Source organism: Rhipicephalus microplus, chromosome X (genome assembly GCF_043290135.1).
Source record: "Rhipicephalus microplus isolate Deutch F79 chromosome X, USDA_Rmic, whole genome shotgun sequence".
NCBI lineage: Eukaryota > Metazoa > Arthropoda > Arachnida > Ixodida > Ixodidae > Rhipicephalus > Rhipicephalus microplus.
The window spans coordinates 197125298-197197386 of record NC_134710.1 but is presented as its reverse complement, the minus strand read 5'-3'; the positions used below and the strand labels follow the sequence as shown (position 1 = coordinate 197197386).

Sequence of the window (72089 nt, the reverse complement as noted above, 5' to 3'; positions counted from 1 at the left end):
ACTGCAGCACAATTATACTACGTACGACGGTGTTGCACACGTATATACTGATAGATCTACCACGTCGCGTACCTCCGCCGCAGCCTTTGTCATCCCGGAGATGAAGATAGCTCGACGTTTCAAGATAGATCACAAGACCACATCAACAGCCGCGGAACTTGTTGCTATTCGGGAGGCAATACGTTTCATGTCGACAGAACCCGCTCGCAAATGGACGATACTGCGCGATATCAAAACTGCTTTTCAAACCATCAATGGCTTTATGAGACAAGGTTCGTATCATACTTTATCGATTGAAATAGCAGAGCTTCTTGGCAGTGCTACAAAAAATTGACATGATGTAACATTTCAATGGATACCTGCTCATTGTGGCATAATGGGCAATGAAGTGTCGGACGCTCAAACTCAGAGAGCTTTAAATAGTGCCCCGGAACTGAGCATCGCATTTTCTCGGTAAGACACACTAACATCCTACTTCGACACGTAATGCGCAACTCCATCTTAGAGCACTGGCAGAAACCAGAACACAAGCACAAGCGGCTGCACAAATGGGACCCGGAAATGAAGTTCCGTATGCCTAACGAGTTAAAGCGAAGCATCTCATGCGTTATCCACCGCATTCGCTTCGGTGTGGCTTACACGAGACGTTACACCCACTTGATTGGCTGTAATGACACAGGTCCCAATTGTGGTCGCTGTCGCTTGCCAGAAATACTTGAACATATATTTTGCGACTGTCCAGCATATGCAAGCGAACGCCAGCAACTGATATCTTCGATTGGTCGATATATTAGTCGACCATTAACCGATGAGGTTGTGTTAGGTCCTTGGCCTGACGCCAGCAGCACACACGTGGTTATACGAGCCGTCATCGCTTTCTTAGAAGCCACTGGACTGGATGCACGTCTGTAGAGTTACCCAGCCTAATAAGAACATATAATCTCCTTACCTTATCATCGTCATTCATCACTCTTTCACTCCCACGTCACCCTTCTCCAGTTTAGAGTAGCAGGCCAGAGCAAACTATAGCTCGGGCCGACCTCTCTACCTTTCTGTAAATAAATTCTCTCTCTCTCTCTCTCTCTCTAGATGCGTGTACGCACTTACGGTAAAGCGCTTTCCTAATTAGTTTTCAGCTGTGTTAGCTGTACTTCAAGATTTAAGTATTCAAGAAGCACTACGAAATATACCGATCCAAGAACCGGCAGTGCAGTAGAAGCACCCACAAGGGCTTTCTCTATACCGAGTACTAACATTTTTCCCAGGACCGACGTTATAAGACAGAGACTACAAACCACTGTGAGATGGGCCAGAGCAAAAGAGGAAACACCACTTCTTGTGTTGGTCACAAGAGAGTTTTATGAAACGAAATATTTTGTTTTCCCTTGCAGTGATCATCACCCTGATATTGTTTGAGTAACATACATGTGGCAGCAGCACAAACTCTCCTCCACAACTTCATGTCTATGAGGACAAATGTTCGAAAGAGTACAAATAAAATTGCAGAAAGTTTGCAAACAAGATGGAACAGCTTCTCTACATGTTCTAGATAGTGTGTGTGCGCGCGCGCGCGTCTGTGTGTGTAATGAAATAATAACATTTACCCTAATGATTTTGTCAGTTTGTTTGTCCGTCCAACTTTGCTCTTATAGATCGACCACACGTTCGATAGCACATTCTTTTTTTGCTTTTTCGTGGAAGAAATGGTCCACAGAAAAACCTTGAAATGATTTCAAGTGTAATAGACTACTAAAACCGGCGCTTTTATTCACGCAAAAGGCAAAATAGAGCTGCCTATAAAACACATCGCAAATGCTTTATCTTTCCACGGGAGACGATGGTAGCAATCGATTGACAGCCTCCCGTACGCGTGGTCGCTCGCGCACAACGAGTGACGTCACGGCGGCAGTAAGCAGGCTTGAAAATATTATTATAGGTTGCATTGAGCCTGCACCGTCCGAAATCGGCGCCTTCATTCCTGCCGCTCGGGACATGACGAGGTACCAAGTGAAGTTGAAAGCTTCACGCGTGCATTTGGGTGCCAGCAAATGAGTACTACCTCATGTAATGGACTCTCATCGTGAAGACGCACGTTCAGGCAATCAGCTTAACCTACAGCTTTTGTGAACTTGTTCTCGTTTCTTTTATTGTGTTGAACCAGTGTAGCTGCTGGCAGTCGCTGTAGAGTGGTTCGGTTTTCTTTAGCGTAAAATAAATGCCGCAAAATTATGGCCTTCCCTGTCGGAGCGTACTGTGGGGCACACACAAAGAATATACGTGACTGCACTCAGTACCACGGCGTTTTGAAAGTGCAAACGTTGCATGCTGTTAAATACTGTTTCTAGAACTCCGTTATTGCGTATGAAGGCCGATTTGTTGGCATCCCAGAGCGTTTAGTACAGGGGAGCTATTCTCGCGGTGTCCGATTGTGGACATGTCTAATTCATCTCAGCACGTTCAGTTACGCAAAAAAAAACTGAGTCGTGACGCACAGAACCCGCCAGCACATTCCCAGAGTAAAAAGAAACTAAGTGGACGAAATGTAGAGTAACAGGACTTTAAACGAACTGGAGAATTTTGCTCGTGCGTATGAACCTTTTGAGATGTTTGAAGAGCCATGCAGCGAATGCGTATACAGATCTTTCAGAGGCGTCAGGCGGGCGGCAGCGTTAAACTTAATTCAAAGACGAACGTGATTAGAGTTTATGCGCGGCCTCAAAGATGTGCGTCTAAATGCGAATCTCTGAGAGCAGCTTTTGTTGTTGCAAGACGTATTCCGTCTTTGTCATTTGTGTCGAGAGTTGTGAAAGCTGCGTGGCGTCAAAATGACGTGTGGCAGCTTGGGCTAGTTGGTATGGCATGACGATAGTTATAGCGCGAGAACAAAACGACGACACAGAGACAAAAAGGACACGATATACACGAGCGCTCGTGTCTTTCGTGTCCTTCTTGTCTCTGTGTCGTCGCTTTGTTCTCGCGCTATAACTATTGTCATGTCAAAATGACGTTGCGGAAGAAAGACCAGAAACAGACAGCGCACTCCAGCCAATCAGGAGAGGCCGCATTGGACTTGTCCTGGAATCGGACACCGCCAGAACAGCTCCCCAGAATAGCGGCCTAGTTTTCGAAGCAACGATGAAGTCAGCAGGCTACCCGACAATGTGGCCAGTGCACACCGCCACCACAGACGATGCGATTCAACACCATGCACGCGCCTCAAGCGTCTGCGTATGCACGAGTTGCTGCCGGCGCGCGGCTGCAGTTCTGGCCTCATCGGATACCAAGTGCTCCAATATTTCTCCTAAGTAAGAAATAGACTGCACACACTGAGTGAGCAAGAAGAGGCGTGACACAGATGCGACGATTACTCAAGTCCGAAAGAGAGAGATAGAGAGAGAAAATGTATATGTACGCAGCAGACAATGCAGATTGTTCGTAGTGTTCGGTCTCCAAAAGGCCTATTAGGTGCTCACTAGAGTGCATCCGACTTCACAGGGCTCTTAGAGCTTGTCTCTTACCTTTTTATCATTCAAGGAACATCACTAGATTGTAGTGTCGGCATTGGAGTACAAAACTGAAATAATTTCGATGCTTTTGCATCAGTGCATTATTCAACGTGCCAACTGCACTAGACCTGTTTTCTGCACCCCAGTTGCCTTGTAAAAACACGGGCTGCCAGCGATGCATACGTAAGTGTTTGAGACATTTTGTGTTATAAATTGTTCATCAAATATTTTGAACGTTAGTATTTTTTTAGAATCCAAGTATGGCTTTGTCCAAGGTTGGCCATCAAACATGCAAATAAGAAACAAACACAGCTTCACGCATGCGCAAGCCAAACGACAGAAGGCACGTGGGATACTCGCATTACCATGCATTACCATGCATATATATATATATATATATATATATATATATATATATATATATATATATATTGTAGCGAAGCCTCCGAACTCGGAAATGGGTCGAACTCTTGAGTACCTTCTAGTGGGGCTACCCAACAAGGACGCCGCTCGCGCTGAGAGCCCGTGCTTGGCTGTGACTGTCGCCATTGTATATTCTCGCTCGTTGCCGGCTAATAAACGCCTTAACAATTTGGTGGAGAGTGCTGCGATCCCTGTCTATGCCTTTGGAGCTACGATCACGTACCCTGCCATCTACTATGTACCACGACGCTTCTCAGCAAACGCCTCCTCCAATGCCACCCCCTTGTCCCGGTGTCCCCAGAATCCGCGATCGACCGTTCTTCACTGGCGCTGACGGCACTGACGTGGAGGACTGGCTCGCCATTTACGAGCGCGTGAGCATCCCCAACAAATGGGACGAGGACGGCAAGCTGACCGACTTGGTATTCTACCTTACGGGTGTTGCCAGTTTGTGGTACAACAACCACACGTCCGATTTTGCCACCTGGTCCGATTTTAAGACCGCAATCATCAACGTCTTTGGCCGCCCTGCTGTTCGCAAGCTGCAAGCCGAGCAGCGCTTACGTGAACGTGCTCAGGAGGCTGGTGATTCATTCACCAGCTATATTAAAGACGTGCTGGACCTATGCAACAAATCTAATATCACCATGTCCGAGTCTGACAAGATCCGAAACATCATGAAAGGCATTGACGATGATGCCTTCACGATGCTGCTCGCCAAAAACCCCGGCACAGTGGCTGAGGTCCTCACACTGTGCCAGAGCTACGAGGAGCTCCGCCGGAAGCGTTCGATGACCCGACGCTCCCCACCACGAGCTGCAACGCTTGCTGGCTTGGTGGCCAGTTGTGACCAAGTGGCGTTGTTGGCGGACCTAAAGTCCTTCATTCGTTAGGAAATCGCGCGTCAGTTCTCGCTCCTGCCCTTTGCCCACCAACCGACTGTTCAACAATCGCCTACTACCCTTCTTCCTCCCATCCGTCGAGCGATTGAACAGGAAATAGCGGAGGTAATGCCTGCGTACCACCCTCCACAGCCCCCGGCTCCTGCGCCCCTGAGTTACGCGCAAGTGGTCGCCAGGCCGCCCAAGTCGTTCCAGCAACCGCCCCTCTGACTTACGCCGAAGCTGCCGCTCGACCTCCGTCCTTTGCAGCGGGTGTGCCCGCTACGTATGTTGACGTAACCCCTCAGCCTCAGCTTCAGTCCACCTTGCAGCCACCGTTCGGTCCATCAGCCCTTGCGACATGGGTGAGACCTACCCCGGTGAACAGATGGCGCACACCCGACAACCGGCCCATCTGCTTGGCCTGCGGTTACGCCGGTCACGTGGCCCATTATTGCCATCACGTACAGCCGGCTCTAATTTCTTCACCTGTTGCTGGCCAACTCAGCCGTCCTTATCACGAAGAACTGCCGTCTATGCCACCTCGATCTCGCCCAGGTCCATCTCGAAAATCACCGTCTCCACGACGCCGTTTCCTGTCTCCCATGCGGCCAATTGCGGCAGCTCATGAGCGGGAAAACTAGTCGTCGCAGTCCCCGAGGCAAGGACTACGACGCTATCGCCATGTGAAAGCCCTCAGAGCAGCCCCTCGAATGTCATTGACGTGCTTGTGGACGGTGTTTGTGCATCGGCTCTTATTGACACTGGAGCTGCCGTATCAGTTATGGACGAAAAACTCTGCCGCTTATTCGAAAAATGACGACGCCACTTTCTAGGTTATCCCTCCGCACTGCAAGTTTGCACCGCATTCATCCTACAGCAGGGTGCACAGCTCGCGTTGTCATCCAGGACGTTCTGTATGTCGCCCAGTTCATCATCATTCAGGCATGCTCTCATGACGTCATCCTGGGATGGGACTTTCTCTCCCGCCATGACGCCGTCATCCACTGTGCCGCCGCCGAAATTGAGCTCTCACCCTTCTCGCATTTGACGCCAGAAGACAGTCCCCCGACACTAAGCAAGATTCTAACGAAAGACGATACAACAGTGCCTCCAAACTCGACGACGGCTGTGTCTGTCTACTGCGCTGGTCTCTCCGACACCACTGGACATGTTTCGCCATCTGACCGCGCTTGCAGCAGGAAAGGGTTGCTAGTACCTTTCGCGACCGTGCAGGTCAACCAGAGCAACACTGCTATTTTTGTAACCAACCCATCCCCGTACGCTGTTACCTTACTTCGAGGGGAATGTCTCGGCAGAGTGGAACCAGTCGACGGCGCACAAGTCCTGGACGTACCCGATGACACGGGCGGTCCCAGGTCGTGTACCATCAATGCTGTTTCCACTTCTGATTCTTCATCTGCTGATGTATTTGGCCCCTCCATCGCTGACAACCTCACGGCCGTACAGCGTTCCCAACTTCTGGACCTGTTGCAAGAATATCGTTCTTCTTTCGATGTCGGGCGAAGTTCTCTCGGTCGCACGTCCGTTGTTACGCATCGCATTGACACTGGTGTCCATCCACCTTTACGGCAACGTCCATATCGCGTGTAGCCTGCTGAACGTCGAGTAATTAATAATCAGGTTGACGATATGCTCCGACGTGACGTTAATCAGCCCTCGGACAGTTCATGGGCGTCTCCTGTTGTTCTTGTTGCGAAGAAAGACGGTCCTGTGCGGTTCTGTGTGGACTACAGACGGCTCAATAAGATCACTCGCAAGGATGTTTATCCACTGCCGCGCATCGATGGCGCGATTGACAGCCTTCATGGAGCCGATTTTTTTTTTCTTTTCTCGATCGCGCTCGGGGTACTGGCAAGTACCCATGGCTGACGACGCTCGACCAAAGACCGCCTTCGTCACGCCAGACGGCTTGTACGAGTTCAACGTATTGCCGTTTGGTCTATGTAATGCACCTGCGACCTTTGAGCGCATGATGGACACTGTTCTGCGCAACTTGAAATGGTACACCTGCTTGTGTTACCTCGACGATGTCATTGTCTTTGCTCCGGATTTCTCCACGCATCTCCAACGTCTGAAAGAAGTTTTCGCACGTGTGAGCAATGCCGGCTTGCAACTAAATCTGAAAAAGTGCCGCTTTGCAGCACGGCAACTCACCATACTGGGGTACGTCGTGTCCAAAGACGGCATTCTTCCTGATCCTGCCAAGCTTCAGGCCGTGGCCGAATTCCCCAAACCTGCATCTGTCAGAGAACTGCGTAGTTTTGTGAGCCTGTGCTCATACTTCCGACGCTTCATACGAAATTTTGCCACGATCATATCACCGCTGACGAAGCTCCTTGGAAGTAACGGGCCCTTCGATTCGTGGTCATCTGAGTGCGACGACGCGTTCGCGAAGCTCCGCCATTTGTTGACGTCGCCTCCCATTCTACGCCACTACGACCCCACAGCCCCAACGGAGGTGCAAACGGACGCCAGCGGTGTAGGCCTCGGCGCTGTCCTGGGGCAGCGAAAACCCGGATTCCCTGAATATGCCGTAGCATATGCAAGCCGTACGCTCACGAAAGCCGAGAAAAACTACACCGTCACGAAGAAAGAGTGCCTGGCGATCGTCTGGGCTCTTACAAAGTTTCGACCTTATTTGTATGGCCACCCGTTCGATGTCGTCACCGACCATCATGCACTATGCTGGCTTTCATCATTGAAGTATCCCTCAGGCCGTCTTGCCCGTTGGGCTCTTCGCTTACAAGACTACGACATCCGCGTGCTGTACCGCAACGGACGCCAGCATGCTGACGCCGACGCCCTCTCGTGCTCCCCTCTGCCTGAAGGTGATGTGCTCTGCTCAGTATCCTCGGCTGCTGTTTCTGCCGTTGATGTTGACATCATCGCTACCAAACAGCGAAAAGATAATTGGATCAGCCCGCTCATCGACATGCTCTCTGATCCATCCGCAACGCCATCCACGCGTACCTTGCGTCGTCAAGCTCGCCATTTCGCCATCCGTGACGGCCTTCTACACCGACGCAATTACGACGCCGACGGCCGGCAGTGGTTACTCGTTATACCCCGCAGTCTGCGGTCAAAGATATGTGAATCCTTCCGTTCTGATCCGCAATGCGCGCACTCTGGGGTATTCAAAACCTACCACCGCATTCGACAACGCTACTTCTGGCGCGGGATGTACCGCTATGTGCAGCAGTTCGTTCGCTTTTGCCTCACTTGCCAACGCCGTAAACCGTCAGCCCACATGTCGCACGCCGGTCTGCAAACATTACCTTGCCCTGGCCGTCCCTTTGGGCGCGTAGGTATCGATTTGTATAGACCACTTCCTCTGACGTCGGCTGGCAATCGCTGGGTCATCGTTGCCGTTGACCATTTAACGCGATACGCCGGAACCGCCGCTCTCCCTGCGGCTACTGCGCGCGATGTTGCGTCCTTCCTGCTGCATCAATTTATACTGCGCCACAGACCACACCTAGAGCTTCTCAGCGATCGAGGCCGTATCTTCTTGTCGGAAGTCGTCGAAGCCATTCTGACGGAGTGCCATTCTGTCCACCGCGAAACTACTGCTTACCACCCAAAGACGAATGGCCACACCGAATGCTTTAACCACACCCTCGGCGACATGCTTTCTATGTACGTCGCTGCCAACCACATTAATTGGGATAATATACTGCCCTTCGTCACCTACGCCTACAACACCGCCCCTCACAGCACGACTGGTTTTTCACCTTTCTACTTGCTGTACGGAAGGCACCCGTCACACACCATGGACACGGTACTCCCGTACACGCCGGATCCATCTGAGTGTACACCTATTTTCGAGACAGCCAGGCTTGCTGAAGAGTGTCGCGAGCTTGCCAAGACTTTTACGACGCAAGAGCAAGAGCGGCAGAAGAGTATCCGTGATGGCTCCACCACTTCTGAGCCCACGTTCCTTCCTGGTGCGCTTGTATGGCTCTCGATCCCGACCTCTGCAGCTGGCCTCTCTTCTAAACTACGCCCCAAACATGAAGGCCCCTACCGTGTCATCGAGCGCACCTCACCCGTCAACTATCTGATCGAACCCGTTGAACAATCTTCGGACATGCCCCGCCGTGGCCGCGACATCGTCAACGTGGAGCGCCTGAAGGCTTATTATGACCCGCTCATAGTAACAAGCTGTTAGGTCGCCAGGCGGCTCCCTCTTTGACCTCGGGGTAATTGTAGCGAAGCCTCCGAACTCGGAAATGGGTCGAACTCTTGAGTACCTTCTGGTGGGGCTACCCAACAAGGACGCTGCTCGCGCTGAGAGCCCATGCTTGGCTGTGACTGTCGCCATTGTATACTCTCGCTCGTTGCCGGCTAATAAACGCCTTACAAATGTATATATATATATATATATATATATATATATATATATATATATATATATATATATATATATATATTGTTAAGGCGTTTATGGTGTCTCGCCCATGGCGGCGCATGTCCGAAGATTGTGGTGGGGAGCGTCGGGCAGCTCGTGGTGGGGAGCGTCGGGTCATCGAACGCTGCCGGCGGAGCTCCTCGTAGCTCTGGCACAGTGTGATGACCTCAGCCACCGTGCCGGGGTTTTTGGCGAGCAGCATCGTGAAGGCATCATCGTCAATGCCTTTCATGATGTTTCGGATCTTGTCAGACTCGGACATGGTGTGATTGGATTTGTTACATAGGTCCAGGACATCTTCAATATAGCTGGTGAATGACTCACCAGCCTCCTGAGCACGTTCACACAAGCGCTGCTCGGCTTGCAGCTTGCGAACAGCAGGGCGGCCGAAGACGTTGACGATTGCGGTCTTGAAATCGGACCAGGTGGCAAAATCGGACGCGTGGTTGTTGTACCACAAACTGGCGACACCGGCAAGGTAAAACACCAAGTTGGTCAGCTTGCCGTCCTCGCCCCATTTGTTGGGGACGCTCACGCGATCGTAAATGGCGAGCCAGTCCTCCACGTCAGTGCCATCAGCGCCAGTGAAGATGGGTGGATCGCGGATTCTGGGGACACCGGGACAAGGGGGTGGCATTGGAGGAGGCGTTTGCTGAGAAGCGTCGTGGTACATAGTAGATGGCAGGGTACGTGATCGTAGCTCCAAAGGCATAGACAGGGATCGCAGCACTCTCCACCAAATTGTTAAGGCGTTTATTAGCCGGCAACGAGCGAGAATATACAATGGCGACAGTCACAGCCAAGCACGGGCTCTCAGCGCGAGCGGCGTCCTTGTTGGGTAGCCCCACTAGAAGGTACTCAAGAGTTCGACTCATTTCAGAGTTCGGAGGCTTCGCTACAATATATATATATATATATATATATATATATATATATATATATATATATATATATATATATATATATATGTTAAGCTGCCCATTTCTCGGCCAATCCACCAGGGTGGTTGTGAGCCAAAAATTTAGGATATTCAACAACTATATCTACAGCTACAAATGTCACCGAAAGCTGCAATTTAACAAAGCATTTCTCATATATCTTTTTGAACATAATTTTGAATAATTTTTGAACAGGGAATGGCATCAAGGCTTCACAAACATACCAATAGCAGTCTCCAGATTGGCGCGAATCTGCAGACCAATCGCGATGTACAGAACGATGTACAGATTATGTTTCAACAAATACTGACCGCATTGAGCGCCGCTCAAAAGTGCTCGAAACCCATGCCGTCTCTAGAGCTACTACCGTCAATGCAATATAGCTTGGCTAGGCTAATTAACTTGTGCAATTTGCTTATCCAAAGCTACATACCAATTATATTTGGACCTCAAACCAACCAAGTTTTATAGCAAAATTCGGTTACTTAGACTGATCTGCATAATTTTCAGAAAGAGCAGCCACAGGAGGAAGTCAATGTGGCTAAGATCCCATACCAAAAGCGAGCACACAGTTATTTTCTTGTGCTTATCTCGTAGAATCAGAGCTATAGTAGCTCTCAAACAGGGGTGTGATTTTCACTCGACCAGAGGGCAAAATATCAACCACAGTGCGTCAACTTAGTAGAAAGTATTTCCCAGATGTGATATGCAGATAATTCCTGAACGGGGGTAAGGGTAAGCACTTCACAGACATACTGATACTATAGTCTCCAGATTGACGCAAATCTGCACGCTGATTGCGATTTAGAGACATGGAACGGAGATTATGTTTCAACACACACTAACCGCATTGGGCGCCCCTAAACGTGCTCGAGACTAATGCAGCCTCTACAGCTCATCCGAACAAGCTTTATTAACTGCGATATGTGAGTTAATGACGCGAGTGCCATCTAGCAAACTATAGCGAACACACCACATGCCGTGGCCCGCTTCTCAAACATCCGTGGGCCGCATTCAGGATGGGTATTTCAGCCCCGTCTTTAAAAGGAGAGATAATCGAACTAAAAGTCGTGTATACGAAAGGTTAGAAAGTATCCGGAGATGGCTTTCGACAACAAATATTATTTTCGTCAAAATACACAAGTATAAACCTTCAGAAATTAACTAACAAATGCACGTTGAGCACGTGTTAGCCACCTTCACGTCCATTATGCGAAAGCAGCGCATCGAATCTCCGAGTAAACTCGCTGGCGATGAGCGGCATTGTTCACGGTCGTCTTCCCAGTACCGCGCCTCTCCGTCACTTGCATCATCTTCATGGTCAAGTGGTTTATCAGGTGCGGATGGATTTAAACGCGTGTCCACCCAACAACCGAATCTCGTACATGGTTGTTGGGCGCGACGCATCCTGCTGGTCCATTCCGGAGCCCCCAGGGCTGCTGACGAGAGGTCTGAAGTCTCCATCTTCCTTGTTCTCTTCTCGCAGCTCCTGTGCAAATTTAGCCTTGGGTCGTAACTGAAGTGGCCAATGATCTATTAGTGTAGCAGAAACTTTAGCTAATTGCGCGTCTAATAATGGCCACATTCATTTTAGATGAAATGCTCCGTGTAAGTACTTCCCTTCATCTATTCGGATGTGTGAATTTTATTAAAGTTCAATTTTTCACGTTTCTAGATGTGTTTCTGCAAGCCCATAAAATTTCGCGTCAATCGCTAACACAAGTAACCGAATTTCGGGTGACCTGGCTTCACGGTTTTGCTAACTAAACTCTGATGTGTACAGTTTTTCGTCCCGATGGGCTATATTGAGCGGCCACAACAGCCTAGCATAAGAATGACCGCGACACCAAGTGGGCCAAAAATAAAACCTCATCCAAAGAGGTGGCTGTGAAAAGGGGAGCACACAAAACAAAATCAAGGTTTGTACAATGCCGCTAAGTTAAGCATGCGAGTGATTTGAAGGACAAAATATTGAGTGAACTGGTGGGTGGTCAAGAAACACAATAACTCAAAAAAGAAAACCAAATATACACAAAAACACTTAGGCAGTATCTAGGACAAAAGAATGGGTAGAAAGCACCAACCTTCCTTTCTTTTATGTGTTCTTCGTCTATAGGTTTTTGTAGGAATTTATCTTGTTTTCATGCGCCTGCTTTACAAAATTGAACTTAACTTCACCAAAAAGTGCTCTCTATTGCCAACTGTATTCGAAATCCCATCGCTTTTGCCTCGTGCCATTTATTTCAGTTCTTTTTCTTCGTGCGCGCGAAACAAGTACCAATTGATACAGCTCTTGCGTTGTCTTTCTTGCCATCCTGCGCAGGAATTAAGCCAAGTTGCCTTCAGGCATAAATTTACCATATACCTAGTAAATGAAGAACTATAAGCATGACACAAATGTGAAGATTACTCAAGTGCGAAAGGAAAACAGAGAGAGAAAATGTACGCGTATGTCGTAGACAATCCTCATTGTTTGGAGTGTCTTGTCTCCAAAAGGCCTAATCAGTGCTCGCTAGAGTGCATCCGACTTCACAGTGCTGTCAGAGCTTGTATCTTTCCTTTACTATTACACGCAACATCACTAGAGTGTAGTGTTCGTCGAATGATACGATCACTTTCATTTCAATGTTTTTGCATCAGCAGATAATTCAACCTGCCAGTGTACTAAGAGTGTATTCTTTGCACTAATGTCCCAGCAAAAATATGGTACTGCCGGTGATATTTAGGTCAGCATTTCCAAGTAATCTAACCAAAATTCTACTTCTTCCTCGGTGAAATATTCGACATTTCTCTTCATACACTGATGAGGATCAGCCACCTCCTCTTTCATTATCACACGTCGTTATTTCTGAAAACTGTGTACAAGGACGCAACACAGATAAATTGCTGGTGCATAGCAAAAAGATATTTCGAAGCAGTCATGTGCAACACCGTTACAGAGGCATTGCAAAAATACCTCTCTTTCTTTGGTGCACAATACGGCGATGCAGTTGGTGTTGGTCCTGGCGGCGCGTTGGCTCAAATTCGGGGTCCGGGCGTATGCTTGCGTGCGCATCGCCATGCCGGTCACGACCACCTCGGAAGCTTCCAGTAGCAGTTCGAGCACACTCTGGAAGTGCCCTTGAGCCCAGTTGCCGCACTCGTACCGGTAAGTGTTGAAGTACGGATGCGCGTGGCTGAAGGCCAAGGCTACGGCGTAATTCTGGCAGACAGCTGCAGAAATACGATTGATCACCTATCCTCCAAGACTGTGTGGTTTAAAGTTAAACCTGAGTGCGGTTATGCTTCCCGGCTTCTAACTGCCCTAAATGACGTGGTAAAGGCTACAACGGAAACGCACGCGCCGCCTGAGAATTACACAACTTGCGCCGAATAACTATGGCAGTCTGGCGATGCCGAATGCAATGCTACATGATCGTATATGTATGGTTCAAACCTAGCACGTTTATATCTATTTCCCCATGACTGTATGGCGCACTGGTTAAAGGTACTATAATGAGCAAAAGCGCTTCTATTTTAATAATATACTAATCTGTCATGATACCAAAAACACTGTGCTCGCGGTGAGAATATGCTTCCTATCGAGAAGACACACGAAAATGAAACGTGGATGCTGCGGCCAACTTGAAGTTACTACATCATTTGCTGTACCATCCGAAGTTTTCACGACGCCCACCAGTGTCTGCGTAGTTTTGAATAAATTAAAGATGAAGTGTGCTCTTAGGAGGCCTTAGCCATAACATATCAAGTTTGAGGAAATTGTATTGAGCCAATGGGCCCAAAATACGACACTCTTTCTAATATGTCACGTCCTTTGTATATATTTTGGTGCAAAAGATAGAAACAATAGTTTCACTTTTAGTTTCTTCTCCAGTACCAAAGCTCTGAAAGTACAGACTTCAAAACTAATGTTTCATTCTATATCTTAAGTGTCCCTTCAAGCTGAAGGGGCTCCTCACCAAAGTAAGTGCCTATAGCTCGGAGGACCACTGGACCCGTAGTATACACGCTGTATGAGATGAACATAAAGGGGTGGCTCGTCATCACGATTATTTTAGTATCTAACCACAAAGAGGCGGTTAGTGTTGGACAGCTGCAAAAAGAAATAAAATCGGTAGAAGGCAAACGACCGCCTGCTGCCCTCTTGTTATTTTATTAGATTATGGTATGAGAGACAAGACTCCATGCAAGAATACCAAGGGGCAGTGTGACAAACTTGCAATGATTAGCCTTGACCTACTAGTTACATTAGAAGTACACACGTTACTTGCTCGATGCAATCGCCTTATCTTCTATATAACACCTTCAGCACATTCGACAAATCTTTACTCGCTCTTTGCACTATTTCTCTCGATTTTTCAGTGTTCGCATTTGCTTGGCCGCTGTTCAGTGAGATGAAACAAGCAAATTACAGCTCGCAATATGCTGACCTAAACGTTCAGAAGCTTGGCGCTATGAACGCTGCTTACAGCGAACGCTTCGTTCATCTAAACCGTGTTAGCTCTGAAAGAAATGTTGCCAAGATCGCCTTGGTGGAAGAGCTCCTGTGTGAAAAGCATGGGTTCCTTTTTCTGCACACGGTCCGCTCTTGAACTCCTCGAAATGTGGCCACCTTGTCTAGGTATCAAATCACTGACATGTGGGCGTGGCAACAGTTAACTTTGTGCTGCCAACTAGTTCATTGCGACGAGCAAACGAGAGTTTGGTGTTTGCTTGATTTTTTGAAACCCCATAGGTTTGCATGTCTGCAAAATTTTTGCTATCATTCTTCCATCACATCAAACCACAGAGCACAGGTGAAAGGGAAAATCAATTTTATAGCCGGTGGGACCCTTCACATTCGGCCATTGAAAGGCAGTCATTTGAAACAGAGTAAATGACATTTTTACATAGCGAGTACGTTTGTCCGCCATGGTGGCGTAGCTTTAACGGAGTTCAGCCTCCGGTCCAAAGGTGGTGTTTTCGATCCCAACAGGTACGGTTGCACTTCCATGGAGGTGAAATGCTAGAGGCCCGTCTACAGTGCAATGTCGGTGAACGTTAAAGGCCATAGGATGGTCAAAACTTCCGTAAACTGTATTACGGCATCCCTCCTAATATCGTTGTTTGCGAACGCTACACACCTGATATCATCGTGATTATGTTTTTTTCCTATTGCTGATCACATGCTTTCATGAGGCGCTTGAACTACGTACAAACTACGTACCACACATGACAGCCTTACCCTCAAAGTGCTCCCCTCTGAATAAAGGAAGCCTTCTGATTCACAGGTGCCGTTCAGACAACTAAAAGACCATCCACACCTGCGACAGGCAACGGAAAAGTGACTACAGCCGACAGATGTTTGCTCTCTTGCGGTAGCAACAAAACTTCAGACCTGCTCACGTACGGTTTTCAATGCCATAACCCTGGTTTAGAGGCATGCTACTCCAGTCCCTCGACTGAAAAATGAAGCAGCGAGCGACTGACTCAAAGCAGTCGCTTCGCAACCAAAGCGGTCTTTTGTGAGCAGTCACATTGCGACTAAATTGGTCCTATCACCATTATTAGTCGCAGTTGTGAACGAACCATAATGATGCAGCGTAAAATGGCTCAGTGTGCAAGGGCGCATCCCGAGAAGATCCGTTACGACGACACTGGCACTTTTGCACGATTTCGTGAGGTATGTTCTGAGTTTATCGATCCCCATATGTGAGTGACTGCTTATCTAAGGACCAGTTTCGGTGAAACATGTTCACTGCTCCAGTCTGTCAACGCGCGTCTAGGTACAAAACCAACTTGAGGGCAACGTCCAAACGCCTCTAATTATGTCCAGCACAGTCCGTGCGAAACGGAAATTATTAGCGCATGTTTACCTGTGTTGCAGCAACTCTGAGGACCCGCTTTCTCCAGACCAATGAAGGCACACTAAAGAAGATGGTACTGATGGTCTTGTAGCATTTTTTGTGACACTTCTTGCGCAGCATGTTTAACTGCGGCGGTGATTGAGCCGACTTATCAGGACACCGCACGGACAGCAAGCCTGCGGCGATGCAAGCGATGCCCGATGGTTCAGGCTTCGCCCCTGCACGTGTTGCACATGATTTATTGAATAATTGATTGTTCAATTGATTGATACATGATATTTAAAGTTGAAAACCACCACATAATTATGAGAGACGCTGTAGAGAAGAGATCCGAAAATTTCGACCATTTGAGGTTCTTTAGCCTGCACCCAACTCTGAGCACACGGGTCAAGAGCATTTTTTCTACATCGAAAAATCAGCTACCGAAGCTGCGCGTATTGCCCTCATTGTCGCTCAAGGTTTAACCGAGGCAATACATAGTAGTAACAAACCTGAGGCCCTATTTATTTGTGGCACGGTATTTATAAGTAGGACGAGACCAGGGCTGTGAGGGTCGTTAGTGGGCAACAATCAAGTATGTAGACTATAACAAACAAGCGAATAAGACTTAATGTTCTAAAGCGTTACGATAAGGGGTACTAGAAAACGAAATTGGGTGTGGATGTTTACTGTGAACTTAGTTTTACTCATTAGGCTTATGAAATTTCCTGAAGCTTTGTCGCCGCAGCTGAGCGCCCAGGAGAAGTGTCAGAAGAATGCAAACAAAGAGAAATTCAAACAGATAAAGTGGCTTGTCATGACTCCTCGGAATTTTTGAGCTCACTGTTTGGGATGCATTACGCCGTATGAACTAGACCGAAGGCTACACTCGATACAGTTATCTTTTCTTTTAATATGAAGCCGTTTTGTGGCACCTGATCAGTTTTACGATGATGCAAGATGCTGAAACGTACAACAATAGCAGATGATGAAATAAGACAATGCACCACGGCAGTTCAATCACGTGTAAAAGTTTGACAATGCTTCTGTTGGGTACATGGACATTGGTTGCGTTTGTTATAGACATGACAGATGGGAGTAGGTTTTAAACATAGTAAGAATAGATAGATAAAAAGGAAAAGAAAAAGCGTTGGACACGCCTTTTTGAGCGTCGCGCTGCACTGTAGGCGCAGCGCGATAAACGCTACATTCCTTAGAGTTACTTGTGTGTGCCCTTCCTAGTATAGAGGCAGACATATAAAATTTTGAAGTGTTGTTACGGTGCCCCAGATATGCGCAATAATTGCTTTTTATTTGACAATTGCACAACTATGAACACTAAACCATGAGCAATATTGGTGGGCGCTGCGAATGGGATTGGCCGTTTGGTGCCGTTTAGGGTAAGGTTAGGGAGGACAAACAGACAAACGTACAGACAGACACACAGACAGGCACACAGACAGACAGACAGACAAACCAAAATTTTTTCGTCGAAGGTCCCCAAGAAACACTCGTCTCTAAATAAAGTTGCCCGCATGGAAGGGTAAAACACATGGAGGACTAATGGCAACCCAGAGTGCTGCGTAATCAGTACCCGATAATAACGAAGTATCTGTTCTACTGTGCCATTACTTTGCTAGTGGAGATTTGGAGGGAGTTTGAATATGGTACCGATGAACTGTAACCATTGCTAAAACACTATGGACCCTGTGCCTACAAATACAAGGTCACATAGAAGAAGATCGAGTTAGGCTTACCGAAGAAACGGGCGTGGAACCGACACTATGCATGGCTCTTCCTTGGCGTAGACCAGTGGCCAAGATCGTCGGGCAGCCGCAAACAGCCTGAAATAGAACGTGACGTGCTTTGCAAGCCTGAATAACTGGCATTGCTGGACCAGACGCGATTTCCCAACGACCGTGGAGAATGTCCCTGCCACGAGGCTTTCACTGCGCGAGAACGTTGATCTTGGTGGTGATGATGACGATGCTGGTAATGTTGGCACTTACATACTCACCTAGAGAGATCGACCAATGGTGAGGGATATAATATTCCAAAAAATGTTTTAGGGGTTATGCTCCTAAATGCGTCTGTATGTCCATCCCTTGTATGTATGTACCTGACTGCCTTAGTTCCACCTTTGCCAAGTGCACATTACGTCGTCCTTGCAAACATTCCACTGCGCGACATCCGCGATCTACCACTTCACACACCAAGAAGCACATACCTTTGAGAAGTAGCCAATATAAAATAGAAGATGGCCGTGTATTTGTGTCCAGGTGCGCGTTAAAGAACCATAGATTATCCCACTGTGTCCACTCCTTGTTTGTGCGTGGCTACCTATAGATCCACCTTTGCAAACTGCCCATTACTTCGTCCTTCCAAACATCCCACTACGCCGCATCACCGATCCACCACTTCAACGACCATAAAGCCGTTATAATGACGTATAGGAAGCACTTATTAATAATAAATCTTTTGTATAAATATTACAATGTTTTTACGTCTTTGATGATGTCGTGGACGATATTCGCGGATGGTTCACGGTTTAGCGATGAAACCCTCCAGCGCTTCGCCCCACTAATTATCATTCACTCTGTGGATATGGTGTGATTTTTTTATCTACTCGATGTCGCTGTGTCAATCAGAATAATGTCATCATCGTCGTCAAAGTGAGAATCTGCAAGTGCACTACGTGTCAGGAAAAGAGATGAGCGGTCATCCACACTTATTTCTATCGGCACAACTGTCACATAAGTGGTCCGCCGCGGTTGTGTAGCAGTTACAATGCTCGGCTGCTGACCCAAAGGTACTTAGTTCGATCCCGGCTTCGGTGGTCGCATATCGATGGAGGCGAAATGGTAGAGATGCGCATACCGCGCGATGTCAGCGCACGTCAAAGAACACCACAATGTTAAAACTTCCGGAGTCTTGTAGTACGGCGTCTCTCAATCATGTTGTTGTGTTGGCAAGTAAAACGCCGCATACTAATACTGTTATTATTATAATTTGTTCTTGCATGTTGATGACATCAAGCTATTTAAGGAAAAGGGTTAAGTTAATGATTGGCGCTTGCTGCAGTCAGAACTTTGGTCTTTCTTCGTACGGATAACAACGACCATTGTCTGAATGTCTGAAAACCCAAATTCATCGGTATACCTCGTGAAAGATCCACCGTGTCATTTCTGTACTCTGTCTATACTGTGTCGTTATGTAAGGTTTATGAGTTCAGTGATATTGGTGTTATTTTTGATAGCATGTTAAATTTATCTGTTCACACTAAACGTGCTTCCAAGCGTGGCCTTCGTTCTCTTGGCTGCGTTTGTAGAATCTCTCGAGAATTCAGTTCTACATCCTTCCAAAATTGTAAACCACAATAAGTCTTCCTCTACTTGAACATGCATCTGTAATCTGGAATGGCATTGCCAAATCTGGCAGGCGCGCCATTGAGCAAGTGAAGCAAAAATTTATCAGCATTTACAATCATCGTTTCGCTAGAAATGACTCTGGAAATGGCTTGTTCTAACACTGCCAGATTGTTAGCATTGCCCTCACTTCGCTGCCGAAAAAATCTCACTGACTTATTATTCATTTCCAGACTAGTTCAAGGTTTGATATTCTGCCCTTCAGATAGCCAGACAATAAACTTCATTGGGATCCTGAGAGAAGACTAGGAAAATTCCATTATGGGGGAGAAGCCGTCGCAGGCAGCTCCCACGTCGGAACGGGCAGGCGGTGCCTGACCACCGCGTCGTGAGCCCTCTTGATGGCCCGTAGCTTAACGGCAAGATCGGGGCTCTTGAGCACTTCATCCCACTGTGCTTCTGTCGAGAGATGATTGTTGTGCCATAAAGAGGGACACCGCCAGGGCATGTGTTCTAAAATAGAAAAGGGATCTCCACAATCTGGGCAAATGAGCTCGTAGGATTCCGCGTGCCTGCTGACCCTGGCTAAGCTGAGGTAGGACCCAGCCTGTAACATTCGAAGCGTGGAAGACTGAGGCCTGTAGATCTTGGCGTAAGGTGAGAGATAGACCCTGCAGCTGAGATTATAGTGCTTCGTCACCTCGTTGAACGTCTGGAGGGAGTACATGTGGAGCCCCGCGTCCGCCCCAGTGAGCACCACTTGCCCGGCGCAGTGGGTATTTCGCGCGCACGGGCATAGGCTAGCTCGTTGGCGTTGGGAACGGCGGGGGATACCGTAGCCCTCATATGGGCTGGGAAACAGCGGATGACATAGGGGCCGACGCTTCTGCCGCAAAGCAAGGAGGCCGCCTCCACCGACACCACACACGAGGCGAAAGCCCGGACCACCATCTAGGAATAAGTATAGATGTATGGTCTGTTTTGCCTCCAGGGCGAGGGCCACCGCCACCTACTCCGCCAGCACCGAAGGCGAGCCCCACACTGAATCGGCGTTAAGGAGGTTGCCCCTGTAATCTACCACCCTCACCAGGTACCTGTCGGGCGAACAATATTGGGCGGCGTCGATGAACGTGACTGAGGAGTGCCGGTGACGAAATTGAGAAGCGCGGTCACCCTGGCCTTTCGTCTGCCCGCATTGTGCTGTAGGTGTACGTTGTGCGGGACTGGCGAGACCACGGTGGCTTCTCGTGTCTACGCGTCCAGCACGCACCGCCTATTCCACATGGAAGTGGGATTGCAGCCAAGGGCCTCCAGGGCCCTCCGCCTCGCAGGCCATGAAGAGAGCCTGGCTACCTGGGCCGTCTGCTATGCTTCCACAACCTCGTCGATGGCGTTCTGGATGCCTAACTACATAAGCTTATCTGTTCTGGCTCCCATAGGGATGCCGAGCACTTTTTTATTCTCCTACGCATCAGCGCTGTGAACTTTGCCTTCTCGTATACATGCCAGCGATGCGCGGTGGCCATATACGTGATATGGCTTATTCGGAAAGCATGGCACAACCTGAGAACATTGTGTTCCCCCAGCCCTCCGCGGGTTGGAGACCCTGGTGATGAGCCTGATAATGTTGTTGGTTTCGGTGGCAATACAAGTGATTGTTTGTCCGTTGCAACCATTCGACTCGATCAACTTACCAAAAGCGCGGACCACTGCAACTCTTAAAATCAGCTGCCCGACACCATGCGAATAGAAGTGTCGACCTTCAGAAATACAGACCCTCTTCAGAAAACGTTGGACCTTAACAAAGTGTTGGACCTTAAACGCAAAAACGTTGGTCTGTCTGTCTGTCTGTCTGTCTGTCTGTCTGTCTGTCTGTCTGTCTGTCTGTCTGTCTGTCTGTCTGTCTGTCTGTCTGTCTGTCTGTCTGTTTGTACATTTGTCTGCTTGTCCACTCTTAACGGCATCAGGTACTTGAAACGGCCGACCCCATCCGCAGCACCCACCAATGTTGCTCAAGATTCGGTGTTCACACTTGTGCAATTGTCAATTAAAAAGCAATTATTGCGCTTGTCTATGACACCATAATTACACGTATATATTCTTCATGTGCGTCTTTTCCTAGGAAAGGCATACATAGGTAATTTTAGGATCGTAGCGTTTATCACGCTGCGCAGACCATGCAACACTTGCACGAAAAGGCAAGCGTTTCCAACGCTTTTCTAAGACGAGACGGTGGTGGCATCTACGCGTTGCCTTACGTTCCACACCTTATAATATCACCTGTGAAACTGGGGCGCACACCCGTTTCAGAGCCACCCGCTTCGGTTCCTCTAAAACTGCCAAAACAGTAACATTTCTTGATTGTTAATAATATAAATGGTCGAAGCAAAATGGAATTAGGCTGCAGCTCATAAAATTTTTTTGTAACGAACTAATCACAAATTGTCATTCATAATAATGCATAGGCACACAATAAGAGCACTGTTTAAGTTAGTTGGTTGGTTGGTTGGTTCGGTGGTTACTCAAAATTTTGGTGCAAACCGGGAGTGAAAAAGACAAGCGTTTTTGGTCTGTTGTTTGCTTGGTCATTTCATAGTGACCTGTGCAAACCACTGTAAAGGATCGGCATGACACGGGTGCTATTTTATTTTCGAGGTAAAAGGGTTTTACAACTCGAATATGTTTAGAATTAGATGATTTGTGTTTCCTGCAGTAGCCTGTTCTTTTTCCGAACTTCCATACACGGTCAGTTTCATATTGTTTGTTATAAGTTTATTGTATTTATATTAAGAGAAGGCGAACGTTCTCTGTAACAGAGGTACGAAGTCGAGTATACTGAAAAAAATGTCAGGTCTGCGGGGAAGACGCAGCACAGTCACAGCGAAAGCTAGGAGAGTGGCCTCTTAGAGCCTTTTATAAACACTCAATGGGTATAAATACAGTTTTTAGAAATATGCTGCCTAGTATGCTTAGCGCGAGCTAGAAGATGGCTCCGAAGCTCATGACTGTCGGCGGCACCCGCATGGTGCACTGCTGTGCGAGTGGGTGCATTTGCGTTCAATACTTCCGCTCCGCAAGCGCTGCGAAGCTTTCAGGAGGCCGAGCCACGCGAAGCCAACTATTATTTTCCTGCATTTTCGGAGTGTTTTTTACATAATGCTTTATTGTATAAGAACTAATCGATTGCTTTCACGGAACTGGCGCTTTGCAATACCAAATGAAGATCATTTCGTGGAATACATTTCACCATCCGCTACTGCCCGCAAAAAAAAAAGAAGAGGCAGATCCCACGTAACTTGGGAATCATTGCAATGCAAGGTGACTCTTTCATATTTTTTATTAAGTGAAACATTATGACGTGGTGCTAAATATATGCGAAAAATCAGATAGTCAACACTGGAACCAGAATTGGTGTTTTGCGAACATTTGGCTCTTCTTGCAAAGTATTTCGAAGACCTGGCGTGGCTCTGTAGTAGAATACTTGGTTCCACCCAGATTTCTTGGCTTCAATTCATCTGCTAAGACACGAACGTTTATTATTTCCATTCGTAGGGTCAACTTTGCCAATTTCAGCTCAACGCTCACGCGTTAAAAAAGAAGATCTGGCGAGAAGGGTTTGGCGTACGTGACGGGATTGTGAAATTATTCATCTCAGAACCAGTGAGTCATAGTCATCAAACCATCTTACCCGCCCAAACAGATTGTGGCTAACCCTAAATTAAGGGGATGATCGTGAGGGCAACCAGACGTAGACGATTTGGTGTATAGATAGATAGAATGATTGATTGATTGATTGATTGATTGATTGATTGATTGATTGATTGATTGATTGACAGACAGACAGACAGACAGACAGACAGACAGACAGACAGACAGACAGAGAGACAGACAGACAGACAGACAGACAGACAGACAGACAGATAGATAGATAGATAGATAGATAGATAGATAGATAGATAGATAGATAGATAGATAGATAGATAGATAGATAGATAGATAGATAGATAGATAGATAGATAGATAGATAGATAGATAGATAGATAGATAGATAGATAGATAGATAGATAGATAGATAGATAGATAGATAGATAGATAGATAGATAGATAGATAGATAGATAGATAGATAGATAGATAGATAGATAGATAGATAGATAGATAGATAGATAGATAGATAGATAGATAGATAGATAGATAGATAGATAGATAGATAGATAGATAGATAGATAGATAGATAGATAGATAGATAGATAGATAGATAGATAGATAGATAGATAGATAGATAGATAGATAGATAGATAGATAGATAGATAGATAGATAGATGCTCAAAGAAATTTATTTTAAAAACCGTTGACACTATAACCACCACAATTATTTTTTTAAACGTGCTTTGTTCTTGAGAGCAAGAATTATCACAGAAGAGTCAAAAACCTTTACCTCTTAGCCTGCATTCCATTAGGATTTGAGTGAAAACACAGATTGATAACATGCCAATTAACAATCTGACACTCGCCACATATGATATTCGAAACGTTGTTGGAAAGGGAGTCGGACGTTGAAATGGGAGAAAAACTATGTGAATGAAATTTAAAAAGGTATTTTTAATTTTTTCGATAAATATTTATATTTGAAATTATGCCTAAACGGCGATGTCGTTCCCGACACCGTTTACCTTAATCCGATAAGATAGTTCGATGGAGTCACTTTCAGAGTGCTTTTCTCACACGACAGCCTTAGGCCTTCTGTCTGCCCTCTTGATTCTACTTTTTCATTCAGGAAACCACGCTAGATCCGTTATTCAGGGAACAAGTCACCTTTTAACCGATAACTTCTTTGACACAGCGGCACAATACACGTCCTTTCTTTGCATTGCTGCTTAGCTTTTAACATCTCAGGGTGTTGCAGTGTACATAAGCGCCCTCTAATTTCCCAGTAAATCAGATTGCAGCTGTCACACACTGATTTTAAACGTGGCGAGACTTTGGCAGCAACAGGACGAGAGGAATTTTGCGCGTTCATGCACCCTCTCGACATGCAGCGCCGCTTGTGACATCTGAGTGCAGTCATCACATGCGGGGCCACCCTCTCTTGTACGGAATGCGCGCGCTCAGCACACTAGCCAGTATATTTCAAGACACTGGAGTATAACAGATGCAAGAACCTATTCTTGATATCCACTATGGCATTAGTCAAAAAAAATTTGGGTAGTTGGCTGGTATGCGCTGTGCTATTTTTCGTCATTCTTCTGAGAAGCGTGGTATCAGCCGTGCTTCTCAGAAGCACTTGCAAGGACTTTTGTGCCAATTGTTCATGCAGTGGCTGACGACGATGAGGAATTATGCTTGAAATGGTGATGCACTACAGTTAGTAGGTGAACAATAACAAGCTTTTTTAATGGGTTGGAGCATTGGACGATCCACTCTTCACACTATTGGCATAGTGTGACGCCTGGTTGTTCGTTTGCTGTTCTAAAACACTTTGATGCTCATAGTAACGCGATTGCTTTCCCGACATCTAGCCCTCCTAAGGCAAGTTTGCCAACAAGTCCCAAGCGCCGGCGTGGCACATTGGTAGAATACTGAGCTGGCAGCCAGCGGACACGTGTTGAAGCCCTCCTATCACATTAGTACTAGGTCTTTCTTTTTTCTAATATTGTGCGATATGGTTACATACACCAGCGGCGGCAGACAATTGCGGCGCAGCGCCTGACCCGAGTTTTGATCTCACAACAGCTTTCGCTGTAAATTTTTTTTTCGCTGCTTACTTTGAGTTACGCAAGGTGGGGACAGAATCTCGTCGGTAATCGGCTGGTCCTGGTTTGACTACGGGCACGTTCGTTCCACCTCAACGCATGAAGTCTTTCCGCATTCAAATTGTAAATCATGAGAATCGGCCCAACATCGAACGGTTTCAATTTAGAAGTCCCTTGAAAATAACAGCACCAAAGAACCTAATTACCCCAAATAATCATATCTTACGTAGAAAATTGTTTGTCTACTTTGCATATCCGATCATTGATCTCGATTTGCTTGCATCTCAACCCGATGAAGTTTACTGCTTAGTTAGTTACTTAGCCAAATTTGCATAATTACCAGAAAAAGCAGAAAGATGGAGTGTATTTGGGTCGAACTTCGAGGTAAAGCGCACGCACGAAGAAAATTTCTTGATATCATACCTAGAGGAGCAACGTTGTAGCTCTAAAAGAGGAATGTCAACGTCAGTTCGACCAGAGGGCTACTTTCACAAAATTTAGTCCTGTAAGGTTCGGGCAAGTAAAAACGTTTGAAGAGGTGAGAATGGAAAGTGGTTGTGGTGGAAAATGTCACTCAAAGCTGCAATTTAACAGAAAGCATTTCCCATATCTCACATAGCAATTATTTCTGATGGTGAGTTGTCAGAACTTCAAAATTGACGCAAATCTTCACGCTCATTGCGATATAGAGAGGTGTCTCACAATGGTGCTTGAGACCAGTCCCACCTTTTTAGTTCAACCGAACAAAGCAATATGTGAGTAAATACTGCGAGTACCATCTAGCAAACTAAAAACAATTTACTCCTTATGAAGCCACGGCCCCCTTGCGAAACATCCGCGGACTGATTCTGCCTGGGGACTAGTGTTTCAGACAAATCGATTGATTGATATGCGGGATGCAACGTCCCAAAACCACGATATGATTATGAGAGACACCGTAGTGAAAGGCTCTGAAAATTTCGACCACCTGAGATTCTTTAACGTGCACTCAAATGTGAGCACTCGGGTCTACAGCATTTCCACCTACATCGGAAATGCAGCCGCCCCAGCCGGGATTCAATCCCGCGTCCTGCGGGTCAGCAGCCAAGTACCTCAGCCACTAGATCACCGCGGTGGGGCTGTTTCAGACAAATGAGAGATCATCAAACTAGACATCGCATTTGCGAAAAGTAAGACAGTATTCCGAGATCGTTTTCAACAATAAATATTTTCGTTGACATACACAAAAAAGAAACCTTCATGAATGAATTAATCAATGCGCGTTGAGCGCGTGTTCGCCTTCCTCGCCTCTATTCTGCGAAAGGAATGCTAGGATTTACGCGTAAATTCACTGGTGTGAAAAAGATAGTTCGAGGATATCTGTCAAGCCCCATGCCACTGCGTCTCCTGCACCAATGGTTTAGTCAAGTATAGTTCAGCGGGTGCGGAGGAATTTGAACGTGTGGCCGCCCAACAATGCGATCTCCTGCGTAGTTGTTGGGCGCCACACGTCCGCCTGTTCCATTCCGGAGCACAGCGGGCTGCTGACAAGAGGTGTAGAGTCTCCGTCCTCCTTGTTCTCTTCTATCAGCTCCTGCAAACTTAGTCTTGTGTCGTAAGGAAAGTGACCCATGGTCGTAAGAGCGACACAATGTAGGAGCGAATCGCATCTCGTTACCTTTTCTCTTTGAACATGCTGCATGGGCCAAACTTTCATAAGAGTAGCAGAAAACTGCCTCTGTTTGCGTTTCTCTGAATTGCTACATTCGTTTCTACAGAGTGCTCCACACGAATAGTTCCCACCATTTGTTTGGCAGTGCGCCTGTCGTTAAAGTTCCATATTTCAATTTTCTCGATGTGTTTATGCAAGTCTATGTAATGACGCATCAGTTGCGAACACAAGTAACCGGAAATTGCGTAGTGTGACGTTAACGGTTTAGTCTGCACCTAATATTTACTACTACGTGTACAGTTTCGTGTTTCGACGGGCTGCATTGTGTTGCTTAACGTCCTCGCATGAAAATGACGTCGACAGCATGTGTTCTCAAATAAAGACCTCACCAAACAACGAGGCGGATGGCACGCAGAAAAAACGAAGTCGAAATGTCAAAATTCCCGCTATTTTCCAGTGCCTGTGATTTACAAGGCCAAGTACTGAACAGACTGGTAGCTGGTGAAGGTAGACATTAACCGACCAAATAAAACCGTAAAAATACTAGAAACATACGCAGTAAGGGGTACGAAAGATTTTGAATCAAGCACCAGTCTTAGTTTCTTTCATATGTGTTTTTCTTCGCTGATTCTTCGTTGGGGCCAATGCCATTTTTATGCGGCTGTCGAAGAAAGAAGGAACTTCACTTCCCCTAAATATTCTCTTTAAAGTCACAGTATAATCGTGAATATTATTTTCATGGCCTCGAGCCATGCATTTCAGTTTTCCTTTTCCATACGCACGAAATGGCTCTCAATTGACGGAGCGCTTGTTTTGCCTCCCTTGGCTTTTGTGAACCCACCTGTACGTTTGCGCTATTTCATTGGCGTCATGTTTTAATGAGCCGAAATTGCTTTCACGCATATAATTTACTGTGTACAGTCTGTTTCCCCTTTAGCGGAAATTTCGTGGCGCGTGGCATTGCGATCCGGCCGTGACACGGCCAGCCAATGCCACCTAGATATGTTTTGGCATCCTCACTTTTCCAGCGGCAGCCTCTGACGTCACACCGTTTAGACCGGTGTGTTTCGCTGCACAGATGTGCCTACGCTTGCTCTCGTCACTGGACAACATGGATTGCCAAACCTGATGAACGTTTTCGTGGCGTGCTGTTGTGCTTGTTGGCGACTCAAGCAGACCGTGTTTTTCTGTGCCCGTGAAATTCAGCATGAATAGGTGATGCGCTTCGTGCACTGGATATTCACGATCGGTACGGTTGCAAATTCAAACGGTTGTGCGATGCTGCATGAAACATTGTCGCAGCAAAGGGACCGAGGTTGCGTTTGTTCTCATTACCCAAGGACAACGAAGAACGAAATGGCAGCGTGTTGTTCGTCAAGTTATGTCGACATCCGTTTCCTTTGTGAGGAAAGGATGTCGACATCAGCCTATCTTTACCTGGTAGAGAAAAATAGAAGGAATGCTGTTGCAATGTTGAGTGCATCGGTTTTGTGCGTAGTATTTTCTTGCCGGCATTCCAACCACTTTATTGTGGTATTACAAGTTTGCGCCAGTCTTGCCACCACCTTAGCATAATATGTTTTCTTGAAGTTTAGATGCGTGTACACACTTACGGTATGCGCTTTCCTAATTAGTTTTCAGGAGTGTGAGCTGTACTTCAAGCTAGAGTATTCAAGAACCACTACAAAATATACCGATCCAAGAACCGGCAGTGCAGTAGAAGCACCCACAAGGGCTTTATCTATACCGAGTACTAACATTTTTCCCAGGCCCTAAGTTATAAGAGCGACTACGCACCACTGTGAGATGGGCCAGAGCAAAAGAGGAAACACCGCTTCTTGTGTTGGTCACAAGAGAGTTTTATGAAACGAAATATTTTGTTTTCCCTTGCAGTGATCATCACCCTGATATTGTTTGAGTAACATACATGTGGCAGCAGCACAAACTCTCCTCCACAACTTCATGTCTATGAGGACAAATGTTCGAAAGAGTACAAATAAAATTGCAGAAAGTTTGCAAACAAGATGGAACAGCTTCTCTACATGTTCTAGATAGTGTGTGTGCGCGCGCGCGCGTCTGTGTGTGTAATGAAATAATAACATTTACCCTAATGATTTTGTCAGTTTGTTTGTCCGTCCAACTTTGCTCTTATAGATCGACCACACGTTCGATAGCACATTCTTTTTTTGCTTTTTCGTGGAAGAAATGGTCCACAGAAAAACCTTGAAATGATTTCAAGTGTAATAGACTACTAAAACCGGCGCTTTTATTCACGCAAAAGGCAAAATAGAGCTGCCTATAAAACACATCGCAAATGCTTTATCTTTCCACGGGAGACGATGGTAGCAATCGATTGACAGCCTCCCGTACGCGTGGTCGCTCGCGCACAACGAGTGACGTCACGGCGGCAGTAAGCAGGCTTGAAAATATTATTATAGGTTGCATTGAGCCTGCACCGTCCGAAATCGGCGCCTTCATTCCTGCCGCTCGGGACATGACGAGGTACCAAGTGAAGTTGAAAGCTTCACGCGTGCATTTGGGTGCCAGCAAATGAGTACTACCTCATGTAATGGACTCTCATCGTGAAGACGCACGTTCAGGCAATCAGCTTAACCTACAGCTTTTGTGAACTTGTTCTCGTTTCTTTTATTGTGTTGAACCAGTGTAGCTGCTGGCAGTCGCTGTAGAGTGGTTCGGTTTTCTTTAGCGTAAAATAAATGCCGCAAAATTATGGCCTTCCCTGTCGGAGTGTACTGTGGGGCACACACAAAGAATATACGTGACCGCACTCAGTACCATGGCGTTTTGAAAGTGCAAACGTTGCATGCTGTTAAATACTGTTTCTAGAACTCCATTATTGCGTATGAAGGCCGATTTGTTGGCATCCCAGAGCGTTTAGTACAGGGGAGCTATTCTCGCGGTGTCCGATTGTGGACATGTCTAATTCACCTCAGCACGTTCAGTTACGCAAAAAAAAAAAAAAACTGAGTCGTGACGCACAGAACCCGCCAGCACATTCCCAGAGTAAAAAGAAACTAAGTGGACGAAATGTAGAGTAACAGGACTTTAAACGAACTGGAGAATTCTGCTCGTGCGTATGAACGTTTTGAGATGTTTGAAGAGCCATGCAGCGAATGCGTATACAGATCTTTCAGAGGCGTCAGGCGGGCGGCAGCGTTAAACTTAATTCAAAGACTAACGTGATTAGAGTTTATGCGCGGCCTCAAAGATGTGCGTCTAAATGCGAATCTCTGAGAGCAGCTTTTGTTGTTGCAAGACGTATTCCGTCTTTGTCATTTGTGTCGAGAGTTGTGAAAGCTGCGTGGCGTCAAAATGACGTGTGGCAGCTTGGGCTAGTTGGTATGGCATGACGATAGTTATAGCGCGAGAACAAAACGACGACACAGAGACAAACAGGACACGATATACACGAGCGCTCGTGTCTTTCGTGTCCTTCTTGTCTCTGTGTCGTCGCTTTGTTCTCGCGCTATAACTATTGTCATGTCAAAATGACGTTGCGGAAGAAAGACCAGAAACAGACAGCGCACTCCAGCCAATCAGGAGAGGCCGCATTGGACTTGTCCTGGAATCGGACACCGCCAGAACAGCTCCCCAGAATAGCAGCCTAGTTTCCGAAGCAACGATAAAGTCAGCAGGCTGCCCGATAATGTGGCCAGCGCACACCGCCACCACAGACGATGCGATTCAACACCATGCACGCGCCTCAAGCGTCTGCGCATGCACGAGTTACTGCCGGCGCGCGGCTGCAGTTCTGGCCCCATCGGATACCAAGTGCTCCGAGATTTCTCCTAAGTAAGAAGTAGACTGCACCCACTGAGTAAGCAAGAAGAGGCGTGACACAGATGCGACGATTACACAATACCGAAAGAGAGAGATAGAGAGAGAAAATGTATATGCAGATAATGCAGATTGTTTGTAGTGTCTGGTCTCAAAAAGGCCTATTAAGTGCTCACTAGAGTGCATCCGACTTCACAGAGCTGTTAGAGCTTCTCTATTACCTTTTTATCATTCAAAGAACATCACTATATTTTAGTGTCGGCATTGGAGTACAAAACTTAAATAATTTCGATGCTTTTCTATCACTGCATTATTCAACTTGCCAACTGCACTAGACCTTATTTTATGTACCCCAGTTGCCTTGTAAAAACACGGGCTGCCAGCGATGCTTGTCAGTGTTTGAGACATTTTGTGATATAAATTGTTCATCAAATGTTTTGTATTTTAGTATTTTTTTAGATTCCAGGCATGGCTTTGTTCAAGGTTGGCCAAACACAGCTTTACGCATGCGCAAGCGAAACGACAGAAGGCACGTGGAATACTCGCATTACCATGCAGGGTCGACCAAAATGCCAACGTATGTAGCTACGAAACCTTCTGTGGCTTTGCGATACAGTCCACCACTTAAGCATAACACACATGTGGAGCGCATGCCCATTTATATGCGATCCGGCATCTGCACGTGATCCGCTTGGAACGTCTGTAGGCGACCTACCATAACAGTGAGACCCTAAGATTGCGCACATGAGATGACCCAGAGCCAATACGTTGCGTAAGGTTTTGTATTTTCCATTCTCTTTGTCCCAAGTTTTACGTTTTTGCTAATTATTTCCTTATACCCGAACTAATAATCGTACGTCTTTGTGTTATATCCGACATTTCTTTTCATTTACTCATCAGGATCAGTCACCCCCCCCCCCCTCTACAATATCTTGCGCCTTCATTTCTGCAGAGCTACTTATGGACAATACTTAAAGACGCTATACTTAGATTATTTGCCAGAAACCAAAAAATGATTTTTGGGGAGTGCATGTGCACGGCCGCTTGATCTAAAAAGTGAGTATAAGTGGCCGTGGCATGTGCAACACCGCTACAAAAGCATTGCAAAAATGCCTCTCTATCCTTTGTATTAAAGACGTCCATGAAGCCGGCGTTGGCTCTGGCAGCGCGTTGGCTCAAAGTCTGGAACTGGGGGCGTGCTTGAGCGGGTATTGCCATGGCGGAAACGACCATCTAGAAGGTATCCAGTCGCTTTTTGAGCAGACTGCCGAAGAGCTGTTCGACCGAGGGGCCGCACTCGTATCGGTTGGAGTTGAAGCACGGATCTGTGGGCTCGTGGTGGCTGAATTCCAAGGCTACGGCGTGTTTCTGGCAGACAGCTGTGGAAATAAAATGTATTATCTTACTTCCAAGACTGCGTGGTTTCAAGTTGAAACTGAGTTTAGCAACGGTGCCCAATATTTTAATTGCATTTAAATGACGTACCAATGGCTATCATGGGAACACGCGCACTGTCTGAGCCTTATATAGCATGTCTCAAAGTGACGCCGGCCGACTAGGTACCCCTAAACAACACCTCCTTTATTCCATTCAATTCCAGTGCATACACGTTCAGGCCTCAACGGAAGCCGTCAGTCCGCCATAGTTCAGGAAGTGGTCGTGATGAAACGCCACATGATGGGTAGCTCTGCTCGAGTCACACGTGCGTCCGAGCGCTTTCCAGTGAAGATTCAATAGACGCGTTTCTCTCTCCAATATCATACGTCTGTCTGGTTTGTTCCTTCGTGCTCCTTTTTGTGGCTCGAAGCAATGCCACCACCACGTCACAGCGCCCTTGATGCAGCACCATCGCAGTGACGCGTCCCCATTGGTTGCCTGCATAGCGCCAGGAACGGAGACGCGCTCTCTCAAAACACCATGTCTCCTCTAGAGCTGGCGCGACCGCCAACATTGTGAACACGAGGAATGCAAGATGGCGCCCAAGGATTTGTACACAATTTGAACGAAAAATTCCGAGATAACCCCCTCACGACGACACGGCTGACTTCACGTGATTTCGCCAGACAGGTTCCTAGTTGGTCGACCTCAACGTGCGAGCGACTGCTTAGCTAACATGGCTAACAGACCGATTTCGGTGAAACAGGTTAGCTGCACTCCTGTCAATGTGCGCGTTACTGCAAAACGAACATCAGTGTAACGTTCGTTTTTCTTCCGCAGTCCGTACTGGTGTTCAAGTTCAAGTTTATTCATTGCTGAGTACATGAGTACAAAAAAAAAATGAGCTCACATAATATATACAGCGTCAGGAGGTCCCAAAGTAAGAAACTGTCAGGGGGACCTCCTATCGTTAATGGGGTACATAAAAGGTAAGTAACAGCAGCAAAAGCTACAAGTGCGAACAAAAATAAAAAGTGCATTCAACACAGAACAATAAATAGTCAAATCGAAAAAGTTAATTTACCAGAACAACATTATGCAAAACTACAATACGTAAAGGCAGGAATTGAAAACGTAGAGGTAATAATGAAAATGTTTTATTACAAATGAACAAGGGGCTCAATTAACAGTATGCTTTTCATGTTATGTTTAAAAGACTGCAATGAATGAGACGACTTAACATGAAGAGGGATATTATTCCAAAGATGAACACAAAAGAAGCGTGCTGTGTATCTACCATAGTTTGATCTAATTTTAGGTAAAAGGAAGTTATTACGCTCTGAAAACCTGGTATTATTGCTGTTGACGAAGATATGGAAAGGAATATTATCAAGTGATATTTCGCGATGAATGAGACGGTATGTGATGAGCGACAATCTATGATAAAACAATTGTTGAATGGGTAGGATTCGAAGATGTTGATAGATAGGTAGAGAATGGCAACGAAATGGGCTAAAAGTCATTAACTTGATTGCCTGGTTTTGAAGACGTTGAAGCGGTTTGAGATGAATGGCGTATGTGTTACCCCATGATGATAAGCAGTATGATAAATGGCTATTAATATAAGCGTGATAAAGTGAGATGAGAACATGAGGTTGAAAAAATGCACGTGTTGTAATGATAATGCGGATACCAAATGAAACCCTTTTTATAAGTGAATTGGCATGACTATTGTATTTAAGATGTTTATCGAGAGTAACACCAAGGAATTTAACATTGTCAGATGCCAGTAAAGTATAATTATCCAGCAAGACAGTTATGGAGGAAGAAACCACAGTTTGTGGGCTATGAAAGAGTACGAAAGTTGTTTTAGTAGGATTAATCTGAAGTTTGTTATTTCTACACCATGAATGCACGTTGTTAAGATCTGCATTAAGTGTGTCTTGAAGTGCGGTGAGCGATTTATGTGGTGAGTAAATGGTCGTGTCGTCAGCATATAGCAAACACTTAGAAAACGTAAGCGTATTAGGTAAGTCATTTATGAATAGTAGAAATAACAACGGACCTAATATAGAACCTTGGGGAACACCGCAGTTAATTAATTTAGTCGATGAAAATTGAACATTAAGATATACGACTTGTGGCCTGTTAGACAAGTAGCTACGAATAAGATTTAGAGTTGGGCCAGCAATACCAAAAGACTCGAGCTTATCCAGAAGAATAGAATGTTCTAGTGTGTCAAATGCCTTTGTTAGATCAATGAATATGGCACCTACAACGAACCCTTCATCAATAAATTGTTTAATGTTATCCGTGAATTTGAGCAATGCTTGTTCCGTTGAATAACCATTCCTAAAGCCAAACTGGTGTGGGGAAAGAAGATTAAATTTGTTTAGATAGTGCATCAGACGACTGTAGATAAGCTTTTCAATTACTTTGTCAAAAATGCAAATGGGGCGATAGTTGTTAATGTTATCACGAGAGCCTTTTTTGTACACAGGAATTATTTTACCACGTTTCAACAACTCAGGAAATATACCGGTTCTGAAAATTTTGTTAGCAATATCTGCAAAAACTAATGATATGTCTGCAGCAACCAGTTTTATTCTAGAGGGCCGGATGGAGTCCAGGCCTGGTCCCGTAACTTTGAGGGAAGAAATTACGTTAAAAACTTCTGAAGAAGAAACCGGGCGAAGGAAGAAGGACTGAGGGTTACGTGGAAGACGGGCTGGAACGCTAAGTGAGAGCGTATTTTGGCACGCGGCAAAATGATCGCTAAAAACATTTGACATATCAGCTTCGGTAGAGTATTCCTTGTTTTTGTAAATTATTTTTTTAATGCTGGCATCGGACTCTCTAACATTCAGAAATTCTTTAATTAGCTCCCAATTACGCTGAGTATTTGTTCCGTTTTCAATTATTCGCCGTTCATAATATTCCCGTTTTGCACGTTTGAGGACGCTAGAAAGAATGTTGCTATAATTTTTAAATCTAGCTCGCAAAGATGCGTTGAAAGGCTGCAATTTCACCTTTTTGCAGCCACTCTTAGCGACCCCCTTTGTCTAGACCAACGAAAGCATAGTGACGTAGATGGTGCTGATGACCAAGTAGCTTTCCTTGTGCCACTTCTTGTGTACCATCTTCAACTGCGGGCGTGTTCGGTTCACGCTAAGGGGACCCCGCACGGACAGCAAGCCAGTGGTGATGCCAGCGTTGCCGGAGGGTTCAAGCTTCGTCCTCTGGGCATGTTGCACACATCATTGCTCAAGGTTTAACCAATACAGTACATAGTATATACGATCAAATCCACTGAGTCAAATCTACATGCATGGTAACCATGTGGATTTGACTCAGAGAATTAATAAGCTTTATAGGCTAATAGCATTTTTAACAGCAGGTAGTAAGCACAGAGTACCGAATGCTTGCCAAAGAAAAAAGGTTGATAGCATCGATATTCTAATTCATTGACTAAGGTACATCTGCATGCACCATAACACATACACTGTTTGTGCAAAAGATTTCACTCAAATGATGGACTTTTTGAAACTAGACACACAATGTTGCAATAAACTACAAAGCAATTCAATTCACTGAGTGAATAATCACTTTGGCAGACTCAATTAAAAACAGTTAGTGTAGCAATTGATGGCACCGTATAACTGTTCGTATAAATGTACCAATTACCTTGGCAATCTGCATTAATACTTTCTATAGCTGCATTAAATTCTGTCATGATTGATAGAAATACTCATGAGTCAAAACTAATGAACGCCAGCAGTTGGAGAGCCGGTTTAACCCTCTCAGCGCCAATCCAAAGATAACTCTGACGACACGGACACAAGCCCTGCCCATCTCAAGCTATACTCGTTTTGGCTCATTAAATTGCTTCCTGCCACTTGAAAAGCAATTATTGTAAAAAAAAATTAAACAGAGAGAACGCATGGTTGTACAGCAGCGCTGGCTTGAGTCTCTTTCCCATCAACTTTTCCATCACCTTGGGTCTCTTTTCCATCACAGTGCAGCTATGGCAAGGGAGCATGCCACATGTGCACACTATTTGGCAAAAGAGCCGTCCTAAAAATATACTTGTTGTGACTGGTGGCTGCTCTACCATACGATTTTCATTACGAGCTTTATAATATCATCGGCTCTTTGATACTCCATTACTACCGATAGACGTTGAGTCAGTTGAGTGTGGAAGCTAGTATATGGGGACAGAAAGAGGAAGGGGTTTTGAATTAGAGTATAGGAAAATGCTGAACTGTGCACATCTCTCATGCAGTTTGGCTGTGCAAATATGGGAGAGTTATTATGCCAATTAGAATCAAAAAGGCCAGAAGAAGGCCTTCCATATCATCCACCTATGGTGACCGTTCAACGAAACAACACTGCCGAACAAATAGACAGCCTCGCGTGGCAATTAGCAGCAGCAAAAAAGGTAGTGTATTTGGCAAGATGCCCTCCTACATTCCTTAAGCATGGGTGCCAGCAGGATTTTGCTTTGGGGCCTGTGAGCCCATGTTGCATCTTTCTACTCTGAATAAAGTGGATTAGTATGTTAGTAACTATGAATTAAAGCAATTATATTTAAATTTATTAAAAATCATTGATGCATTGCTTGTATTAGTGCTATTTATATTTTTATAAGATAATTCCCTATAAAATGTTTAATGTCAATCAAATGTTATTGCTTTAATGAAGAGCTTCTATGCCACAATTTCAGAGGGATAGAGGAAGCTGACAATACTTGTATTAACATGTGTATATTTTTAAAACAGTGGTCTGCAATTATACTAAGTGGCTCTAAAATATGTATTGGCCATTTTGAACAATTTGTCACATCTATGCAACATAAACCAAATAATTTCAAGAACTAACGAAAAGCAGTACAACCAGCAACATGACCTGTAATTGTTTTTGTAATTGAGTAGACTTGTTAATTACATAGATTAGAAAAACAGGAGTCATCAACCTTTTTAGAAAAACCCTGGTCTTGAGACAACCCATTTGTCTGAAATTTAATGTGCATGAGCATTGAACTTGTTTGATTAAATATGTAGTTCTCACAATATATCATTCATGCTAAATTTAATTATATTTGCCATGTAGTTCTTGAAAATGCATGCCTAATTTATTCCAGTGATATCTTCTCTTACTTACCTTGATTTCTTTTGTGACAAATTTTAAGCTGTGCTTACTGCCAAATTGTTTTGTTGAGCATAAAGAGCATACAAGCAATCTGTCAACAAATTGTTTTGGTCTTGCTGCATCTGTTTTTTTTTTTTCCAGCAGAGATGTTGAATATTGTTTATTTGTTAAATAGAACCAAAGTGATCAATCAAATGCTTTTGGTGATCTATTATATACCGACTATTTACACTGTGAATTGTTATTTTTAGCTACTTAAAGTGTGTCTAACATCTTCTGGCTCACAGTGGTTACTTTTTCTTAAAAACCAAATGAAATAAAATTTTACTTAGGTCAAATCCAATTTTATTTCAACACACATACATTCAGGTGATGTTGAGGACAATGAACTAAAGGCCAGCAAGGCTTCATGTGCTTCATGTGCGCATTTTTAGGCAGTGACAACACAAGAAATGAGAAAAACATTTTCACACTATAAAACAGAAGTGTTAGGATGTTCACATTCTCAACTGAATTATTACATAACTGTGCATTCTCAAAAATACAGCTGACCATCGATATACTACGAAAAGCTCGAGAGCAAGGTAAAACAAAGAAAAATGTTGTGCTACATAGAGAAACTTCATAGAATGAAATAAATGAAACTATTCATGCCATAGCATATACAGATATAACTGAGTAAAAGGCTGTGATTTCCTCCTAACTTTGCAGGATCGGTTTCTCTTCACTCTAACGCTATAGCCATATAGCATTAGTTGATGAGGCTGGACGGTGCACTGCCCTATACATGGAGCAATTAACTCAGCAGTCAGTAGGGTTCTCACATACCATATGGTACTACAGGAGAGGGTAGATGATGTGGGTCATGCACCAATTTTCTGAGCAGCAACACTGACCACCTTGACAGGCTTCCAGGTCTCTACACTTAAAAAAAATTGCAACCCAACATTTGCAAAGGACCCGCTCGCCCATCAGTGTTTTACCCTACTAGTATATGCCTCTCCCCACAAACACCTAACAGGAGAGGCAGTCATTAATAGGAGTAAAATTCAAACTGGAGTTTATCCCTTCTCAAAAAAATTACATGCCATGTTCTTTACATGCTATCGGAGTTCCTGCTCCTACTGCTGAGGAAGTCCTACACTATTAAATTAGCTGGGGCTGCTGAAAGTATCCCCAACACTTGACACACACGGAAACTGTCCAGTTCTGACCTGGTCAGGCTGAACAGGCGGCTAAGGCCAGTGAGGCCCTCAAGTAAGGCTCCCCCCAACATAAGTCGCTCATACTGCAATCAAGCTTATCTGTTCCGTACAGTTTTCTTCCTCACAATTGGCTAAGCCACTTCCCATCGGATGGCCAACTTATCACTTGACTTGGTACTTCTATCTAGTTCCAAGTTGAAGCTTGTTACCATGAGAAGTTAATATGGCAACAATGCTCCCACTCAACTGGTCTCTGTGTAAGCATTTATTGGACTTCATCTTCCTCATCTGTAAATAACCATCATCAGTCTTTCGGTCATTCATTCGTATTCGACACCATCTTGTTGTTCTGGAATAAAGGGACGGCAGAACCATGTTATTTCAATATACTATTAACTTTTCGTGTCACTCTGTCTATATGAAATATATATGAAAATATATATGAGCTACATGAAAATTGAATTCAATTGGAATAAAATGTTTTCTTTCAGGCACTCTTTGGCAGTTCAGGTTCCTCCTTCTCTCATGTGTCAGACATGCCTTCTCGAATGCCTTCATCTAGTTCGTGCTAAAACCGTACACCTGCTTGGAAGCATATATTGGTTTGATAAAATATTTGAAGTAAAAACAAATGAAGCTGTAAGAAATGATGCACAATTCCCTTTAGAGCACTTGCCAGAATGCTGCCTTTGCAGTAAATGAGTTGCGAGTCCGGTGCGTTGTTGAAATTTGCTATACTTTTTATTGCCTCATCCGTATGACTGAATCTTATTTGCACTACAGAAACAATTGCAGCATAGAGGTCCAAGGTCATGCCTATTATCTTTCCATGAGGCTGCTGTGGTGCACTTGCAAAAAAAAAAGAGGGGGAAAATTTTCAGAAGGTTTGATTGTAACGATCACTGAAACTCCAAGATGCAAAAACAAAACTTAAGAAAAAGCTCTAGAAAGGCATCTTTGTTCTAAGACAATGTAGGCATAATAGCGACACATGCAGCTTCCTTAAGCTATTAAATTTTGCCCAGAGTAGTTTCTACTCGCTCCTTCCTCTCACCTTACATAAAAACAGTCTCACAATACAGGGGCACACAAACTTTATCTGTATGTTCTTTCATGGCATTACTATGAATGTCCTTTAGTCGTCAACTACATCACTTAGAAAAGGAAGTGATGATTATCCCACTCTTTTTTTAAAAAAAAGTTAACTAGTAAGTACAGACCAATAACTTAAAAGTAAGAGTTGTCCAAACAAACTTGCATATGTAGGGCTGTAGCAAGAATAGAGAAAACATTTATATAGCTAAGTGTTCTTCAGAGCTAAGGTTGAAGGGGGCTCTTAGGACTCCAGCAACAACAAGCTTACTGGGCCTGGTCTAAGGCAACCACAAGGCTCTTTAAGACCTTCTCAGAGAGTTGCATTTCTCACGACCGATGTGGTATCGTGTTGGTCAGTATTGACTTCACCTCACAGGAACATGAAGGGCACTCGTACATAATATGGGTCAGTGTTGGCACTGCTAAGCTGCAGGGGCGCTCATCTCGGTATACTGCGGGGCGTAGCTTTGAGTGTGTTGGTACATGGGTGTGTGTTTGTCTGCAGTAGTGCCATAATCTGTGATCTGTCTCTGGGCTTTCGGGATGTCAGCTCGACTGAATGGTTGCTTACAGATTCATCCCATGGTGCTTCTGTCGCCCAGTATGTATTAGCATGAGATACACCCCATGTTCATTTCCTGGTACAGCAGTGTGTAGAGAGCACCGAAAGATAGACATGTTCTTGTGCAATATGAGAGTTTAGAATTTTGGTGGCAGCTCAATGAAAATGTGTCCACATAATTAAAAAATAATTTATGTCATTGTATAAACGTGAAAGAAAATACGCGCTGATTTGAACTTGGAACACTCATTTCTATGACTGCAAATAAAGAAACAATGCAATGGTTTAAAAAGTTGGGCTTAACTGCCAATCACGTGCACTGCGGAGAAGCACGCAGTAAAGACAAATACAATTTGACCTAACTGGCATTCACAGGTTGTGCTTCACCGCTGTACACGTGCCCTGCGGAGAAGTACACAATAACGACAAATACGAATTTATCAAACTGACATTCACAAGTTCGGCCTCACCGAGTTGTACGTGTGCTATGGAGACCAAAGGTGCTTGTGCAATATCTCTTAACACACTTGAAGCAAATATTTTTTTTTATGGGAACTAATCGCTGTTCAGTTACACAAAAGCTTGTGTATGTAAGTTTCAACATATCAGCGTAACGAGACGATGACAAGGAGCAAGTTCCACAACTCTTCAGGATGCTATAACAGGTGCCAAAAGATTCAGTCTTTTTATGCATATATACATAGGAAGCCTCTGAGAAAGTGTTCTCGAATCCCGGCAGCATAGCTCTATATTATCATGCTGTCTGCTAAGTACAGGTATTTCTGGCTATTACATATGGGATAGCAACAGACCTAGCAGTGCACAACTACAACTAATAGAGATATATAGATAACTGCTAACCTGTTGTGGCAAGGCCGCACACTGCAGCCTGCGTCATCTTTCGATCGAGGAAGTACAGTCATCATGATGTATGTTGACAAAATCGCCATGGGGCAGTGGTTTGTGTGCTATGTTGTCTACAAGACAGCTGCAGGATTCGTGGAGACAATGCACGGTGTAAGAAAGATACTTCTCAATCGCTCAAACTCGCTTGAGCAAGGCGCTAGCTTGAGAATCTGGCCTCGCCCACAGAACACTCATAGAGTAACATGTATTACTCTATGAAACACCTATAGAGCAAAAACTGTCGGCGGCGGCGTGCCGACGTCTCGGCGCACACCTCTACTTCTGTGTGGGACTGGCTGCTGGCGCCTTTACTTTCCCACACCGCTCCAGTCGTAAGGACCCTAGATAAAACAAGTTCAAAGAGATTTTATATTTGTGCATGATTTTTTAACACTTCTACAGTATGGTGCCTTGAGGATGCACTCTGAGTTGTCACAAATTGTTTGAACATTTGAAGAACATCCTTCCCTTCTTGTCATAACACGTGAAATTTCACACAAGGGTTCTCCTGGGGTCTGTAAAAACAGTAAATGTGTGTATTCAATGCGGCATTTCATTAGGAACACAAGTGCACATTTTTCTTAAAGGCTCTTCTACTTCCACTTTGAATTAGTGTCCAAGACCAAGCGAGGGCCCCCTCTACATCATGTCTGGTTATCTTTCAGCGTACAGGGGATGCTTGCTCATGATTTTAAAGTAGTATGAAGTGGGAAGTGGTGCTTAGGCCAGTGTGGATTTCTCATTTTCAAGTATAAGAATCTTGAAAGCGTCTATTCCTATGTGCTATACAAGAAGAAGAAACACGGCAAGGCCAAGTACGTTTACACTGTTTTAAGCTTTACTTCAACATGGTGAAACTTTCATGTACAGTGAACATTATTAAATGAGTTGTGGAAATGAGAGCAAGCTCAGCCATGTGTAGTCTTTGAGCTTGTGTGGCCACATTCCTCATGTTACCAGTCACAGTAAGCATAGCTATATTCTATCCTCCTTTATGAAAGTAAACATGCGAGCACGAGGACTGCACTCTGCAGCAACTGCCTACAGCACCATCAACCTACGGCTGAAGAAAGAATGTCCACTTCTGTTATTTAGCAGGGCCTGTCCAACGGCCATGATTCATTATTTTGTTTAAAAAATGTCATTTAAAAGTACGATTTCACAACACCACACTTACTGTGCCACGATGCTTGGTAAGTAAGAAAATGCGCAAAGAAAATGCCACGTCAAATATCATAAAGTCCTAAATTTTCATGGCGTTTACTGGGTCCTACATAGCTTCTAATCAATAAAAATGAAGAAAATTGTGATCTGTGGGTGTCATAGACCTAGCATACGAAGTTTTAGAAAATATCACCAAGCCAATTACAAAAATATGAAAAAGACATTTAGAAATTTTTTATGTCACGCACGGACATTTTGATGCAAATTTCAAAAGTGAAACTATAACGCTAATTTTTTCTGCTAACAGTAAACTTGTGATAATGAAACATATAGCATTAGCATTAGAGTTGTCAGAGCACAGTTTTGTCAATCTAAATGAAGTCATTGTTTTTCTTAAGTATCCTTGTAATGCTTTTGTAAAATACACACAAGAAGCTTGTGAATCAAGTGAAAATCTGCACAACAAACTGGTGTTGGGAGTCCACAGTTTGTACAATGTGATTTCACCCATGCCGCATTGCCGCAGTGAAGGGCATCAAACTTCTCCAGACTACAACACCAGAGGCCTATAGATTCCTCCAGAGTTTGCTTCCACAATTTCAACCATGTGGGTTCAACAGTAGCAAAACATGTCCTCTAATCCACTTGTTCTATACAACCATATCATAAGCAGACACAAACCCATGTATTTCTCTTGATTTAAATATTGTTTGTTGATATTGAAATGGAAAAGTTGTCTTTAGCACTGATATTACTGAAAATAGAACCATTTGGGAGAATAGGTTCAACAGCTCTACTGCTAGCCTCCCTTTTGTCACCCTGTTCCTCAGTAGATTTTCCCAATAAAGGCTTCCTGCTGAATCAGTGCAAAATTATGCGAGCAATTCGAATTTTTTTTTTAATCTGCAGTATGCTTCCTTACTCATCTGTTATATAATGCACCAAATTATTTAGAGCTAACGTTTTTAGTGACTTATTAGTTTTTCTGTGATACAAAATAAATGAAATCATTCTAATAATCCCACATGCAATATCAACGAGTCCAATATGAATTGCTTGTCCAGAAGTGGATCAGTGAAGTTGTATAAAATTTTGCATATACTCCTGTATGTGAGGTCTTGTCAGCTCATCAAATTGTGCTTCGATTTGTTTCTCCGCACAAACCCACTTTTTGAAGCAAAATCTACTGCAATTTTCGAATAGCACAATATTCTACACTGGGACACAAAAGAGAAGACACAGACAAGTGCTTTAGTTGCTAGTCGGCACTTGTCTGTGTGCTGACTAGCAACTTAAGCAACTGTGTCTTCTCTTTTGTGTCCCAGTGTAGAATATCGTGCAGTTCATACTTCATTATACAAAACTAACTAGCCCAAAGCTTCACCCTACCAAGCATTAAAGAGCTTACTTTATGAAAATTCTGGCGTTGATGTTGTTAGTTGTGAGCGAAAAATCATCTTGTGTGGCTTAAAAATCGAGAAAGAAGCAAATACAATAAACTATAAAAATTTACAGGTCCGAGTGAGGATCAAACCTAGGCCATTTTCATGGCAATCAGGTGTTCTACTACACAGCCACATGTCTGCTTGGAAATTCAGTGAAAATAACATTCATGTTTCACAAATACACACGTCCTGCATACAGTATTCACAATACAACACGTAATATTACAGTAATATTGCGTTGTACAAACACAAGTTTCCATCAGGTGTCAAAATATGCGATTATCATAACTTTGTGGTTTAAAGCTGGACACTCATTACAAAAAAGACACACATTACTGTGCATATTCCCTTGTGACCACGTATGCAGTGAGTTCATAGCAAATTCGAAAAGGTTTCATGCATATAATTGGTCATGGTTTAAAGCACGCTACTCATTACACAGAATGCAGCTGTAGCGAAAGCTTCACTGACACAAGCCACTTATTACTTACGGATTGCATTGTTATAATCCACAATTTAAATGAGAAACATCATACAATAAAAGGTATGCACTAAGTGGTTGAAGTACTCCCTAGGAACAGGTATCGCTATGAACTCCTAAAGACGAAGCTTAAGGGTTCCCCAATTTCGAAAAGTATCCATACCCGGTAACTAATTGGCCAGAGGACCTTGGTGCACAGCTCCCCTTGCAGGACCATGATGCCATTGTTTTGTAAGTAGCAGCATTCCTATAGCACATGGCTCTCTACCCTCACGTTCCAAGGCTTTGGTGAGGTGACACTAATACTATTGCTACAGACCCACTATAGCTTATAACCCCATGATATGTTTCTTCTTGTAGCACTCTCCACTAATTACTGCTGTAACCTTCCTGCTTGCATGTATTTTATGCACTTTACTATGATCATTCTTATTCATCCATAGCTATTAATTCACTCCTTTATTTACATTAAAATGACTGTCTTGGCATTTCATGCATTACCTGGCAGGTGTGCTTTAAAACGTTGTATATAATTATTAATTTAGCTATCACTATAGCTTGGGATTATAGGCCCACTGCAAAAGCATGCGTTCACAAATTATACCTCTTTCTTTTTTTCCAACTAGCCAAGAAGGTACACATGCAGTATACAAGATTTCCACGTCACTCAACTGCTAATCCTAAATTCCACTGCATGCACGAACAGCACAGGCGGTAGCACCAAGATAGTCACAAATGTCCATTTTGGTAAAAAAAGGAATTGCTTTGGCTCAGTTGCTCAATTTTTCAGTCATAACTGTAGCCACATAACCCTGAACCAACTGAATATGCAGAAAAAGGGCAACGGGTTATTTCATGAGGTAGTATCACTGCAAGCCTAAGAAAATTCGGGGTCGCAACGGGCAGGCCACACTGAATGCCAGAGTGGATGTCAGTCCCCTTGAATCGCTCCTCAGTCACCAGCTGCAGAAGGTCACAAAACCTGTGCTGACTGCAGCTGTGAACGAGCCTTTAGACACAGGCTTGCTCAATCACTTCAGGTGCATTCAAGCAGAACATTCACTGAACAACAAGATGTGCACAAAGGCTTGTTCAGCCACACTGATGCTGTTTCTGCATATCTACCTATATATATATGTGTGTTTGCTGTTTAGGGACCAGGCAGAATTTAGAAGTACTGCGAGCACAATGTCCTTTTAAGAGCTTACAATTTAGAATCCTTGAACATAGAAGTTTATTTTTTATGTAAAGTTCTGGGACTGTGCAATCACAATGTGCTGCCTACATACTACTGTTATCCATGCCCGAATGTCTAAGTGTAGCGATCTCATATAAAAGATAACAAGTGGTGCACCTACTCGTTCTTAAAAGTGAGAAAGACAAAGACGTGTCAGTGTATCTATGCTAGGATTGTTGAACAGTGGTCACATTGGACAAAGAGGCGATTGAAACAACACAAGTGCAAACTTACAACTGGTTCATCAGAATTGAGAAAGACACTCAAATTAATCATCACAGCAAGCACACGTGGAGGCTACTAAACATGTGGAGGCTACTAAACAGGCTATATATGTGGACATACATAGATGCTCCGTGATTCACTATCAAACTTACATTTTAACATGTAAAACAAAAAAAGCGATGTCAGATGCCTTAAGGACTTGTGCTATGTAAGAAAGCTAATTCTTTCTCTGACTGGCTGGCACATTTATTATATATTCTTATATGCAACACCTCCAGTAATTTTTTGATAATTTGTTGTCTCTATGTCAACAAAATGTGAGTGTTCAAAAAAGGAATGCACCCACAGGAACTACAGTGATTGACCAGGTGTGTACATGGGAATTAGAAAGGGCCAATTTACGTTCCCTCACTATAGTGTTGACACACCTTCCACTTTGTCCAATGATTTTTGATAGCTAAGTGCAACCTTGTACACAATGCTAGTTCAGCACAACCTGTGGCAAGCACTTTACTTTCCTGAAAATTCCACTTTTTCTCAGATTCTACGGCACAACCTTTTAGTACTGAAAACACAGTAGCAATGCCAAATCTCGCCACTACTTTCTTCAAACCATGCGATGTCTGTGACCGTAAAGAAACACTGCGAGCCCTTTTAAGCCTGTTGTGAACAAACAGACCAAAGAGCCATGACAATTAAAACTGTTTATTCAGATCATTCGACCGTGAATAACATGTTGGTGATATGTTTTTTTTTTTTTCTCTTCTAAATCTTCGTCGTCTTCTCATTTGTCTTCCTGTTTCTACATCTTCCCGCGGCCTCAAATGTCCGCACTTATAAGCATCCTTCTAGTGAATAACCAAACCTCATGGGTCTTCATAGAAGCTTATTGTCAGAAATCTTCAAAACACACAGACTCTTGAGAGTTGGTCTCAGCCTGGGAAAATGTCCTTCACCAAGCATATTTTCCAAAAGGCTTTGGATTTCTTTCTTATAGTAAAATCATGTCACCTTTTTAAATCTCTCATGATTACTTCGCATTGCAGGTTTTGTTAATACACTCTTTATTTCCTTCATATATTCAGAGTACCATGATTGCCACCATACTTTAGTCATTTCTTCTCGAAGTCTCCACACCTGTTGAAGGTTGTGGTGCCATTTATCATTTCTCTCTGCTCTAATCTTTCGCTTTCTACTAGTCAGATCTGATGGGGTCAAAGGAGTGGGCTCGTCAGGTTCCTCGTAAACGTACGTAAGTGGTCAGTTGTTTATGACACTTTCAACTTCACAGACTAGGGTATGCATCTCATCAATATGTAGTAAACGCCGACCAATCATTTTTCGCAGGAATGACTTGAAGCCGCATATTAGCTGTTCATAATACCCACCCCACCATGGGACGTTTCTGGGAATGAATTTCCACTTGATATGATGATTGGCAATGAAGCTCCTCGTTGTCTCACTTTGTAGCGTCATGCGTAGGGTTCAATCCTTTGTTAGCTTTCTTGAAAGCCTTCACATTGTCGCTGTAGATGACTGAGCACATCCCTTTTCTGGCAACGAAGCATCAAAAAGCTTGCAGAAAACTTTCATATGAAGTGTCTTTAGCTATTTCCAAGTGCACAACTTTTGTAACTGTGCATGTAAAGATTATTATGTAAACCTTCATTATCTCTCCCTTTGTTTTGGCTGCTTGCAGAGGGCCTGTGAAATCTATTCCAACTATTTCAAATGGTGCAGTCCTTGTTAGTCTGTCAGCAGGCGGAGGCGGTATCTCTTGTTGCAGTGGTCTGGAATTATACGTTTTGCATATAATGCATGTTCTAATGACATCTTTTACTTTGTGTCGTCCTCTGATTATACAAAACTTGGTTCTTTAATGGGCTAGTTTGTCTTGCACTCCGCCGTGAAATGTCTATTGATGCACATGTCTAATCATCAGTATCCTTTTTAAATGATTTTTTCCACAGAGTACTATCGGATGCTTTTCGATAAATGTCATACTTGTCTCTTGAAGTCGTCTTTTTAGTCTCAGTATGCCTTGTTTGTCTGTGAACACCTCACATCACCTTATTGTCTCATGTGCACAGACTTTCTTCAGTTCTTTGGCAAGTTCAACATTTTGTTCTTTCCAAATAAACGGGTCTCCGTGGCCTCGATGTCTTCAGTAGCTAGAAGACCATATATTTTGACACGTTGAACATTGCTGTAGAAGCGAAACATCGAAGCTGTTACCCTCAACATCTTCGAGTGATTGCCAAACTTTTCAATTTTGATTCCTCCTTCAGCACCTTGTTCTGTCATTCCTTCAACAAGTATTTCAACTTCCCTTGTTTCTTCATTACCACCTGGCCCTTTGTAACTTGGATAACATTTGTTCTGTAACCTCTTTGGTCCTTTCGACCGAATTTCTACTGACAAAAGTTGTTCCACAGTGACGCCTTTGGTTAGAAGATCCGCCGGATTTTCATTACTGCTCACGTATGCCCATTGACTCTCTGCTGATAAATTTCTTATTTCTTGTAGTTGGTGTTCAGTGAATGCTTCACACCTTTTTTTTTCTTATCCAGTTTAACACGATTGTATCATCCGGCCAAAATTTCACCTAGTTGACTTCTTGTTTCAGGTTACTTTTGATGTAACTCCACATTCTCACAGACATTGTTGCTCCTAGAAGTTCGAATTTTGCTAGGCTGATTGCCTTCATTGGAGACTCTTGACCTTTTGTGAGAATCAGCACTGTCTCTTTGACTCTGTTCTCATAGTACAGTACTATGTAGGCTGCATTTTCATATGCCGCAGGGCTTGTATCGGAGAAAATGTGCGATTCTGTATTCAAATGCTGTTTCTTATTTGAAACATACTGCCTTGGTACTTTTATATTTTGATTAATTTAATTTCATTCAGCTATTTTCTCAATACTTTCTCATCTTGATATGTTAAAGAATCATCCCAAGAAACTTTAAATTTCCAGAGGCTTTGTATAGCTATTTTTGCACTTACTGAGACAGGTGTTATGAATTCCAATGGATCGAACATCTTGGCACTTTCTTGAAGCACTGCTCGCTTGGTCAGCCTTTCATTCACTTCTGCTGTCACCAATATTTTCAGAGGATAGAACAAAGTATCGTCATCCGTGTTCCATGTCATTCCTAGAACGTTGGTTTCACTTGATATTGTAGGAACGACATCTCGATTCTCGAAAAAATGTTTCCTCATCTCTTCACTGTTTGATGTCCATTTCCTTAGGTTCATTCTGGCTAGGCATAAATTTTTTTGGGGTCCTGGTATAAACCTTTCCCATGATTCTCGTGCATTGCTCCAAGCATGACATCATCAATGTAAATTAAATTTTTTTGTTTTTGATTCAGGTGATGTTCTTGATTCAGGTGATGCTGCATTGTTGCTGCCAACAAGAAACTGCTTGGCAATGTATCAAATGTTACCCTGGTCATCCTCCATGCAAAGATGTTCTTTTTAGTTAAGTAGCACTGTTCATTTCTCCACCACAAAAAACGAAGAGCGTCTCGATCTTCTTTGTGAATACCGATCTAAAATATGTCTTTTCCATGTCTGTCGCCATTGTAACTGAGTATTTGCAAAAGTTCATTATCAGTGCAAGTACGTCTAGATTCAAGTTTTTTTTAGCTTCTAGGTTTTCATTCAACGATATTCCTGGTGTCGTTGACAACGAAGCATCAAACACTATCCTCACTTTCGTTGTCAGTCGATATTTTTTAATAATTGCTTGATGTGGCATGTACTATGCAACGTACTCCGATTCATCCAACATCACAGCTCTGCCACTCCTGATGTAAGGTATTCTTTCATAACACTGTTGTATTTTTCCTTAGCACCGAGTCTTTCTGAAGTCTTCTAGATATTTGCATCAGTCTTCTAATTGCTACTTCCTTGTCTTCTATGTTGACTGCTCCTTTAAATGATAGTCTTACTTTGTATCTCTCTCCATCCCTCTCAATCGTCTTTTCAAATGATGTAAACAGATGGTCAACTCTATGCATACTGTTCTTCATTTTCGCTGTTCCAGTGTTTTCGAGCTCCCAAAATTTTTAGATAACAACCGTCTTTCTGTAGAGTGAAGAACCATTACTGATTTTGCTTCTCTAATGTATGATTCTACACCGCGTGGTCCATGTACAATCCAACCCAGAATGCTTTCTACAAGCATCGTGTGTTGATTTAGTCTTTTCACATGTCTTGTTATGGCCTCCCAGTAGAAATCAGAGCCTAGGAGTAAGCTAGTTTTCTGCGTTGTACGTTTTTCATGCTTGTCATCAGTGATTTTCATTTCCGTCTTCTTCATACAGGACTTTGAATTGTCATTTGTGCTAGGGAGTCTCGTTCTTGATATCATGTCTATTTCAATAACCTCCATTACTAGTGGTTCCCCATCTGGATTTTCTTTCAGTACAACTTCGACAATGTTCATAACACTTTCACATTCTTTTCTTCCAAATGATCTAGCTGTCAGCTTTTCTCTGCCTAGTAGCTTGCAACCAACTCTTCATGACAGACTGGTTTGTATGAATGATCTTTGGCTTCTGCTGTCGAATAAAATTCTTGTGTATGCTCCTTTACCTTCACCTTCTGTCCATGCTATAGCCACCTGCAATAGAACACGATGGCATTCTTCTTGCAGTTTAGAAGATGCTAGCAGGTTTGACAATTTGTTAACAGCCATATTGTCATTTCGTTCCCCACTTTTGTCCTTAGGCTTGCTGCCTTCACTGCCCTTTGGCCTGCGCACGGCAGCTGCATGTCTTGCTTTGCAACGTTTACAAACTGCCATGGCTGTACAAACTCTTGCGTTGTGATTTGATCTTGCACACCTAAAGCACCTGTTTTCTTCTCAAAGCTTCTCCTTTTTGTCGTCATATTTAGTGACCTCCAACAGTATTCAGTACCATGATTGGTTAGATTACAAAAGCAATATCTTTTCGTGACAGAGCTCTGAAATGTGGAAGTCTTGCTTGTGAAGTTTCATCTTTCAGGCTTTTTTTTTTACGAGGTCTATTTTCACCGTCTTCAAAACTTTCTAGCGACGCTCTGAACTTCACTTGTTCTTGCAAAAATATTATTAATCCTGTTAGTGTATCTCCACTAGTACTGATGTTGCCTTCTGCTTCTGAAGTTCCTGTTCTCTCTCGCATACCTTGTCTTCTTTTCTCGTAACAGTGGTATTCAATGAACAATTCTTGCAGTGTGCAACCCTTTAAGATCAGCATAAGCATCGGAGCGTACAAACGCACTGCAACTTCAAGCGCTTTCAATGCATTCGTTTGCACTTGCACTGCCTGGCAAAGTTTGCGTAAACCTTTCACATCTTTTGGATTCCTAACTGGTTCCAACTTTATCAATGCATTCATGTGAATTTCTTTCAAAGGTTCTTCATTGCCAAATTACTCTCAAAAGTTTAACTGCTCTCTGGTAATTCTCATTGGAGTATTGTAGTCCCTCAATAAAAGCTGCTGTCTTTCTGTCAAGAAAAGAGATTGGGTAGTGGAACTTTTGGCTTTCTGGTAAGTTCTGTTGAAGATGAATCCTACTTTCAAAGTGCGTCCAAAATCGTTCCCATGTCAGCTTGTTGCCGCCAAGCCTGAACATGTCTAGTTTTGGAAGTTTCACATAACAATCTGTAAGCTAATTTCCTGACACTGTTGGTTCAGTTCTTGTTACTTTCATGCACGGTGACTCTTAACTTTCTGATGCTGGGCTCTATTTTTGAAACTGCCGGAATAATCTTCATATCATATTTCTCTACTCTCTCAAATTCCTTAGCTGCTGTTTCTTCTGTTATAAATTATTTTATTTGCAAATTATCTGCTTTCAAACTCTCCGTTATGCTCTTGATTTGGCTAAGACTTATGCTTAGAGAGTCTGCATCTTCTCAGTCATTCATTTTTCTTTCTGCCTCTGTGATAAGATTTGTTATCTGCATCCTCCACATTTTCCTCTTCTGCGAAACGATATTTTGATTCATGGTGAACAAAATGCAGGCTTACATTCACAATGAAACAATGACTTTTTCCTTGGGCAGTAGCTGTCGGCTCCACGGCTGCCACTTCTGGTGGCACGTCTACTGCCTCGTAGTCCTCAGCTCGGGCTCTGGCATCGCGGTCTTGTCAATGAGGAGAGGGTGGTCACAGCACCATGTTGTGAACAAACAGACTGACTTGATGCAAACCATAATTGAAACATAGTGGTGTAACCAGATGAGACCAGCCCCTTAATTCAGAAGGGGCTTCTTCGTATGCGGACTATAATGCTAGCACACAAGTCCTGGTTTAAACAATAATCTGATATCTAATAACTGAAGCTTTTTGTTGTGTGAAAAGTCTGTTATGAACTTTAGGCCACATGAATTCTCTCAGAAAATCTTTAGCGCGTTGGTGATCTTTAATAGGATATAAACTGTGTAAAAAAACAGACATAGGAAGAAACAAACACCACAAGTGCAGATTTCCAACTCGCCCAACAGTCTGCTCTTATAAAATGATCCTTTGGTGGTAGTTATCCTTGCTCACAAGCATTAGGTGATCATCCAAATACTGGAAAATGTGTTTAGCTGTCTCTGCTAGGCGTTCTGCAATTTTTCTGTTGACGCAGCTGAGAAAAATGTCACCGAGAAAGGGCCATGGCAGACCTGATGCAAACCGCTGCCTTCTGCAGATATAAATTCTTGTCTACATCTACCACCGTCGTCAGCAGTTAAAACGTGATAAGTATAAGAAACAACTCAACCGTTATCCCACCACACAAATGGTACTCTATTTCATCTCTATGCTGTGTAACATACACTTTTACACTTTCTACTAGTAATTCATTGTATGTAGCAAGGATTAGAGATCTCTTTATGTCAGTGGGCACCACACAAAGATCTGCTGCATTGTAGTCACATGGAAGATCAACCAGGGACTGCAAGTTCAAGATCTGGTATGGGTCATCTATCTTGATGGCAGAAAGTTGACACTGGAGAAACTCAAGCCAGGTGTTCCATGTCGACACTACTGCATGAAAACTTGCCTCTGTTTTGCACTTTCCTAATGCCTGACCGAACTTTGTCTAGACCCAGATATGACTGCATTCTTTTTGACTTTGCTGTTTGTGTTGATATTGTAGCAAAGTTCTTGAATGCATCATCAGCCTTTTTATGTTGAATTCCAATGGCAGAGTTGGAAGAAGTTTTTCTGCTTCTTTTAAAACAAGTGTGCTCCAATGGCAGAGTGAGGGCGGGGGTGAAGTGTTCCAATTAGAAAGTCAGAGTGGATTTAGAGCTCCGAGGAGCAAGAAAAGTTGCTCCACCAAAATCGGCGAAGTGGACCGCAACTTTGCGTGCTGCATTCGCTTTAACACCTTCACACTTGGGGACGCCTTCGCTGTTGCGTGTTTTGGCAGCAATTGCGGACAAAATGGGCGTCTGCACAGATCATGCAGAATTGCTTCCTCTGCTCTAAAGTGACATCTCCGAGTCAGAAAGCACCAATTCCTGTGCAAGTAGTTCATTAGATCGTGTTACCCACACTGAAACTACTAACAAGCAGTGTATCAACAGGATTCGCCAGCAAAATTAGTGGAATGAAATAACTACACGCAACATACTCTGGGCAGCTCAAGGACTTCCGCTTCCTTCTTGCTCCGGCAGTGCAGATTGTGTGCCAATCGCGGATTCAGAGTCGTTGCTCTATGCCAGAGTCCAGTACTCGCTCACAGAGTCTATCGCCTGCTCTGACTCTGCCACTAAAATTCAACATCAGAAAACAGGCTCTCCGATAACAGAACAAAACATCCTTCCTTGTCTTACAGAATTAACTTGCTCTTGTTAACACTTGTCTTTGCGTACCGGTTATCCTTGTCCTGAGTTCGTGCTATAGCAATTTTCACATACCGACTAGCCCAAGCCGCCACCTTTCTTAGCTTGCTACCTGCAAAGAAATTCATCAATAAATAGAAACTCACTGCTTCTTGATGTCAGTTATGAGACATCACATCAACCCATCCGGCAGAACAGGACTTGGATTTAACTCCTCTGCCATGTTTTTTTGTAAGTAAATCACAGTATGCCTGCTTATCCACAGAGTGAAATTTCCAAGGTACTCAGGTTTCACCAATTCACTGCATTGAGCCTCGCTTGGGCAACTGGACGTGCTCGGCTTCAATGCTGTGATCACCCAAAAAAAGCACCTTCTGTCTGCAATTTTCTGCTCTTTTATTCTTGGCATCTTATGGAGCAGAGAATTCCATATAATCTCAGTGGTTTGGTCAGCAATGTGGCACCATTGTTCGTATATTCTGCCTGGATCATTCATGCGTGCAGGTGTGGCTTGTTGCCACAACTTGAAGCTCAGAATACCACACATGCAACTAGAGTGTCTGTACAATGAATGACGTATTAAATTTTTTGATTCTAATAAACCAGTTTTGAGTTTGCGCTTATCTCGGTTCAATATTCTCATCTGTGTCCAGTGTTGCACAGTGAACGATGAAGCAGTACCAACTTGCCCAACTGTCAGTGCTTTAGCTTTTGAAGGACGTTCTTGGCTAGCCTTCCTTAGAAGGCTATATGCCAAACATAGTATCTGGCAATGAGCACAACACCGTGGAGAAAACTTTATGACTTACAAAAAAGAAATCATAAATCACTACAACTATCTGATTGAAACAATGATCAAAGAAGAAAACGTCATTAAAATTCTGTGGGTCATTGAAGGCGATGCCTTTTAGGAGTCTCAAGAATACTGCTGCCAAAGTTCTTACAAATTACATTCACAACAATAACTAGCTTTCCAAACCATGTCCCGCCTTGGAAGGGTTTCAGCCCTTGTGGTTGCTTTTGGCTATAATATTAGCAGATTTCACAATTCAAATCAAGGCCTTCATTCATGAGGTGGCTTGCTACCTCTCACCATTTTCCCATATCCATGGGGCTGCCCAATCTTTGTTTTCGATCATTTAAAAGCTCATCCATGAGGAAATCACCAAAGTGCTTCTGTCTATCCGCTAGTAAGCTCCACTTGCCGTGAGTCTCTTAACGCCTTGGGCTAATGGCTCCCTTCTATGTACATCAGCACTTCTAGCTGTCAGATCCATTGCTTTCACAGGAAAACTGGCCGATACGTTTTGCCGGTAATTTGGCAGAGTATGAAACGTACCAATGTCACTGATGCGCATTTCATCAAAACACTATTGCTCAACCATCTGTCAGTGCAATATGATGCATAATTTATATATTACCCAATGAAGCCAAGGAAGGCATAGGAGACATTATCTGTAGTTTTTGATTATGCATTGTGCCTAACAAAAAATAAGCTCTCGATCAATTCCTGTTCTTTCATAAGTTATGACCACATTTACCCTTTTAAAGACAACAAAATGTCCCCACACAGGGGGTTACACTAGAGCCAACTCTTAGAAATATGGTTATGCCATCCTCAAGGCAAAAACTTCTTATCTTAGTGCGTGCATAAATATGCCTCATACACTTCCCGCCAACCACATAAGTGGAGATGATTGGAACTTGAGCTTTCTTTTGAGGGCAACTGTCAAATTCATGAGGGTGATCTCAATTTGCTAAATTAAGATTGGCACATTTCCGATTTCACATATGACATAACTCTGAACCTGCTTTCTAACATTGCTTAAATGCAAGATTTTATACACACTGCTGCTAATTGTACCACAACAGTTGGTAATGCCCGTTTCACACTCGATCTGGTCTTTATAAATTTTAGTGCTTAGTTACATAGCCTCTGCTAAAAATGGTGTCTCAGATTTATATCCTCATGTTGATTATGAAACTAATGTGTGTGAAGTTAAAACTGTCATATATTACTGCATTGATAAATTTCTGCAAAAAGAATGTGTTTCCAGCAAAAGAAACAACCTATGTATACTTTTTACTGCAACTTAAAATGCATCAGAAAGAAAAAAACTAATCTACTTATGCCCCAGTTTACACCTCAGTTATTTGAAAATGAGGTGAAGTACTTCCAGTGTCAGTTTATAGTCTTTTTGAAATATTGCTGTTAACCGGTTCTTGAGGTACTCGAAAAACAATTACAAAGATGGACAGCCACACAGTCAGCGAAACAAGACAAAGGGCCAACCCCATCAATCACTATTGCAATTGCGTGTTTCTCAGTACAGTCCAGCATGCATGAATATTAATTCACACCATATTTATGGATTTTCATAACTTTCTAAGGCCCCCTTTTTTGTTACTCAATGTTCAGACTAATTGTCAGGATGTTCAGATGGAATATCGAATGTCATTCTTCAGCGGTGCCTGGTTAAGTACACCTCTATCAGTTTCTATCCAATGATATTCTTTTATTCAAAGCTAATTATTTTTCCTCCGTCGACATTGGTTCCATTTAATGGCAAATAATATTGGATGACAACGATAAACAGAAAGTTGCCTTTGTTACATCAGATGGTCTCTTATATCACTTCTATGCCATTTGGTTTGTGCAATGCACCCCCAAAGGTTTAACTTATGGTGGACAGCCTTCTTTGCAGCTTAACATGATCAACCAGCTTATGCTAACTTGACAATGTTGTGGTGATTGATTGATATGTGGGGTTTAACATCCCAAAACCAACATATGTTCTCATCTACCATTTAGAGCCACTTTGTGCATCTGTCAGTAGTTATCGATGTGTTCCAGAGCGCTGGTCAGCTGTTAAATTCCTTCAAGTGCAACTTTCGGACACCTTGAAATGACATTTCTTGGGTGCCTTGTTTATGCACCACTCATTAGACAAGTCCCCACGAAGGTTCAGGCGATGGCTAATTTCGCCTATGATCATCACATTTCTGTTAGCCTCTGTTTATAGTCTCACCATTTTTTAACAAGATCTTCTGAAACTATTGCTAGTTCCAGAAAAGTTACTAGAGGATATTAGTTTTTAAAGTTCAGTAATATTTTTGAAATTATGTATCTCTACCTATTTTTCACCTACGTAACCAAAGCGGCATGACGTACTCGCTAGGGCAATCTTCAGCAGAAGCCGACCGACCTGGTATGCTGATGGCAAGCTTGGTGCAGGGGCGGCGCCAGGGGGGGGCAAGGGTGGGCTGGAGCCCCCCCCAAAATTCTCGCCTGCCCCCCCTATGCCCACCCAAGTGCCCGGAAGCATATATTGAAAACCTAGTAGGAGCAGAGCTAGCTTGCCCCCCCGGAGGAACTCACTTTTCGTGGTTGCCCCCCCAGTAAAAACATCCTGGCGCCGCCCCTGGCTTGGTGCTATCTATAAGGCAACCGAGAAAAAAAAATTGAGTTATTATCTGCGTTCCATAGCTAACAGAGATGCCATACAAGGAATGGGGTCAGTGTGGTGACTTTCAGATGAACCATCCAACTTCAGTGATTTAAAGTCACAAATTCTACTTTTCTGGTGAGTTTTACAAATGCAGGTGTGTTATATAATCTTAATAAAGATATTTATTCATACTCAGTATACAAGTCTTTGTAGTAGAACTGAAAGGTGGGCGAGTTAGAACTTATCCAGAATTGGGCAGCTCACAAAAGAAACACACAAGAGAAAGAAACAGGACAAGTGCTTCCAGTGCTTGTCCTGTTTCCTTCTCGTGCGTGTTTCCTTTTGTGTGCTGCCCAATTATACATAAGTCTTATCGCACACCAGTATCATTGACACAGTACACTGATAAACGCAATTATAATACAAATGCTTCATTTTTTTCCGGCTTTCAGAAGAGTACCCTGCTCCCTGAGACCTCAGTGTCAGGTCTCAGGAAGCAGGGTACTCATGCAGACATGACTACATGAGTGAAAAACAACTTTATATTAAGAACTGGTAACCGAGCCGACAGTCTTGTTTACCTATGTTGAGCGTAACATAATATTATATACTGTATAATTTTTAACGGCTTGATGCCTCATCTGGGATGCATACATATGCGCACACATACGGGCGTACATAAAGTATGACCGAAATCACCTCCACCCTCACACATCACTGCCACCCCAAAAATAATTTTGCTTCGCTACTCATGGTCTCTGCATCCTGGCCACATTCCTTGTAGCGCACCTCTGTTGGCAATAAAACGCAGATGATAACTCTATTTCCTTTTTGGTTGCTTCATATATAGCACCAAGTTTGCCATTCGCATACCAGGTCAGTGGGCTTCTGCTGAAGGTTGCCCTTGCGAGTGCATTATGCCACTTGGGTTATGAAAGCGAAAAAGTGATGGAGACACATAATTTCAAAAAATATTTCTCAAGCTTAAAAAATAATACCCTCTGAAAGCTTCATTTATTTTTACCTAATACGTTAGGCTTTCAAATGAGATATTGTGCATATTTTTAGTCCGACCACCAATGCAAGTTTTTTACAGTGAGGGAAGTTTTTTTTTTTTCAAAAAAAAGTGGCATTTGCAATTTTTTTTTCAGGCTATCTGCTATAACTTCTGGGTCTAAATTATTTTCAACTATTGTACCATGTCAAACAGGCCACCAGCACATAATTTATTTGTGTTCTTTAAGCTTGCCATATTCCCCAAAAGAAATCTCAAGTTTGGCAATTTTATTCAATATTGCTCGTGCCCTCGAACAATTCATATTCATAAATTTTTACAGTTAGACCACCTAATTACCTTGCTGCAAATAGCATTTTATTGAGTGCATTCGAAAAACATCTGAAAAAAACTGTTGTTTGATGCCCTCTGCCTCAGCCAGCACCAAACTACAAGGAAGAAAAATTTTTGACAATGAAAATAAATAACCAGGGCAAGTTTCGAACTTCGAGAAACATGTGTAATTTTTTTAGCCATATTCATGATGGTCAGAAAAACGCTGGATGATTTGGCATAGAATGACCCTTATACTGGGACTATCACAAGCTTCAGCTTTGACTATAGTGATCATGCAGCTTGCATCCTGATCCATTCTAGCTCACTTTGATGACTTCCCTTCTAAGAATGTCTTCGCTGATGCAAATGAACAGAGCATAAGTTGATGCATAGGTTGGCACAACAGCAGCATGGGCACAGCCACATGAGAGCTAATGTCAGCCGTCTCTTTTCAAAATTCCAGTGGAACTGCTTCATTACTGAGAGGGAGTGTTCTGCTCTTGTATGGGCCATAGTGAAATTTATACCCAGCTGTACTGCCAACAGTTTTCGGTCACTGACTACCATGCCCTCTCAAGGCTGTCATCTCTGAATGATCTGACGAGCTGCCTTAAAAAGACCTTCACAAATGCAGAAGTATTCCTATTTCACAATCTATAAGTATGGCCACCTACATCGCAAAGTGAACCGCTTACTCTATCCCCTGGTGAATCCAGCCAGCTGTGACTCCAAATCTTGCATCTGATTTGAATCAGAAATAAACAAAGGCTGAATGTTTCCCTGTGACAACTCATTGCACAGCTATACTCTTAGCCTTCTTGTCTCAAGCTACGCATGTTTTTACAAAGAATCGAATGTTAATACTAATGATGGCCCAAAGCTTCTTTCTGTAATTCTGGCACAGCTACAGCTGACCACCATCTCTCAACTTCACAATGGACCCTCAGCATTTCTCATACATACACATGTTGCAATTTTGCTGACCTTACATGTATCAGTCTGTGAACCTGTGAACCAGTATGTCACTCTGTGGGACTAAAACAAGGGTGGCAGTACAGTAGTTTGGCACATTGAAAAATACAAAAACAAAGTAAACAGGCAACAACACCTGCTACCGAAACTAACCTCCAATCCGACCCAAGAATATAGTAGGAGCATACAACATATAATGGCTTTTCTAGATAAGGAATTGATCACACCTTCCGAATACTGCTTCTTGGTGCCTAAAAACATGCAAGCAGGCTGCTTCTGCCTTATTCTTCAAGATTCATGATGTATCCATAGCTGAATTGCTCAGCATGAAAATACCAGGCAGTTCCATACTATCCAACAACAATAACCTACTGAGCTGCTATCCCAACTTCTAAATTGATGGTTTACCTAATATACCATCCAGCCTTCCATCCTTTGTTCAAGATGTACTTCATTTTCTTCAAATAATAAATTCAACTAATCAAACACACTCTTTGATCAGGCCATCCTGGTAATGTCTGTATCTTATATATGAATATGCTTATCACTGAAGAAATTGAAGCAGTAAAGTCACTCATAGCAAGCAAACACATAATCTTGAAGCTTGCCACCCATGACTAAAATTAGCCCTCAAACCTAATTATTTTTAATTGCATTCATCCAACAAGTTTTTGGCAGAAGTATGGAAATCCCTTTAGCACAAATACGCGCCAACATTTTTATGAGACTGTTAGAATCAAGAGCTTTAGAAATAGTCTCTGGTAATGCTTTTCAACTATATCTGCTATACATATGATATATTTATTTTATCTGAACACAGCATACTAATAATATTTGGGGTTTAACGTCGCAAAACCACAATATGATTATGAGGGCTGCGAAGTGGAGGGCTCCAGAAATTTCAACCACCTGGGGCCCTTTAACATTCACTGGCGTAGCACACTCACGGGCCTCTAGCATTTCACTTACATCAAAATGTGATTGCAGCAACCAGGATCGAACCTGCGACCTTCGGATCAGCAGCTGTGCATCGTAACCGCTACACCACCGTGGTAAGCAAGTGAATACAGCATAAGTGCCCTAAATGCATTAAATCGCAATTGTAACAAGTTTTACCCTAGTTGTAAACTTATCATGCATCATCTTTTAAGCAAAATTAACTTCCTAGGTATGACAGTTCCTATTAAAACAGAGAAATCAAAGGTTATGCTCTTCATAAAGCCAACAAATATCCAGCTATAATCCATAGATTACACAAGTCATCACCCATGACACTGCAAACAAGAAATATTCGTCAGATAGGTAAAGCATTTATAAAGGTTCTGTAGCGACAACGATGCCTATGCTCACCAATTAAGCAACACAAAAAAAACATCTGTTGAGAGAAATGACCCGCACAACACTCTGAACAGGGTCTACAATGAAGCTTGCAAATTATAATATCATCGCTAGCCGAACATGCCCCATAGCACAGCCTAACCAGCCATTAGCCTTCACAATCAAATACCGAAATGCACTTTCAAACTTTAATAATATTATTCGCAAGTATTACCCAGCATTAACAAGCAACGAGCACCTTATAAAAGCATTCCGCAAAGTGCCAAAGGTCATGTATCACAGCAATAGGAATTTTAAGGACATGTTAGTGAATGCAAAAGTGAACCAGCATTTTTTTGTCCACATAGTACCGAGTTGTCATCCAAGATATAAGACCTGTAAACACCTTCAAGATTATATTAGAGTTAAAAGCATCAGAAGCGATTTATGTACATAATATAAAATCTAGTTTTACCTGCACTAGTTCAAACATTATCAACATGATTAAATATACATACTGTCACAAACAGGACTACCTGTTGATGTTTGAATAAATGGACATCATGCAGACATGGTAAATAAATTACTGAAATCAATGGCGCAGAATTTTATAGCGGCAGGACACATATTCGACGATCTTAAACCTTACATACTATAGTCAGCCTTCCGGCAAAAAAATATTGCCACACCTTCAGAATCATAATAATTTATTTCATATCAAACAAAGGAAGAAGTACATCGTAAGAATATACAGAAGGAAGTCCCGTAGTCACAGATTGAAATGGGACCTCCTGTGCAAGATAACATGGTGAATAACTTACTTAAAATAGACCTTATTCACAAGTATAATATATTCCAGCCAACAAGTATGAATGTTTCAAAGAGGCCTCTTGAATTAAATTAATATAGCATATACACAACAAAAACTAATAAAAATCATCAAGCAATTTCTATGGCTAATTATCCCCATTCTCAGGTGATGCTTCCTCGAAGCAAGGATAGTTCAGCGAAATGTCTTCTCCTTTTCTACCCTTCCCTGCAAAAACCCCGCTCCCTCCTGCTTCTCATTTCTCTGACAGCGAAAGCTGTTATGAGATCAGAACTCAAGTCACTCGCAGTTGTCCAACGCCGCCGCCGCTGTCCGTAACTACCTCGCGTGAAATTTAAAAAAAAGAAAACCTAGCACCAATTACTCAGTGGGGCTCAAACCCGAGTCCGCTGGGTGCCGGCCGAGTATACTACAACTGAGTTATGCCGGTGCTTGTAACTTGTCAAACTTGCCTTAGGCAAGCTTGACCTAGCATTATCCCCATTCCCCATTCTCAGGTGATGCTTCCTCGAAGCAAGGATAGTTCAGCAAAATGTCTTCTTCTTTTCTACCCTTCCCTGCAAAACCCCCGCTCCCTCCTGCTTCTCATTTCTTTGATAGCGAAAGCTGTTATGAGATCAGAACTCAAGTCACTCGCAGTTGTCCAACGCCGCCGCCGCTGTCCGTAACTACCTCGCGTGAAATTTAAAAAAAAGAAAACCTAGCACCAATTACTCAGTGGGGCTCAAACCCGAGTCCGCTGGGTGCCGGCCGAGTATACTACAACTGAGTTATGCCGGTGCTTGTAACTTGTCAAACTTGCCTTAGGCAAGCTTGACCTAGCACCAATAATACAGTGGGGCTCGAACCCGGGTCCGCTGGGTGCCAGCCCAGTATTCTACTACTGGTGGTTGGGACTTGTCAAACTTGCCTTAGGCAGGCTTGATGTGAGGAAAGCAATTGCTTTAATAGGACTTATAAAGCATTTTAAAACAGCAAAAGAACAACCAGTCATCACACAATGTGAATACCATAACGAGTGGTGGGCCGTCCAACGCTCAACCCATCACAAAAGCTTTTTGTTCCCCTATTAACTATGGCGCATACCCACTTCAGCCATAATTCCTCATCTTCGGCAGCCACTGCCTGAACAATTGGTACAAAATTCCTTGCAAGTGTTTAGCGCATACCACACTTCTCAGAAGAATGACGAAGAATAGCATAGCGAGTGCAGGCCTACTACCCAAAAATAATATTATTAATGCCATTTGGGTACTCAGCAAGTGTGCTTACAACAGTTACCACATGAGTGTTTAGAAAGGGCTCTCAAAGGGCGCTCTTCTAGCTTTTGCTGTGACTGTGCTGTGCCTTCCGCGCAGGCCTGGCGTTTTTTGTTTCATGGGCTTTTGACTCGCCCAATTAAACACGCTGGCTCCTCCTTTTTATCTGCCCCTGTTTTTGCGTGTGGCCTGCCATTCTTTGGGTTGGAGAGGGTATGAAGAATATACGAAATGAACTAAGGTAGGCAAGGGCTGACCTTTGGTATTGTTGGTACAACATATCTGAAATGGTTTGTGCTCATTTGCTGGTCGTTAGCCCAAGTGTACGTGTGTTTCCTTCATCTTGATAAATCTGCCCAACATACTTCAGATAAGGTCAGCAGTTGCAGCCTTCAAGAAGCTCGCATGTTGAGACAATGGCTCTAACAACACACCGCGTTCACAAATTTTTTATTTCTTTAAGCTTGCACCTTCCCCTCACCTTCTGCCTTTTTTAGTTTTATAACATGATGCTTCTGATTAAAAAATAATAAAAAAATTGCTATTGCCTTGTATAATCCTTGCAATATTAGCTCATTTTTGTCTGTACTTTGCTAGATCTTCAATGCACAGATCGTCTTGATTTCTCATGTGCACTACAAGTATACTACAGAGCAATCATTTGACTGAGTTAGTGAACCAACAATTGCTCTTCATTGCTTATTTTCTGTCCTATTACTTGGTCTGTTATTTTACATTATAGCACGGAAATTAGGCTATTTAGTAATTGTGTCTTTTTATTTTATTATCAGCATGTCAAGTGCCGGAGGCATGACTGCTGGCAATCTAATGAAGCGTTCATTCCTGGGCAAAAGTTAAAAACATCCCCCTCCCTCCTCGCCGATGCTCATCTGCAATTTTTTTCGGTGGTTTATTATTTCAAATAGCGTAACTATTTGAAAAGTAGGCCAAATGTGACGTATCACCCTAATTTGTTATCCCGCACTGAGCACTTCACTCGTAGCATCCATTCATCCATCCAACCGTCTGTCACTCACCGTCAGTGCAACCAATTTCACCTGGTTGAAACGCTCCCGTTGCAGATCGGACACGGCAGAAGAGTGACACATGATCCTATAGCCGGCAGCCAGTTTAAATTACACGCACCAATATACAGACATCAAGAGTACACATAGTGCGAAAAAATACTCAAAAACCCGTACGGTGGAAGTAAACAATGAAAGTCCTACTTTTATTGTCAAGACCTGTATTAGCCTCTACAATAATCTTATCAGGCGGCTGTACAAACCGAGCAACTTGTGCAGCGAAAACATTTTCGAATTGTGGCAAGTTTAACACAGAATGGTATTACCACCACTGCCACGATATTTATGGTGAAAAGGCACATTCATTCGGAGATTAGTTAGAGATTGACAGCTTACCCGCCCTTGAAACAACGTGCACTATCAAGCTGTGAACATTTGTCTTCATCACTGTCGTCACTGAAGAGTAGTTTTATCGCGATGAAGAGTGCTTTCGGCAACTAAACATGTAGCTTGAATTTCGCACTGGTCCAACGACGAAACCGGAAGCTGCCATGACACTTTCTCTCCCTTTCTCAGGAAAGAGACGCAGCGCCAATGAGCCAACGTGAGCCAAGGTTGTTGCGAGCAAAATTCAACGTAGCTACCACCTTGGCTACAGCAGCGATGACCGGCATTTTGTTTTTAATGAATTTTCGTTTTTAACTTTTCATTTAAAATCTTTGACGAAAAATTATCTCTTCACATGCTTGAATCCCATAGTCATCATCAGCAGCAAGCCCGCCAAAACTGAATGTGGTTAAAAAACCTAAAAATGTAATTTTTTGTATAATTTGCTGAAAACTTGCAAGGCTCCTCTCAAAATGGAGCAGAGCCACAGTCTCGCCTAAGCTCAGCATTTACTTAGAATACCCATCCACGAGGCCTTAGAACAAAAGAAAAATTATGACATAGAGGAAATGAACAAAACTATAACTACAGTGATTCCTAAAACACAACTGCAGGTTGGTTAAAGCACTAAAACAAGGAGTGAGCAAACTGTCCCAAATCACAAAAGAAAACCTAAAAACGAAATGACAACCCACAAAAGCTACCCACTCCATGAATTCATTGAGCTAAAAGTGCTGATTAACAAAAGAAAACTGGCGACATAAGGAATTATAGCACCAAAGAATTAGATTAAGAATTGAAATAAAAGACACAGCATGACAACAGAAAACTTCTTAAGAATGCACACTCTAAAAGACAAGTAGGTTCATGTTATCAGCAGTTTCAGCAACATAGTAAAGGAGGCAGAAGACCAACTATAGCTATACCGAAAAAGAAGCCAAAGTAAAAAAAAAAAAAACACTTGATTTCTATGAGTAAATGTAAACAAAGTTAGACAGAAAGAAACAGAAAATCAGAAGCCTAACCAGGAGTGAATCTGGTGAGATACCCTACCCTGACAGAATGAAATAGAGTCCTCAAAATATGACCCACAAAAAATTATGCAGTGAGATTGTTGACTGGATCAACGATGAAGGAGATCTCGTGTTTAACAAGCTTGTGACACTTTCTGCACAATTCATCACGTACTGGCGAATCAAATGTGCCACCAAATTGTAAAAACACAAAAACCATAGAAAAAAAAGAAGACAGAAAAAAGAAGACATCAAAAGTTTAAAGAATTATACACAGATCAACAGATGTCCCACTGTGGATCATAGCCAAGCACTGTCAAACTGAAAATGTGCAAAACAGAACCGACTCATTTACTTGGCTTTCACAGACTACAAAAATGCATTTGACTTGGTAGAGATACAAGTAGTTTTCGAGGCATTGTGTTGTCAAGCAGCTAGTGCACAAAGCATATATGAATACCCTAGCCAACAACTACAGAGTCCACAGCAGAGCCGAAAAATTCTATTCGTGAAGTAGATCTGGCAAGGAGACAACATCTGAGCAAAATATACAGCATGCTTAGCAGAAGCCTTTAAGCCACCATGTTGATAAGAAGCACGAATAAAGATTTACAGAGAATATCTGGGTACTTACGCAGATGATGTCTTTTTGTCAGCAGTGATGCCAATGAACTACAATGAACTGAGGGTCTAAACCGAGAAAGTATTCAAGTAAGGTTAAAGATAGATAAGTAAAAAACAAGGATAAAATGTTAGTAGACCAAACAAGAAAGCAAGAGTTTGCAACCGGCAATGGCACACTAGAATCCTTACAATATGTGTATTTAAGTCAGATATTGACAAGACACTATACTACTCATAAAAAATAAATTCATCAAAAAATATGGATGGGCTGGAGCATTACTGACAGACATTCCAAGATCATGACAGGCAATTCAAAACTATCCGTAAAGCGGAAAGTGGTGAACTCTTGTATGCTGCCAGTGCTAACATTTGGTGTGGAAGCTTGGATGATAGCAAAAAAAAGTGCGGTACAAGTCAAGAACTCTGCAACATACAAACAGAAAACAGTTGGCATAACATAGAGATACTAAAAAAGCAAAGCTGATTAGAGAACAAAGAGGGCTAGATAGAATTTTAGCTTGCAGCAGTTGCGGGCTCTGACATGGTGTGCCAAGGAGCACACGTGACCTAATAGACATGCTGAGCTGCTTTGCATGAAAGTGACTATGTTAAAAAGGTGTGCCAGTTTAACCAAAGATGCATGCTCCCTCAAGGCACTTTCAGCATGTGGATTCTGAAAGTTGACTTGTTTCGACAGATAATACATGCCTGACCAGGCACTTGTTATTGTGCCTAGTGAAGTATGACACAGTTGGCATTGCAAAACGTCTTCAGAGCCAGCCACTCCAGCAACAAACTAAAGCATAGGGCATGAAGGAGGTAAAAAAATAAGCACACCTGCAACCAAAATTCGGATTTTAAAATTTTACATACTCTCTAACACAATCAAATGAAGGCATAACTTGCCAGAAAGGCCATGTTTCACAAGAAGTGAGTGCCCTTTTAGGGGCAGCCACGGCTTCATTTGGTCATGTTACAAAAGTATGTGAAATCATAATTAATGGCAGCACGTGTGCTTTTGTTTACCTGCTTTGTGCACTTTTCTTCAGTTTGGACCTGGAGTGGCTGGCACTCAAGAAGTTTCTTGATACCAAGCGTTCAGCAGCCCACATCACTGAAGCAAAGTGGAACCTGAAGCTGAGGAATGCCCGTTGTTTCATCCCCAAGAAGCCGGCTACCTTGACCGGAGAAGCCCTCACTGGGCTGGGAAATGTTCACACTGCAGAAAGTAAACGCTATGTACTCAACAAAGGCCCAAAATTTAGCCACGAACCTCTTTTGCTGGCTTACTAATTACTGGAATTGAACCGATGAGTTGCCAGAAAAGTCGATGTAGCAGTTAGGGACCATTGCTTACAAGACAGTGTCTAAGCTTTAGACAGAACAAGAGAAAAACCTATTCTTCATCGAAAGGATCCAGGCGCGTAGCAAGAAATTTTTTTCGGAGGGGGGCACCTCCTTGATTTTAGAGAGGGCACCCCGTTGAAATGGTAATTTTTTGCTCTCTATAACATGACGAAAAAAATTTGGGGGGAGGAGGACACAGACCACGTGTGTCACCCCCTGGCTACGCCCCTGGAAGGATCCTATGGCGGGCGTTGTGTCATTCTTCAAGTGCATTAAAAGTAGTGGCTCCGTGGCAATGAATGTAGATTTGTGCAACTTCAAGGCAGGACAGGCAGTCTACAGGAACTTCGTCAAGTTAAAAGCATCTAAACAAGAGTTTAGAAAAACAAGGTAGTGGCTCTGCACAAGGACTATCACAGTCTATTGCAGCTAGCAAAAACACCCTTTCTATATTTTTTTATGGCCAAGACACATAAGCCGAATGTTTCTTTTAGGACAATTGTGCGTGATTGTGGTATCACGCAGAATGTGATTAGTCAGTTTTTAATGAAGCAGCTGAACTTGGTTGTCATAAAAAATACATTGCAAACTGAGAATTTTCCATGCATCATCCACTTCCTTCAAAGAATTCTTTGATAGAATACCTGTTCTCGCTTGATGTCAAGAACCTATCTTATTTTGTCCTGCACGGTGAATTGTTTTCCTGCATAAGAAGCTGCATAAACAAGAGTGGTGTGGATGCCTTCAAGAATGCGATGGGCAGGGCAGTATAAGCTTTTATGGCCCTTCTCAAGTTTTATGTTAAAGTCACCTTCATTAATTTTAAGAGAGATTTTTATATTTAAAGATTGATTGATATGTAGGGTTTCATGTCTCAAAACCACTATATGATTATGCGGAAATTTCGACCACGTGGGGTTCTTCAATGTGCACCCGAATCTAAGCACATGAGCCTACGACATTTCCGCCTCCAGCAGAAATGCAGCCAGCGCAGCCGGGATTTGATCCCGCGACCTGGGGGTCAGCAGCCGAGTACCTTAACTACTAGACCACTGCGGCGGGGCGATATTCAAAGACAAGGCATTTGCATAGACTCTTGTGTCGCTCCTGTGTTGTGGAATTTCTTATGCTTGACCGTAATAATTTTTCTTATGTTGCACCAACATTTAAATTAGGGGGAGGTTTCGAAAATCTCTAGGTATGAGCAAGAGCGCAGAACAGCGAGACCCGAGGCCATACCGTACATGCACTGAGCTGCACACAACCTAAAAATGATTGCAAACAGACCTGGCATGCCGATTGTTTTTCCTGTGCCACAAAAGCCGTCTCAGCTTTTCAGCTTTACCATGTATACTAGTATACTATCTGATGGAAGCAACAAAGGTGAGTATGGCAAGAGGCACGCCAAGTAGTATACAAAATGTGTCAATGGTGTTGTTAATGAATTTCTGCTATCCTGTGGAAAAAGAAGAATGTTGGCCTGGCGAGAATATACGTGGATGAGTATGCTTAGAAACATGAGCTTTCGTTGAAAGATAAAGATAGGGCCCATCCGCTGATGCCTTGCGATTCTCATGAGTGTGAGCCATGCCTGAATAAGGTTCAGATTATCAGCAGAAGCAAGGAAACAGCTACTCGAGAATGAGTGGAGTCATTCTATATAAAATTACGAGGTTCACTGTATCAGTGATACATTGTCTCTCTTGCAGATAGAAAGGAAGTCCACAGATTGTGATTATTAAGTATGCACGCAATGTTTGCCTAACTTGCTGTGCATGTCTATTCCTATAAATTTAAATGCAGGACATGATGAATAAATGGTCAAAACTTTGCACTCCCCTTGACCCCTTTCCTCATTATATCATGAAAAACAGGCATATCCTTAAGGTTTGTACATGAACATGAACCAACTACCCTAGCAAAGGGTACTTCTAGTCTGACCTTTATGTCTCGAAAATTTGTAAAGGCAAATTTAACATACAAGAGGGACACCAAGTCTGGGTGATGCAGGCCAGTGAGACATGAGGCTACGACAAGTCACCAATATGCAGTGACAAAGAGAATGACTGCAGTGATTGTGCGAGGAGACCAAGCTAGAAAAAGGCTAGGGGTGATCAGTGCCTTCTCTCATATAAACCATGAAACAAAACAGCAAAACAGCAACCACCATCGCCTCTGCCACTATCTGGAACGTAAGAGCACTACCGAAGGCTGCATCCATTGTTCTTCTGGGCCAGGACACAGCATGCAGCTCCATAAAAGTGAAGCTAGGGCACATGAATATTTCAATGTGATAGTGCCAGAGAGCATGCTCAAATCTGTTGCACACAAAATTAAAACAAAAGCATTGCTTTTTTTTACTGAGTCATTTTAGAAAAAAACTTCTTTAAATCAGATTTGGTGCCAAATTAGTTTCCTAAATCAGGTCGACGACAATGTTGCACCCTATGGATACTTGCTGGTGAATGGAAATTGGTTATACTGAAAACTTTGTAAGATCGGGTTACACTAGATGAAATTTTAATAGTAATTTTTAATAAAAGTTATGCAGTAAGGTGTCATAAAATATTTGTAAGCAGAGGGTGGATGCTGAAGCCAACATTTTGTTAAGTGGACTTGTCTTTTTCAAGACTAAACAAAATTTCGAAAAATTTTCTTCAATGTAAGGACCATTGCTTTATCATAGTGCCTATCTCAAGAAATGAAGTTATTCATAATATAGATGTGCCAAAAAATGTAACTCGATGTTATTTAATATTGCACACATGCACCAACGTACACCAAAATCTTGGAACATGCACTGACTGCTACGCATAGACAAATGTGTTAATCTCATAGTGAAGTAAACATCATATCCTTTTACAGGAAAATCTGTAATAAAACTCACAATGACATTACTTTTTCAAGAATGAAAAGTCCTTCAATTTCTCTTGTGATACATAATTTGATTTAGCAAGACCAAACATTTACATGTGCTTCTTTGCAGACGTCCCATTATTACAAAATTACCCAATATGATGCACCTTTTCTGCATAATTTTGATACAATAGCTTTGTATATGTAGTAGACCTTTTTTTTTTTTTTTGCATGCTCATCGGCAGCCAAGGAGGTAGAGACCACAAGAGCGCACAGAACTGAAGGGTTTGAGCATTCGTGCGTGTGATCATACCGGTGTCACAAGGGCACTTTTGATCACAATCAGGGCATCTGCGCAAAACTCTACCCGGATTAGGCAATACTACGCAGAAGCGCCAGATTTGTCAATCTCTATCAAAAGTATTCGAGTGACATTGATATTAGTCACTGCTAACTGCCCAAACTAATCCGGATCAAATGCGGTGCAGCCGTCAGTCCAACTGCGATATAAAAGGGTACAACATAGCAAACAAGAGCCTGTGTGACAATGGTGTTGTCAGTACAGTGCAACAGAGACGACAATCTCATTGAGAAGTAACGTATACACAAAACACCCAGCACTTGTGCATGATCACGCCGATGCGAGATCTTAGTAATTCAATGCTACGGCTAGCACGAAAAAGCCAACACTCATCATCATCAGCATGACCATGTCCACTGTAGGTCAAAGACCTCTCCCATGATCCGCCAATCAACTCGGTCTTGTGCTTTCCATTGCCACGTTATATCTGCAAAATTTTTAATCTCATTGGCGCACACAACTTTCTGTCTTCCCTTCGTGTGTTTGCCTTTATTGGCAATCCAGTCGGCTACGTTTAATGACCAGCAGTTATCCTGCCTACATGCTATGTGCTGGCCCAAGTTCATTTCTTCTTAATTTTAGCTATGATATTCTTAACCCCGCTTTGTTCCCTGACCCACTCTGCTCTCTTCTTGTCTCTTGAGATTACACCCATCATTTCCCTTTCCATCACTTGCTGCATTGCCCTCAATTTAAGCTGAACCCTCTTTGTAAGCTTCCAGGTTTTTGCTCTGTAGGTAAGTACTAGCAAGATGCAGCTGTTATGTACCTTCCTCTTGAGGGTTAGTGGCAGATTACCATTCATAATTTGAGAATGCTTGTCGAATATGATCCTCCCCATCCTTATTCTTCTAGTTATTTCACTCTCATGGTTTGGCTCTGCGGTTACTACGGCTCCTAAGTAGACACGTTCCTTTACAACTTCCAGCGTTTCTCCATCTATTGTTTTCTGCCGAGACTGTTAAACATTACTTTACTTTTGTGCATATTAATTTTCAGGCCTACTTTTCTGCTTTCCGTGTCCAGTTTAGTAATAATGAGCTGTAATTCATCCACTGAGTTACTCACCAAGGCAATGTCATCAGCGAATCGCATGCTACAAAGATACTAGCCATTAACTCTCATTCCTAAACTCTTCCCATTCTAGGGTCCTGAAAGCCTCCTGTAAACACGCTGTGAATAGCAATGGAGAGATCGTGGCTTCCTTCCTTACACCCATTTTTATTGGGATTCAGTCGCTTTCTCTATGGAGAACTATGGTGGGTATGGATCCACTGTAGATTTGTTCCAGTATGTTTATGTATGGGTCTTCGATGCCCTGATTCTGTAGTGCCTGCATTACTGCTGATCTTTTGACCAAGTCAAATGCCTTCTCGTAATCTATGAAGGATATATGTATAGAAGATTTTCCGCAGCTAGTTTTTCTAAGCAAAACTAGATCACACCACCACACCAAAGCACCACGGCCTTCTTCTCAGCGGCGCGGCCGCGATGTGGAGTGTGGTGGACTCTGCCCTGTAGAGTGGCTCGATGGCAGCGCCCGAACTAGCACATTGAGGCACTCTAGTTGCCCTGCAGCCTATGACGAGAAGTGTGGCAGCTTGGGCTAGTTGGTATGGCATGACGATAGTTATAGCGCGAGACCAAAACGACGACACAGAGACAAGAAAGACACGAAAGACACGAGCGCTCGTGTCGTTCGTGTCCTTCTTGTCTCTGTGTCGTCGTTTTGGTCTCGCGCTATAACTATCACTATGACGAGAAACGAGCGGCGGCGCGGACTATGTGGGCGAGCGTAGAAATAAAATATGCCTCGTTAGCAGTTTGCCAAGCCCGGTGTGCTGCCGGGCGACCAGCGCTCATCGCACTGTCTGCCATGTCAACACCTATAACCTATAACAACTGCGCCCGCTTTGCTGGGGAGCGGCGGCTGTGAATCCGCCGGCCGTCGGCGATGGTGAAATGGAAAGGAGAAAGCAATTATTATATCACATGTTTAAACGTAGCAGTACCCATTCGCTGATGGCTGTATTTCGCGCATTTCTATATTTGATAGTATGAATATGGTCTATTG

The 72089-nt window shown here is 43.2% G+C and overlaps 1 long non-coding RNA gene across 1 annotated transcript; it reads right to left on the bottom strand.

The window, feature by feature from the left end:
• Positions 1–31959: 31959 nt before the first annotated feature.
• LOC142775921 (uncharacterized) lies at positions 31960–64200 on the bottom strand. The gene is made up of 3 exons (XR_012887150.1): positions 63824–64200; positions 34977–35186; positions 31960–32445 (listed from the first exon to the last, which is right to left on the bottom strand). It is a non-coding gene; the product is annotated as an uncharacterized LOC142775921 (long non-coding RNA).
• Positions 64201–72089: the final 7889 nt, after the last annotated feature.